Genomic DNA, 72,089 nt, shown 5'->3' with positions numbered 1-72,089 from the left:
CATATGTCATTGTGAGATCCAACACCTTTACTGTCAAAGCAGTATCACCATATCTATTTTTTTCTCCTTTGTCATGTCTATTGAGTTCAGAATTGCCAAGTAGCACCAGAGATGCCATGTTTTAGCATACATGCTATGCCTTGGGATTCATTCAGTCCTGCATTAATCAAGGCATTGTATATTGTGGATCTCAATGTTTTCTTAAATATTTATTGAGTATTGTATTCTATATTTTCCAGTCTGATAGGTGTTGTCAATGACGTTGAAATTATGCTGAAGTGAAGATGACTGCCTTAGCAGGGTTGTTTTGTTTTAGATACTGTCGTGTCTGTTGCATAGCAACATTTGTGGAGAAAATAGTTATTGTTCCTAGGACTAATTGCACATCACCATGCTTACAGGCATCCAATGATGGAGGGGTTATTCAAAGGGGAAGTTCACAGAAGAAGAAAAACCTGTAAGGGAATTTGTTTAATGGGTTGTATCTTTTATAGGACAGTTGAATGTTGAAGTGTTTTGGCGGTCAAATCATTTTATGTGAGGGGAAATATTAACACATTTCTAAGTAAAGTGTTTTCTAACAGAGTTTCTTTGTCTCAGCTGTCCTCTTTCTTGGTGTCTCTGAATTAACATTGTCAGAATTTGAAATGTCACATATTTGATCTGTTTCAATGTTATCACATGGAATAAGATGTTCAGACACCAATAATTGTCTTTTGAGAATGCTTTTAATCATTTTGCTAATGTAGCAAAGACATACATGATTGTGTACAGTAGCAGTGAATATACTTCATTGCCACAGGTGAAATGAATTGATAGCATTAATGATTATAGTTTGTTGAGGCTGGTCAGCTTAGTCTTAAGCTTCCACCTTAGCCTGGAGCTCTTCCTTATCAGACACTTTCTCTGGCTTCTCCAGATCTGAGGAAATAAAGACCTGTTTATGTCTACATTGTATCTGAACCAGAGTGATAACATACATACACTGCTCCAAAAAATAAAGGGAACACTTAAACAACACAATGTAACTCCAAGGCAATCACACTTCTGTGAAATCAAACTGTCCACTTAGGAAGCAACACTGATTGACAATAAATTTCACATGCTGTTGTGCAAATGGAATAGACAACAGGTGGAAATTATAGGCAATTAGCAAGACACCACCAATAAAGAAGTGGTTCTGCAGGTGGTGACCACAGACCACTTCTCAGTTCCTATGCTTCCTGGCTGATGTTTTGGTCACTTTTGAATGCTGGCGGTGCTTTCACTCTAGTGGTAGCATGAGACGGAGTCTACAACCCACACAAGTGGCTCAGGTAGTGCAGCTCATCCAGGATGGCACATCAATGCGAGCTATGGCAAGAAGGTTTGCTGTGTCTGTCAGCGTAGTGTCCAGAGCATGGAGGCGCTACCAGGAGACAGGCCAGTACATCAGCAGACGTGGAGGAGGCCGTAGGAGGGCAACTACCCAGCAGCAGGACCGCTACCTCCGCCTTTGTGCAAGAAGGAGCAGGAGGAGCACTGCCAGAGCCCTGCAAAATGACCTCCAGCAGGCCACAAATGTGCATGTGTCTGCTCAAATGGTCAGAAACAGACTCCATGAGGGTGTATGAGGGCCCGACGTCCACAGGTGGGGGTTGTGCTTACAGCCCAACACCGTGCAGGACGTTTGGCATTTGCCAGAGAACACCAAGATTGGCAAATTCGCCACTGGCGCCCTGTGCTCTTCACAGATGAAAGCAGGTTCACACTGAGCAGACGTGACAGAGTCTGGAGACGCCGTGAAGAACGTTCTGCTGCCTGCAACATCCTCCAGCATGACCGGTTTGGCGGTGGGTCAGTCATGGTGTGGGGTGGCATTTCTTTGGGGGGCCGCACAGCCCTCCATGTGCTCGCCAGAGGTAGCCTGACTGCCATTAGGTACCGAGATGAGATCCTCAGACCCCTTGTGAGACCATATGCTGATGCGGTTGGCCCTGGGTTCCTCCTAATGCAAGACAATGCTAGACCTCATGTGGCTGGAGTGTGTCAGCAGTTCCGGCAAGAGGAAGGCATTGATGCTATGAACTGGCCCGCCCGTTCCACAGACCTGAATCCAATTGAGCACATCTGGGACATCATGTCTCGCTCCATCCACCAACGCCACGTTGCACCACAGACTGTCCAGGAGTTGGCAGATGCTTTAGTCCAGGTCTGGGAGGAGATCCCTCAGGAGACCATCCGCCACCTCATCAGGAGCATGCCCAGGCGTTGTAGGGAGGTCATACAGGCACGTGGAGGCCACACACACTACTGAGCCTCATTTTGACTTGTTTTAAGGACATTACATCAAAGTTGGATCAGCCTGTAGTGTGGTTTTCCACTTTAATTTTGAGGGTGACTCCAAATCCAGACCTCCATGGGTTGATAAATTTGATTTCCATTGATAATTTTTGTGTGATTTTGTTGTCAGTACATTCAACTATGTAAAGAAAAAAGTATTTAATAAGATTATTTCATTCATTCAGATCTATGATGTGTTGTTTAAGTGTTCCCTTTATTTTTTTGAGCAGTGTATAATTCAGAAGAATATGACAGTGCGCCACTGCTCCTAATTGTTTGAGATTTTTCAACAGCCTAAAGCAAACATTAGCAGCAAATATTAGCCCATACAGATCTGTGCCCAGTTTAGTATGTCCCACGTATGTCTAGAGAAATCATGACATCATGGCCCTACTAGGAGTTGACTTCTGACCTTTGAGCTAGATGGGTCCTAGGACCATGGTGTGGCTCTCCTGGGAGGGTCCCTGGCCTTGTGGGTGCGGCTGCCTCGGCGGCAGCGGGAGTTGTAGTCGGTGGCCTAACAGATGGTGACCTTACACTGCAGGTACACAAACTCGCAGGAACTTGAAGGCCTGGAAGGTGAAGCAGGCGTAGCCACTGGTACCAGAGGTATAGGAGTAGTAGGTCAGGTTCCTCCTACATCTGTGGATGCATCAGAAACAAATGTTTATTTTATCAAGATCCTTGAAGAATAAGCATTTGTTGATAAGGTATAGGACCCAGAATGTTTCCTTCTCCGCAATATCTCATGGCCCTACAACAACCTCTGCAGGTCAGCAGTGCCTGTCTCTTACCCGTTGCGCACCAGGTCGTAGGATCTGGTTTGGAAGTCATGAGGGGAGGGAGAGGTCATACAGGTGTCCAGGAACAGATGTAGGCTGCTGTCGGACCTCCTCAGACGGACATGGATGTACAAGTTCTGGTTGAGGGTAATCTCGTATGGAGTCTGGGCTATCTGGGTGTAGAAGTTGCTGCTGGGAAAGAAGGCCATTGTGACATTGAATCTTCCCATGCCTGTGATGGTACTGTTACCCCCATCGTGCTTGGCCTTGTACATAATCTGGACCATGGTGTCCTGCTCCATACGACACTCAACTCGCAGCATGAAATGAGACTGGTGTGTGATCTCACCTGAGTCGGACCGGTAGGCACGGACGGCGTTGGTGTAATCTACTCTCCCATTTTCAAACTGTTTAGAGTTTGAGGCAAAAAAAAGTTATTGGACAAGAAACAGAAAGTGATTGGAAAATGTAGATGCTAGTTGATGTGACTATATCCACTGTTCATAAAATATAAAAATGATTTGCAGCACACTAGATAGAGCTCTATGTGGCTTTTTACATACCAAACATAATGTGGTAATCTCTTTGCTTTTGGTGAATTAATTTACCATTCGTTGGGTCCCACAGATGTTGATCGGGAAACTGAGCACCACCTGCTAGCTGTTGACCTGAGGTGCTGGTCATTCAGGAACAAGTTGTAGGCGTCGTAGCCCATTGAGATCAGGTAGGATCTTTGAATCACGATGTTCATGTTGTCTGAGGAGCAGTACACTCGACCTGAAACACAACAGCATAAATAAAACCAACCTGAGGCTCCTAAGCTTTAATATCTATGTCATAATACCTGAGATAAATGATCAGTGTTTGATTAACTGCACCAGATTATCACTCTCAGGCTACCTTGGTTTGGTGAGGGACCTGCTGAACATGGCCCTGAAGCCTCTGCTGACCCCTGAGTAGTCGGAGCAGAAGACAACTGTCATGTAGTTAGGAGTGGTAGGCATCCAAAGAGGTGCCATTGTTGAAGTCACAGATTGTGCCTATCAGACGAGAGTGCACAGACGATCCATCCTACACAGAGATGTAATCACAGGAGCAGCAGTTCTCCAACCTGAACCAACAATGAGCATACATTTACTGTATAGGGGACTTTGAAGTAGATGTCAATGTGAACTCCATTTCAAGATCTGTCTTAATGCACATTCAGAATTATTGAAATCCATTAGATTGTTATTGAAAGGGAACTGTCAATCTGAAGCTTTCTCAAATATTTTACATTAAGATGAAACAAACCAGGGTAATCACAGGAACCATTTCTGAAGAGGAATCTTAACTCATTCCAGGTCAGTAAACGACAGGAAGGTCCTTTGGCCAGAGGGGGCTGATAGGTGCCATACACTGTAGGTGTTGTCATGGTAATATTCTGGAAAGTAGGGACTGGAGATGGAACCAGAGCCATGCAGGTTTCCTCCACAGGTGGGGCGAGTCCCTGAGACTCGGGACGAGAAATGAAACACAAAATCAATTTTAATGAATTCAAGAGTCAGACATCTCGACACCAAATGTGATTCACTATAGATATTCTACAGTAAATCACATTCAGTGTCAAGAAAGGTTTAGTTAGTTACACATTGACATCTACTTGTGTTATTCTGTCATTATACAGCTTATTGAATCCCCTTTTTTAATGGATGTTATGGGAAGTTGAAATACCTGATGTGGCTGGAATATCTGGTGTGGTGGTGGGCAGTATGCTGTGTGAAGAAAAACATAAGAATGAGGAATATCCAGACCAAACTGGAGTAAATGCAACTGTGCTTAAAGTCAGTTAGGGAGTGTGACTGGTACTACTGTATTCATTGTTCAGGTTTCATTGTTTAAAGCTACACTTCTACAGCATATTAACTGAATGTATGACTCAATATAATTTTCAGATTATCTGGTAGATATTTTACACAGGCCTACTTAGAGTGGATGGGCAACCCAAGTCTTGGCAGCAGGAATTACTATTTGTGCCCAGAATTTCTCCACATTTTTCCTATCTTTACAGTGTGCTCTTTCACAGAGAGTAGCAGGACCCATCTGATCTACTGTTTGTCTCGGACGCTTACTGCTGTAGTCATTGCAACAATTTCCATAGTATTTACAGGAGCTGGCACAGGAACAGCTTCCAAAATTGTAACCACAGTTGTACCTACAGGAAGTCCCTGCAGGACAAAATAAATGTCCTTACTAAGTTAGTTAAAATAACAACACTTGTGCAAACAAAGCTTTAAAGGTCCAATGCAGCCATTTTTATTTCAATATCAAATCATTACTGAGTAACAATTAAGTACCTACTGTGATTGTTTTCAATTAAAATGGTCAAAAAGAAAACAAAAATAGCTTCTTAGCAAAGAACAATTTCTGAAGCAACATTTTTGCTAGCTCTGACTGGGAGTGATCTGAGTGGGGAGGGGAAAACTGAAAACTAGCTGTTACTGGCCAAGAGGTTTGGAACTCTTTCTTATTGGTCTATTAACTAATTAACCACCTAGTGATGTCACCAAGCAGGCCAAAACTCCATCCAACCAAAACAGCCTCAGAAATTGCAGCCCAAATAAATGCTTCACAGAGTTCAAGTCACAGACACATCTCTACATCAACTGTTCAGAGGGGACTGTGTGAATCAGGCCTTCATGGTCGAATTGCTGCAAAGAAACCACTACTAAAGGACACCAATAAGAAGAAGAGACCTGCTTGGGCCAAGAAACACGAGCAATGGACATTAGACCGGTGGAAATGTGTCCTTTGGTCTGGAGTCCAAATTTGAGATTTTTGGTTCCAACCGCCGTGTCTTTGTGAAACGCGGTGTGGGTGAACGGATGATCTCTGCATGTGTAGTTCCCACCGTAAAGCATGGAGGAGGAGGTGTTATGGTGTGGGGGTGCTTTGCTGGTGACACTGGCTGTGATTTATTTATTTAGAATTCAAGGCAAACTTAACCAGCATGGCTACCACAGCATTCTGCGGTGATATGCCATCCCATCTGGTTTGGGCGTAGTGGGACTATAATTTGTTTTTCAACAGGACAATGACCCAACACACCTCCAGGCTGTGTAAGGGCTATTTGACCAAGAAGGAGAGTGATGGAGTGCTGCATCAGATGACCTGGCCTCCACAATCCCCCGACCTCAACCCAATTGAGATGGTTTGGGATGAGTCGGACGGCAGAGTGAAGGAAAAGCAGCCAACAAGTGCTCAGCATATGTGGGAACTCCTTCAAGACTGTTGGAAAAGCATTCCAGGTGAAGCTGGTTGAGAGAATACAAAGCGTGTGCAAAGCTGTCATCAAGGCAAACGGTGGCTATTTGAAGAATCTCAAATATAAAATATATTTTGATTTGTTTAACACTTTTTAGCATAGACAAAGAAAACCTTCCCAAGTACTAAAAATCAAAGACAACTCTTTAACATCATTGTAGTCATGACAACAGTTGCCATAGTATCAACAGGATGAGGTGCAGGATCAATCACCAACATTAGAGCCACAGTTGTATCTACAGGAACCCTAACCTTCTGTATAGGACAGACAGCATGACCCATTACTCACAGTTACTGTAGGCTAAATCCAGTAGATTTTTCATTTGTGACCAAAGTTTAAAGCATTTGTTGTTATTTTATTTATTTTTTATTTATATTGTCATCATGTTTTACGTAGGTGACAGGTCAGTAATCTCGATGTACATCGACATTACGGAAGATAAATACCTGTGGCTGTGGCCAAAGATTAGTCTATTGTGCCCTGGCAATAACCTGTGAGAAGAAGAGGCAATAACACTGGGATGAACATTACCGTAGGCAAAGAGCACCGCCACACTGTTAATAATCAGAAACTAAAGTCTTTAACATCTCTTTCTCTACCATACCATAGTAGTCATAGCAACAGTTGCCCTGGTTTTGACAGGATGAGGTGCAGGAGCAGATCATGCCATTGGAGCCATGGTTGTCCCTACAGGAATTCTAATCTGTTGTATAGGACAGAAAGCCCTACTCAAAGTTCCTGTAAATCCAGTTAACTTTTTATTTGTGTGACCAAAGCTTTGATACATGAACAACTCATTTGATTATTTATGATTTTTTTTAAATGTTACATTATGTTACATTTTCCAAAAAGCTTTGAAATAGGAAAAATTATTTATGTGAATTTTGTTGAACTACACTAGTTGTACAGCAAAATTCTGACACAGCTGAATAAATACCTCAGTTTGCTACAGGACTTGGAGCTGCTGTTGTGTCTGCAGGTGTGCCATAGCAGTACTCTATACAAAGTAGATAAAATGGCACAAAAGTTCACATTTTAATGGAGGAAGAGCACCCACTGTTACAATGTTATTTTCTGATTACCTGGGACTTTGCAGACTTATTTTAGAATTGAAGAGCAACCCAAGTCTTGGTGGCAGATACAGTATTTGTATTCTTACCCAGAATGTATCCACATTCTTTCCATCTTTGTAGTGTGCTTTTTCACAGAGAATATCTGAACCTTCTGATCTACTGTATTAGACTCATACTGTTGTAGTCATAGCAACAGCTGCCATAGTATTGACAGGAGCTGGAGCCGGAACAGCTTCCAAAATAGTAACCACAGTTGTACCTACAGAAAGTCTGAGCTGAAGGACAGAAAGCAATTTAGAAACTATAATATCACTTGTGAGGCCAAATGTTTAAAACATGCACATTTTACTATTGATATGGTCAGCATTTTCTACACAGGTCACCAAACTATATGCTGGCAAAGCTGAAGGTTTTACAGGTTTGAGTTTTGGGGGTGAAATGCCTGTGGTTGCAGGTATTTCGGTTGGAGCATCTGTGTTGGGTTCTGCGCTTGTGCCAGGACAGTACTCTATACAAAGTAGATAAAATGGCACCGAAGGGAACATTTTAACGGAGGAAGAGCACTCACTGTTACAATATTCTAAAGTTGATCCTAATTCCCTGCTCTTACGTTGATAGTCCTGGCAACAGTCTCCCCTGTATTCACAGGAAGATGAGCAGGAGCAGTTGCCGACCTGATAACCACAGATGTATCTACAAGAACCTCCATCTACAAGAGAAACTAACAGATTAAGCATGCTTCACTGATCATAACACAGCAATTATAACAAGCTGCTAAAATGAACAGACCATTAGTACACATGTAGTGTATATCAGTATCAGTTCATGAGTAAAATAGAAAGCACTTTATATGGCCTGATGATTTGCGATATTTGCATCTATTTTCAGTTCAGGGAGAAAATACCACCTCTGACAACCTATGCAATGAATGTCTTTATGAATGTTTCCCTCATCTCAGTGCCTTACCCACTACATGATACTCTCCCTGAAATCCCTTGTATGTTGAGGAGTCGTCACTTGTGAATTGCACAGTTATTGAACTTCCAGTGGAGTAAAAAGTTGAGCTCTGTCCTCCACTCAGCTTCCCCAGCAGTCGGTAGTTGGTGGAAGGGCCATCGTAGACAGAGATTACATCATACCTACAATTGAAGTCACCCTCAAGACTGTGGTCGAAGACAGGAAAGATGAATGGAATACGATGATGGTGACTAGTTTAGGCCTTTCCCATAGGCTGTTAATTGTTACATTACCTACTTTATGATACCTACTTCATGATTAACTACTTGTTGCACTAACACCCGCACTTGTCTCCTCTTACAAGCACTGATTATGCTCATTGCTACTTTATTAAAGAAAAATGTACTTACTATGACTGTGAAATGTGATTGTCTCCCCTAGCTATCTTAAACAAACTCCTTAAAACAATTCACTTCTCCTCTGTAGGCCAAAATGACGCGCATTGTGTTTTGCGGACAGTCTATCAGCCTGTTCTAAGTAATCGTACGTCACCTTATCATAAAAATGAATTCTTTCATATGTGCTATATCATAAACTCCTTAAAACCATTTACTGACCTTCTGTAGCCCAAATGTACATGAATTTTGTTTGCGGAAAGTCATTAAATGTGTTCACTATGTGAACTGGCTACTTTATGACCACGAGCCCAGGTGGGACATTTCTCACACACTGAGTATTAAGTGATTTCTCACATTCAGCTTTCAATGACTTTATGGGTGCTATAAGGAGGTTTGAATGCATGCTTTTGGGTATATAAGCCGTCCTGTTTTGGAAATGTGGCATCGTCAAGGGGAAGGTACCACTCTTCTTGTTCTTTGCTCTGTGATAGCCTCACATGGAGCTCAAGGTAATGTATTCACTACACTGTATATGTGTTTATTGGTGTCTATCTGTATTCGTAAGTATTGTTCGTGTGTAACTATGGGTATGGTTATAGCGTTGTAGTAGCGCTTCAAGTGGCTATTTCGCTCAAAGACTTTAAATAGTTTTACTCAAATACTCGTACATTCTCGTTTCAGGTTACTGGACCACATTTGGTAAGTATTATTGATTATCTGATTTCTTCTCCTAAATAACATCCAGCAGTTGGTCCTCTTTTTTTGTTTTTTTGTGCAATTTCAATACAAATTTCAGATTTATTCCGACATTTCAGATTTACAGTGCCTATAGAAAGTCTACACCCCCCTTGGATTTCTTCACATTTTATTGTCTTACAGAGTGGGTTTAAAATGGATTTCATTGTCATTTTTTGTCAACGATCTACACAAAATACCCTGTTATGTCAAAAATTGAAGAAAAATTATATATATTTTTTAAAAGATTAATGAAAATTAAAACACTAAAATACCTTGATTAGATAAGTATTCACCCCCCGAGACAATACATGTTAGAATCACCATTGGCAGCGCTAGAAAGACCTAGTTAATCTATAGCTGGCCCAGAACAGAGATGCACGTCTTGCTCTTCATTGTAATTAGTGGGCTAATATGAATACCATGAATGCCACTCTCTTGTCTGAGAGTTGAGGAAAGACTGACTGCGTCACTTCTTGGTTTTATAAGAAACAATGTGTTGGAAATTCAAAATTGTTTTTATAGTGAACTTACACACATCACTGACACACACACTTACCCCACCAGACATGCCACCAGGGGTCTTTTCAAAGTCCCCAGGTCCAGAACAAATTCAACGAAATGTACAGTATTATGCAGAGCCATAAGTGCATGGAACGCCCTTCCATCTTATACAGCGCAAGTGAACAGCAAACCTGGTTTCAAAAAACAAATAAAGCAACACCTCATGGCACAACGCCTCTCCCCCATGTGACCTACCTGTTGTGTTTATATATTGACATGCATGTGTAACTGATAGCTGAGCACCCAACACACACACACACACACTACATGTTAATGTTTTTAAATGTATGTAAATGGTATTTGTTGTTGTCTGTAATGTATTTTTCTGTCCCTTCTACTCCCTCTCCGGTGCTCGAGGTCACCAGTTCACTCATCATTACATACACCTGCCACCATCGTTAAGCGCACCTGCGCTTAATTATGGGACTCACCTGGACTCCATCACGTCATTGATTACCTCCCCTATATCTGTCACTCCCTCAGGTTCATTCCCCAGTCAGCATTGATGCTGTTATGTTTATCATGTCCAGACACTGTTCTTGTTTTGTTTCATGTTTATTTATTATTAAAACCAAACCCTGTACTTGCTTCTCGTCTCCCAGCGTCTGTCGTTACAGAATGCTGACTCCACAATTGGAAGCAACAGGGATTTTTCTGGTGACCTCGGGTCCGAATGCCACAGCTGAAAATAAAAAAATCCCATCACAGCCATTGAACTGTGTATCTTTTTTTAAATCACCAATGGACTCAAGTTGACATCCCTCAGCAGTTCCCTTCCTGTCCTGCAGCTCAATTCAGAAGGACGACTACATATTTTATGTGTCTGGGTGGTTAAATACATCATTCACAGCACAATGATTAACTTGACCATGGTTAAAGATATATTCAATGTCTGATTTGTTATTGTTACCCATCTACCAATCACTGCCCTTCTTTATGAGGCTTTCAAAAAGCTCCCTGGTCTTTGTAGTTGAATCTGTACTTGAAAATCAAGACTTGATTGAGGGACCTTACAGATGTTGTATGTATGGGGGACAGAGGAAGGGGTAGTTATTCAAAAATCATGTCAACCACTTTTATTTCACACGGAGTGAGTCCATATAACTTATGTGATTTGTTAAGCCAAATTTTACTTCTGAATAATTTTAGACTTGCCTAAACAAAGGGGATGAATACTATACAGCGAGTATATTTTAGTTATAAAAATTGTATTAATTTGTAAACGTTTGTAGAATTTTCTTATCACCTTGACATTATGGAATATTTTGTGTAGACCAATTAAATCTATTTCAATCCCACGTTGTAACACAACAAAATGTGAAAAAAGTTCAAGGGAGTTTATATTGTCTATCGGCACTGGATTTGCACTGACCATAAGTGTGCAGAGGTTTCCTGATCAGCTATTTTGGGTGTAACCTAATGACATATCTATTTCCCACAGAAACTATCTGTCTCTGTCACCTTCCACCGTAGATGCGGAAGTGAGACATAGGCGGATGCGGTGATTGAGACGCATCCAATGCAAAAAAAACGATATCTCTAGCTTAAATTGACAGATTTTTAAGGGGATAAAAAAAATATGCTAATTAGATTTCCGCAGGGGTGGGATATCGACCTTAGGGGCTTAAGATGAATGCACTAACAGTAAGACGCTCCAGATAAGAGTGTCTGCTAAATGACTAAAATGTAAAATGTCATGATCACTGATCTGTCCCGGCAGATTAAATAAACAAATTATTGCTCAGTGGTAAGTAATTATAATTTAAGAATATTTTAAGTGTATTCACACAGATTCAAGTGTATACATAAACATTTAAGGAGCCTACTTACCTGACATAGGGGACTTCCAGCTGAACGATTTGGGTCTCCCCTGTGCGACTGTACCAAGCACAGTTTGTATAGTTAGGGAAGGTAGTTGCTGGGGTGGTTCGGGCTGGTGAACTGGCCCTTTAGTCCAAACAGGTAACAACCACATGGAGCCGCGGTGCCTGAAAAAACAAATAAAGACAACATATTTATTAAGAATGATGAGTATAATTCAGTATCTGACTGGCAGTGCTAACTGGCACAATGAGAAAAATATTACTTAACTGGAACTTTGATAAAGTAATGTGTTTTAATGAACAAGGTGATTAAACACATGGGATAGTTAATCAAAATTGTTGATAAACAGAGCAACATACAATAGACACTGCTCAGAAATGGAAAAACAGTTGGAATATCTGATATGGGGTAATCTGTAGCTGGCCAAGGTTCTGTGGGAAATAGAAATGTTGTTACGCTTCACCCAAAATGGCTGCTTTTCCTTCACTCTACCGTCCGACTCATCCCAAACCATCTCAATTGGGTTGAGGTCGGGGGATTGTGGAGGCCAGGTCATCTGATGCAGCACTCCATCACTCTCCTTCTTGGTCAAATAGACGTTACACAGCCTGGAGGTGTGTTGGGTCATTGTCCTGTTGAAAAACAAATGATAGTCCCACTAAGCCCAAACCAGATGGGATGGAGAATCGCTGCAGAATGCTGTGGTAGCCATGCTGGTTAAGTGTGCCTTGAATTGTAAATAAATCACAGACAGTGTCACCAGCAAAGCACCCCCACACCATAACACCTCCTCCTCCATGCTTTACAGTGGGAACTACACATGTGGAGATCATCCGTTCACCCACACCGCGTCTCACAAAGACACGGCGGTTGGAGCCAAAAATCTCCAATTTGGACTCCAGACCAAAGGACAAATTTCCACCGGTCTAATGTCCATTGCTCATGTTTCTTAGCCCAAGCAAGTCTCTCCTTATTATTGGTCTCCTTTAGTAGTGGTTTCTTTGTAGCAAAATCGACCATGAAGGCCGGATTCACACAGTCCCCTCTGAACAGTTGATGTAGAGATGTGTCTGTGACTTGAACTCTGTGAAGCATTTATTTGGGCTGCAATTTCTGAAGCTGGTAACTCTAATGAACTTATCCTCTGCAGCAGAGGTAATTCTGGGTCTTCCATTCCTGTGGTGGTCCTCATGAGAGCCAGTTTCATCATAGCGCTTGATGGTTTTTGCTACTGAACTTGAAGATTGACTGACCTTCATGTCTTAAAGTAATGATGGACTGTCGTTTCTCTTTGCTTATTTGAGCTGTTCTTGCCATAATATGGACTTCGTCTTTTACCAAATAGGGCTATCTTCTGAATACCCCCCCTACCTTGTCACAATACAACTATTGGCTAAAACGCATTAGGAAGGAAATAAATTCCAAAAACTAACTTTTAAGAAGGCACAACTGTTAATTGAAATTAATTCCAGGTGACTAACTCATGAAGCTGGGTGAGAGAATGCAGAGAGTGTGCAAAACTGTCATCAAGGCAAAGGGTGGCTTTTTGAAGAATCTCAAATATAAAATAAATTTTGATTTGTTTAACACTTTTTTGGTTACTACATGATTCCAAATGTGTTATTCCATAGTTTTGATGTCTTCACTATTATTCTACAATGTAAAAAATTGAAAAAATAAAGAAAAACTTTTGACTGGTGGTGCATCTAAACATCCATGCGTAAAGATCTACCCTGTCCAGTACTGTTTTTATAAATGTGTTGTGCTATTCTTTATAGCCTATTCTGTATCTTAACCTGTTTAGTTTTTTTTGTGTGTGCATGAGGGCTTAAGTGTCATTTTTATTTATAGTGTGCATTCATTGTATTATGTACAGTGGCTTGCGAAAGTATTCACCCCCATTGGCATTTTTCTTATTTTGTTGCCTTACAACCTGGAATTAAAATGGATTTTTATTTGGATTTCATGTAATGGACATACACAAAATAGTCCAAATTGGTGAAGTGAAATTAAATAAATAACTTGTTTCAAAAAATGGGGGGGGTTATCATTTGATTTACACAACAGATGCAAAATATGTTTTATTGTGAAACAAACAAGAAATAAGACAAAAAAACAGAAAACTTGAGCGTGCATAACTATTCACCCCACTGGGATTTTTGCCCATTCAAGGCAAAACTGGTCCAGCTCCTTCAAGTTGGATGGGTTCCGCTGGTGTACAGCAATCTTTAAGTCATACCACAGATTCTCAATTGGATTGAGGTATGGGCTTTGACTAGGCCATTCCAAGACATTTAAATGTTTCCCCTTAAACCACTCGAGTGTTGCTTTAGCAGTATGCTTAGGGTCATTGTCCTGCTGGAAGGTGAACCTCCGTCCCAGTCTCAAATCTCTGGAAGACTGAAACAGGTTTCCCTCAAGAATTTCCCTGTATTTAGCGCCATCCATCATTCCTTAAATTCTGACCAGTTTCCTAGTCCCTGCCGATGAAAAATATCCCCACAGCATGATGCTGCCACCACCATGCTTCACTGTGGGGATGGTGTTCTCGGGGTGATGAGAGGTGTTGGGTTTGCCCCAGACATAGCGTTTTCCTTGATGGCCAAAAAGCTCAATTTTAGTCTCATCTGACCAGAGTACCTTCTTCCATATGTTTGGGGAGTCTCCCACAGGCTTTTGGCGAACACCAAACATGTTTGCTTATTTTTTTCTTAAAACAATGGCTTTTTTCTGCCCACTCTTCCGTAAAGCCCAGCTCTGCAGAGTGTACGGCTTAAAGTGATAGATACTCCAATCTCCGCTGTGGATTTTTGCAGCTCCTTCAGGGTTATCTTTAGTCTCTTTGTTGCCTCTCTGGTTAATGCCCTCCTTGCCAGGTCCGTGAGTTTTGGTGGGCGGCCCTCTCTTGGCAGGTTTGTTGTGGTGCCATATTCTTTCCATTTTTTAATAATTCACTCACGTTTCTGATATTTTTTTATAACCCAACCTTGATCTGTACTTCTCTCTAACTTTGTCCCTGACCTGTTTGGAGAGCTCCTTGGTCTTCATGGTGCCGCTTGCTTGGTGGTGCCCCTTGCTTAGTGGTGTTACAGACTCTGGGGCCTTTCAGAACAGGTGTATATATACTGAGATCATGTGACAGATCATGTGACACTTAGATTGCACACAGGTGGACTTTATTTAACTAATTATGTGACTTCTGAAGGTAATTGGTTGCAACAGATCTTATTTAGGGGCTTCATAGCAAAGGGGGTGAATACATATGCACGCACCACTTTTCCGTTATTTATTTTTTAAATTTTTTTGAAACAAGTTATTTATTTAATTTCACTTCACCAATTTGGACTATTTTGTGTATGTCCATTACATGAAATCCAAATAAAAATCAATTTAAATTATAGGTTGTAATGCAACAAAATAGGAAAAAAGCCAATGGGGATGAATACTTTTGCAAGGCACTGTAGTCTTGTGTTTTTCTCCATACCCTAGTCCTCCCATCAGCGTGATACGGCAGGAACAGGGATTCATCAGACCTGGCAATGTTTTTCCAATTCTCCAATGTCTAGTGTTTTCGTTCCTTAGCACAATACAGCCGCAGTTTCTTGTTTTTTGTTGAAAGAAGTGGAAATCTGTAAGGTCCTCGGCTGCAATACCCCATTCGTGTCAAGGTATGATGAGTTGTGCATTCTTTTATGGGTCTTTGGGCACCAATGTTGTACTGGACTGTCAGTTGACTAACTGTAGCCCGTCTGTTGTTCTGCACAATTCGTGTCAGCCTCATTTGTCTTATTTCATCAATTACCCGTTTTCGACCACTGGCCTGCCGTTGGCTGGAAGTCCTTTGGGTGGTGGACCATTTTTGACACAGACGGGACATTGTTGAATGTGAAAAACCCAGCAGCGTTGCAGTTCTTGACAAACTCTATCCAGTGCGCCTGGCAGCTACTACCATACCCTGTTCAAAGGCACTTACAGTGCATTCGGAAAGTATTCAGACCCCTTGACTTTTTCCACATTTTGTTACGTTACAGCCTTATTCTAAAATTGATTAAAATGTTTTTTTCCCCCCTCATCAATCTACACACAATACCCCATAATGACCATGAAAAAACTGGTTTTAAGACATTTTTGCAAATGTATATATATATATTTAAAAAATGATATATCACATTTACATAAGTATTCAGACCCTTTACTCAGTAATTTGTTGAAGCACCTTTGGCAGCGATTAAGCCTTGAGTCTTCTTGGGTATGACGCTACAAGGTTGGCGTCCTGCATTTGCTTAGTTTCTCCCATTCTTCTCTGCCGATCCTCTCAAGCTCTGTCAGGTTGGATGGGGAGCGTCGCTGCACAGCTATTTTCAGGTCTCTCCAGAGATGTTCGATTGGGTTCAAGTCCGGGCCCTGGCTGGGACACTCAAGGACATTCAGAGACTTGTCCCAAAGCCACTCCTGCATTGTCTTGGCTGTGTGCTTAGGGTCGTTGTCCTGTTGGAAGGTGAACCTTCAACCCAGTCTGAGGTCCTGAGCGATCTGGAGCAGGTTTTCATCAAGGATATCTCTGTACTTCGCTCCGTTCATCTTTCCCTCGATCCTGACTAGTCTCCCAGTCCCTGCCGCTGAAAAACATCCTCACAGCATGATGCTGCCACCACCATGCTTCACCGTAGGGATGGTGCCAGGTTTCCTCCAGACGTGACGCTTGGCATTCAGGCCAAGGAGTTCAATCTTGGTTTCATCAGACCAGAGAATCTTGTTTCTCATGGTCTGAGAGTCATTTAGATGCCTTTTGGCAAACTCCAAGCAGGCTGTCATGTGCTTTTACTGATGAGTGGCTTCCGTCTGGCCACTCTCCCATAAATGCCTGATTGGTGGAGTGCTGTAGAGATGGTTGTCCTTCTGGAAGGTTCTCCCATCCCACAGAAGAACTCTGGAGCTCTGCCAGAGTGACCATTGGGTTCATGGTCACCTCCCTTCTCCCCCGATTGCTCAGTTTGGCCGGGTGGACAGTTTTAGGAAGAGTCTTGGTGGTTCCAAACTTCTTCCATTTAAGAATGATGGAGTCCACTGTGTTCTTGATGGAGGCCGCTGTGTTCTTGCTGCAGACATTTTTTGGTACCCTTCCCCAGATCTGTGCCTAGACACAATCCGGTCTCGGAGCTCTACGGACAATTCCTTAGACCTCATGGCTTGTTTTTTGCTCTGATATGCTCTGTCAACTGTGGGACCTTATTTAGACAGGTGTGTGCCTTTCCAAATCATGTCCAATCAATTGAATTTACCACAGGTGGACTCCATCAAGTTTTAGAAACATCTCAAGGATTATCAATGGAAACAGGATGCACCTGAGCTCAATTTCGAGTCTAATAGCAAAGGTTCTGAATACTTATGTAAATAAGTTATTTCTGTTCTAAAAACCTGTCATTATGGGGTATTGTGTGTAGATTGATTAGGAAAAAAATGAAGTTAATTAATTTCAGTATAAGGATGTAACTTAACAAAATGTGGAAATAGGGAAGGGGTCTGAATACTTTCCGAATGCACTGTATGTTCTTGGTAATAAATATGTACCTGGTGGCACCGCAGAATCATCAACACACCCCTGACCAAGAGGTCAGTGTCCCTGAGCCCTGCTATTTTTATGTTGTTGTTGTCAGATAATTTGACTTTGCCCATCCCCACTGATCCAAGATGGCGTAGCATTGCGGTCGTGTACTCTGTGTGTGTCCGTGTAAATTGCCTGTTTTCTGTATTTATTTATTTTATTTTTCATACATATTTCCCTATCACACTTTTCATCCTTCTACTAAATATACGTTCCTGCAACCCGCCTCACTCAATGTGGAACGGATTCTATTATTGACTTACCTTTTATCTAGAATCTCCAGTTGAAACTAGCTAGCCAGCTAACTAGCTACTTGCTATTAGCCACAGTTAGCGGTTTTCACCCAGAACATCGGATTCTCTGCCGGAATAACTGAATCACTGGACATTAACACCGGATCGCAACTAGCTAGCCGCAACCGAATGGATGTTGCTGTTGGCTAATCACCAATGTCCCCCGAAGCAAGCTCCAGTTAGCCTTGAGCTAGCCTCGAGCCAGGCCCTTATCCCGGCTATCTACCTCTCTGTCTACCGGACGGGAGTAGCCAGCTAACTAGCTACTTGCTATTAGCCACCGTTAGCGGTTTTTCACCATTGTCCGTGACCTGCACTACCTACCAGCCAGCTCTAGCCTGGACTATTATCGGCCAGTCTGCACTGTCTGCACAGCGCGTTATCGACCCAGAACATATAGGTTTTTCTGCCCGAATCACTGAATCACTGGACCTTTAACACCGGATCATCGCAACTAGCTAGCTGCAACCAAATGGATGTTGTTGTTGGCTAATCAGCCTTGAGCTAGCCTCGAGTCAGGCCCATCTCCCGGCTATCTACCTCTCTGTCAACCGGACGGGACCTCCTAGAGTCGACACGGAGCCCCGCCGATCAATCACGACTGGTCTGCCGACGTAATCGTCTGTGGTTTCAACAGGCTTCCCGTTGCGATGACCACGAAGATCCATCTGCTAGCCCCGGCCCGCTAGCACACGCAAACAACAGCCGTGCTTCCTGCTAGCCTGTGCTGTAGCACCAATTCGAACTGCTCTCGGACTCACATAATTTATTGCTGTTCACTGGACCTTATGATCACTCAGCTGCACAGCTGATGCCTGCTGGACTGTTCCTTTACATGGTACCCTTTCCTGTTTATCTGTTTAGCCTCAGCCCGAACTTTCATCGCCATTACCAGTTGTTGTCTTAGCTCTCCTGAATAACACCTGTGATTGCTTTATGCCTCTCTCCCATGTCAATATGCCTTGCCTATTGCTGTTCCAGTTAGTTATTATTATACAATTTCACTGTAGACCCCCAAGTCCCTCTCAAACTGCCTCAAATAGCTCCTTTGTTCCACCCCCCATACACACGGAGACCGGCTCAATCGGTGCCTCCAGTGATGCTATCTCTTTCATTGTTACCCAACGCTTAGGTTTACCTCCACTGTACTCATATCCTTCCGTATCCTTGTCTGTACATAATGCCCTGAATCTATTCTACAACGCCCGGAAATCTGCCCCTTTTTTCTCTGTACCCAATGCACTAGAAGACCAGTTCTTAAAGCCTTTAGCCGTATCCTTATTCTAGTCCTCCTCCGTTCCTCTGGTGATGTAGAGGGTAACCCAGGCCCTGCAGCCCCCAGTATCACTCCTACTCCCCAGGAGCTATCATTTGTTGACTTCTGTAACCGTAAAGCATTGTTTTTTTGCACGTTAACATCAGAAGCCTCCTCCCTAAGTTTGAGTTATTCACTGTGTTAGCACACTCCGCCAACCCTGATGTTCTAGCAGTGTCTGAATCCTGGCTTAGGAAGGCCACCAAAAATGCAGAAATGTCCATCCCCAACTACAACATTTTCCGTCTAGATTGAACTGCCAAAGGGGGTGGAGTTGCAATCTACTGTAGAGATAGCCTGCAGAGCTCTATCATACTGTACTATCCAGGTCTGTGCCCAAACAGTTTGAGCTCCTACTTCTAATAATCCACCTTTCCAGAAATAAGTCTCTCACTGTTGCCGCTTGCTACAGAACCCCCTCAGCCCCCAGCTGTGCCCTGGACACCATATGTGAATTGATTGCCCCCCATCTATCCTCAGAGTTCGTACTGCTTGTTGACCTAAACTGAGATATGCTTAACATCCTGGCCATCCTACAATCCAAACTAGATGCCCTCAATCTCACACAAATGATCAATGAACCTACCAGGTACAACCCTAAATCCGTAAATATGGGCACCCTTATAGATATCATCCTGACTAACTTACCCTCTAAATACACCTCTGCTGTCTTCAACCAGGATCTCAGCGATCACTGCCTTATCACCTGCGTCCGTAACGAGTCCGCGGTCAAACGACCACCCCTCATCACTGTCAAACGCTCCCTAAAACACTTTAGCGAGTAGGCCTTCCTAATTGACTTGGCCCAGGTATCCTGGATGGATATCGATCTCATTCCATCAGTAGAGGATGCCTGGTTGTTCTTTAAAAGTGCTTTCCTCTCAATCTTAAATAAGCATGCCCCATTAAAAAAATTCAGAACTAAGAACAGATATAGCCCTTGGTTCTCCTCAGACTTGTCTGCCCTTGACCAGCACAAAAACATCCTGTGGCGTACTGCATTAGCATCGAATAGCCAGTTTCCGAGCTGGTCATGGGTGCACCTCAGCCACACTCAAGGTCCTAAACAATATCATAACTGCGATCGATAATAGACAGTACTGTGCAGCCTTTTTCATTGACCTGGCCAAGGCTTTTGACTCTGTCAACCACCGCATTCTTATTGGCAGACTAAATAGCCTTGGTTTCTCAAATGACTGCCTCGCCTGGTTCACCAACTACTTCTCAGATAGAGTTCAATGTGTCAAATCGGAGGGCCTGTTGTCTGGACCTATGGCAGTATCTATGGGGGTGCCACAGGGTTCAATTCTTGGGCCAACTCTTTTCTCTGTGTATATCTATGATGTCGCTCTTACTGCTGGTGATTCTCAGATCCACCTCTACGCAGACGACACCATTTTATATACATCTGGCCCTTCATTGGACACTGTGTTAACAAACCTCCAAACGAGCTTGCATGCCATACAACACTCCTTCCGTAGCCTCCAACTGCTCTTAAACACAAGTAAAACTAAATGCATGCGCTTCAATCGAACGCTGCTGGCACCCGCCCACCTGACTAGAATCACTACTCTCGACGGATCTGACCTAGAGTATGTGGACAACTACAAATACCTAGGTGTCTGGTTAGACTGTAAACTCTCCTTCCAGACTCACATTAAGCATCTCCAATCCAAAGTTAAATCTAGAATCGGCTTCCTATTTCGCAACAAAGCCTCCTTCACTCATGCTACCAAACATGCCCTCGTAAAACTGACTATCCTACCGATCCTTGACTTCGGCGATGTCATTTACAAAATAGCCTCCAACACTCTACTCAGCAAATTGGATGTAGTCCATCACTGTGCCATCCGTTTTGTCACCAAAGCCCCATATGACCTGTACGCTCTTGTTGACTAGTCCTCACTACATATTTGTCGCCAAACCCACTGGCACCAGGCCATCTATAAATCACTGCTAGGCAAATCCCCGCCTTATCTTAGCTCATTGGTCACCATAGCAACACCCACCCGTAGTATGCGCTCCAGCAGGTATATCTCACTGGTCATCCCCAAAGCCAACACCTCCTTTGGCCGCCATTCCTTCCAGTTCTCTGCTGCCAATGACTGGAACGAACTGCAAAGATCTCTGAAGCTGGAGACTCCTATCTCCCTCACTAACTTTAAGCATCAGTTGTCAGAGCACCTTACCGATCACTGCACCTGTACACAGCCCATCCGAAATTAGCCCACCCAACTACCTCATCCCCATATTGTTATTTATTTTGCTCATTTGCACCCCAGTATCTCTATTTGCACATCATCTCTTGCACATCCATCATTCCAGTGTTAATACTAATTGTAATTATTTTGCACTATGGCCTGTTTATTGCCTTACCTCCATAACTTGCTACATTTGTATATATATTTTCTGTTGTATTTTTGACTTTATGTTTTGTTTTACCCCATATGTAGCTCTGTGTTGTTGTTTTTATCGCACTGCTTTGCTTTATCTTGGCCAGGTCGCAGTTGTAAATGAGAACTTGTTCTCAACTGGCTTACCTGGTTAAATAAAGGTTAAATAAAATAAATAAATTAAATGTAATGCCCAGAGACCTGGCAGCATAGCACGAAATTCAGGTTGCTGGTATCGTATCTGAAGATTATGCCTTTGTTAAATGTTTTTCATGACGAAATGGAATGTTGGTTGTTCAGGCCAAAGGGGGGATGTTTTATGATGTTATTTGAAATGTGCCGCTTGGAGGGTGACGCCCGAGGGGAGACTGGTGATTGGCCAGAAGAGGGAGTAGCCCCTCCCTTTGCATTGTTTATAAATAGGGGGTAAACGATTAGACGGCAGAACGGCCATAGCAATCTGGGGAGCCGTTCTCCGGACATCGCGAGTCTGTATCTATGCTGTAGATTCGTGATTTTAATAAAAGCCTCTAACACGATGCAGTATGGCGAACTCTTTGTTGACAGCGATAATGGCCACCATTCATCATATACGACATAATGGCGCCCAACGTGGGGCCTGGGTTTGCGTCTCCTCCTTGTTTCAGTCAATCGCCGGCCTAACTCTCTCTGAGGGAAAAAAGGGTGAGTGTTCTTACCGCTTCGGAGTTTGTTAGATTGGATATGACTTGTGTACATTGAGGGGATGTTCCATTATCACCCGGCCTCGGTGGCGTTATTGCTGGTCAACTAGAGTCGGCTAAAATTTATCCCAGGGGAAACGGCAGATAATTGGGAGTTTTTAGAGCATGAAACGGTAGGATTTAAGTATTGAACGTGTATAATTCATTGGTAACGGGTGACAATGGGTTAGTAGAGAATAAATGTTGGGAAGATATGCGCATTCTTTAGGGCACTGTACCACTTAAGACCTCCAGGGGGGGCCATTTTAGATGTCGGGCCGACAAATCCGTTTACACGATAGAATGGGTGGACGGTGGGTTTCTTTTCTTAAAGAGAGCTCGGATTCATGGGGTTTATCTGATTGTAATTATGATTTGACTCTCGTCCGACGGGGCGTTTGATTGGGTCTGATTTCTCGGTGTAATGGTCATTAGTCCCGGTAGCAAAAACGGTAGGATAAATATGTTAAAATTGATAGGGCAGTGCAGGGTTTGTTACATGTTGTAGGCTGCCGTTAGCTAGAGGCTAAAGGCTAATTGTGTTGTGTGCTACATGCTAACGTATCCTTAGAGATTCCATTGCGATGGATTAAAGTCTCTTAAATTTGTCTCTGTCTGTAAGTCAGGTTATATGTTTTGTGAGCGCTGTTAAATGTTGTTTGACTATAAGGGGAAATGGGAAGTTACAGCTGGCTGTTATTCTTTCTGTTTGGGGAGAGAGAAGAGAGAATCTTTCTTCCACGGTGAAAAGTATTTTTGAATGGTTATGCGCATGCGTTTAATTTTGCGACACTACACTATAGAAAGGGGAGTTTATGACACGAGATTAGGACACGTTTTGGTTTACGGCACTAAATCTACGACATGCGGTCGACGAAACAAAATGGTGGCGTTAGTAAATGTATGAAGATGCGTTTAATTTTAAAATGATATTTGCGCATGCGTGGGATTCTGCAAAACAACACATGGGGGCTGTAGGGAGACGGAGAAACACACAGACAGAGAGATTTTAGCACGAGTATTCTAGTTTAAAGATTGGTTAAAGATGAAACTTGTTTTGTAGCCTATTGAATTTATAAATTAGATATATGGTAGCGGATTATAATACATTTAATTAAATAATTAAATAACGGATTAAAATAAAATAAAAAGGTTTTTGGGCGATCTATAATTAGTTCTGAGTTTAGTCTTAGAGTGAATAATGTAGAACGAATGAATATTGAATGGTTGGAAATACTCAGTGATGGCATTAACTACTAAAATGTGATTCTGTGTCTCTGTTTTTCCTGTCATATGAGTGGAGCGATACGATACGACAGGAGAGAGGAGGGGTTAACGTGTGACTGACGTGCGTCACGTGACAAGGTGTGACGAGGCAGAGTCAGACGAGAGGATCAGATCAGGCTAGTGCACAAAATCATCCTAACAAGATATGTGATGTTATGACAATTTTGCATCGGCTTGGCAAATACTATTTCATTAAAAGTTGTATTTTGGTGGCTCTGTGTATCACTGGGGTTTAATTACAGATGTGTTGGGAATCCAGGATGGATTGAGGATTCTTCTGTAAATTTATGATAATTAGGGGTTAGAGCAAGGGGTTAAAAGGCTTTGTTTAGGGGTATTTTAGTCTGAAGATGACTAACTTGCATTTACTGACAGTTGATGGGTTGTGGTGAGATATACTCAACACTAATTGATATTGGTGACATAGGATATAGGAATAAGAATTGGTTTTAATTATTCAGGATTTATTTGGAGTTGTTAGGGGTATATTAATAATTACAGGGGGAAGCCTATATAACTTAAATAGTCTAAAATAGGATAGTTCACAATAAGGGAATATAAAGGGCTTGATATAGGGGAAAATTGATTGAAATAGTCATTTTTTAATCAAAGTAATCAAAGTAGGGTTAGAGAAGTGTTAGGAGAGACTAATGGCAGAAGTTAGTACACCTTTCTCACATATGGATTCAGCAGAAAGACATCATCCAGCAGGGTGATTATGGCATCAGAGATGAAGACGAATACGAGCAGAAACAACGATGAAGATGAATCCAGAAGAAGGAAGGAAAATCGGGATGTCTGGGAACTTAAGGAGAAGAGGATGATGATGATGAGAGGTCATGGGTGGAGGTGACTCTGTGATCAGAAGGAAGTGACTCTGTGATCAGAAGGAAGTGGCAAGAGAGGAAAGAAGAAATGGATACTAGAGATTTGATCTCTGATGAAAGTTGAAGGTACAAGAGAGGAAAGACGAAATGGAGAAATGGAAGTAACACGACTGGATGAAGACATCAAGAATTGAAGGAAAATAATAATACAGTGAGGCTAAAGGAAAGGCCACTGGTAAGAAGATGATATTTCAAGAACAGAACTTAGAAGATAACCTTTTGAAGAATACTGATAGGTCCACGACGAGAAGAACCGGACGAAGAAAACTCTATCAAATACAACTTATAACTGGTGGTGGAGAAGAAGAAAAGAAGTGTTGGTTATGAAGAATCAGAGTGAATCAAATCAACAATCACTGTTACAGCTTTAACTGAACAATATCAAAGGCAATTGTACCCGCCAAGGGGGGACCAGATGTTCCATATCGACTGTCAGTTTCTGGACAGACACAGAATTGGAGAAGAAGAAACAGAGGAAGATCAACGAGCAAGTGAAGATCACCGGTGCTTCAGGTGAACACTAAATATTCTAGAGTGCCGAGAATATCCGGAAGGGGTGCATTGCTGAGAGCCTCGATTAGAGAAGAAGAGAAAATAGCTAACAGTTGAAACCACCGGCCATTAGAAGTGATAGTGAATAGGGGAAAACTTATCTGTGTTCAGCCTAAAGAGGTTAAACATCTCACTAATTGATAACTAATTAGGATAGGGATTTGAGGTAGTACTTACTCTTAAAGTACTATTATTAGAAGATACTGTTATTGTAGTGTTGGGAAGAGAATTGAAGCGTACAATAAAGATGTACACTAGACGACTGACTGTCTGGTAGCATATTTTAAAAAGTAGGGTTTTTGGGGAATCATTTGCTTAAAAGATAAATATCATAGGAAGGATGATAATGTATTAGATTGCCTGTTAGACAATCTGTCTGGGAAAAAACTTAATAGGGGTGACTGTTTATTTTGGGTTACATTCTTACACTAAGAGATTTGAGGTTAGGCTAAAAGGTGTTTAGTCGGTTTTGCCAAGTCTGTGTGTAATGAGTCAGAAGCAGGTGGGGAACTTTCCCAATCACATATTCTAAAATTTGGTGGTAAGAGATTTTGTCAATAAGTCAGGGGAAAAGGTTTTAAATGTTATGAGAGAAAAGATTAGATTAAAATAGGTTAGGAGAACTAGGGGTGAAGGAACTCTGAGACAGTAAGCTAAGTTTTAAAGTTAGTAGTGAGAGAGAACAGTAATGAATGACACTGTCCAGTAGGGAGATCGAGGTCATTATAGGTGTATTTTGTTATAATCAGGAGGTTTAAAGTTTAGAGGTAGAACTGAAAGGGGGAAAAAGTGACACTAGTGGGGATGGATGGAAGTACAAGGAAGGAGTTCAAAGTCTTATGGGAAAACTAGGAGTAAATAAGGACATTAACACTTCAGTCTATTAGAACAACAGGGAGAAGCAATTTAACTCTTTCAACATTGATAGGTATTAAAGTCATAAACATATTGCATTTGATTATAAGGGAACCAATACAGCACCAATTTTAGGGGGAAAAATACTTATTAGGGTTTAAGATGGGGACGTTTCTCTCATATGGAGAGATAATTATGGAGAATAAGGATTGTTATCAGGACCAGGAGTAGAAGGAGGTATAGTTTGGAATAGGGTTAGGAGTGACTGTTCACTTATGTTGCGTAATATTATAGAGAAAGGTTAGGGAGAATATATGTGTACTTATCTAGTGCAAGCATTAGAAGTTGTTCTGGTTAAGAATTATTGGTTAAAGGGCTATGTAATTTGTAAGGTGATGCTTATAACGGAAGTTTTCACAGTCATTGAGGGAGTTCAGGAGGAGTAGAACTGAAGGGACAGTAGTCACTCCAACAGTAGATAATACACAGAGGATAATGGGAAATTTTGCACTAGAAGTAATTAGGGTTGATACAGCAGCTAAATCAACTACTTTAAGGGTAACTTTGGAAGGGATTAATGATACTATGGCAATAGCAAATATAGGAGTATGATACTGACAACAATTGTTCTGAAATTAAAGAGGTAGCAAGAGGGACTCAGGAGGTTATGGTACGAATGGGGTTAAAATAGAGCAGATAGAAACAATATAGATTAATCTGAAATGGAGAATAGAGATTCGTCATGGAAGCTACAGTATGGGGTCCTTTGATTTTGATGACAGAGGGGGGGGGCATCTGATCAGTGCTGCTCGTTCCTCTGTTGTGGAAATTAGAGATAGATTAACTCATTCTGTGGGGTCAGTGGGGAATCTTGAGGGTCCATGTCTGTTGGGAATTCCATCCCGAACCTGTTAGACGGTTGCGCAGCCTCTGTCAGGTGTGGATCAGTTTTGAGCTTTGTCATGACTGTGGAATTGGCAACAGTCATTGACAGATAAAATAATGTAGTTGTCAGACCAGTAGGGTTTAAGTGTTCTTGGGTGAAGGGATTACCCTATGAGCATTGGTTAGAGAGAAAGTAAAATCAGGTAATTGCAAACTCTGAAGTATTCAGGTGAAATATTGAGGGCTAAAAGTTGTGTTTGTTCTAATAAAACATATGAGGTAAGGGGTATGTTTATGGAAAGATCAGATTGGGATGTTAGATGATAACTTTGGATAAGTATGACCTTAAGGGTAGTAATGACAAATAATAGGTTACTTTTTATATATCAGGTAGTAAGAAGAGCAGGACTTTGATGGTTAAAAGATTAGCTTTTGACTGACAATGTGACTATGGGAATTTTAGAGGATAAGGGGAAATTATGATAGAGTATATTCTTACCCTATGGGGGATAGGATGTTGTTACAGGTCAACGTTGAAGCTTCCATATGAGGTTTTACCATTATAAGAGGGATAGCATTGGACACAGCTAAATCTAGGGTTAAAAGGGTGACATTACATTTACATTTTAGTCATTTAGCAGACACATGGCGACATGTCATAGTCTTCAAGCCTATCATTGAAGAATAAGTTTAAGGGAGAAGGGGGGACTTCATTCATGGTATGGTGTAACATTTGGGAAGATAATATTGATAAATATTAGTGTATTACTGTGAGTCCAGATAGTTCAGATAATATCACTGGGGTTATAGATGCATTATAAGGGAAGCATTTGAAAGGATTTGGTTGCAAGATCAATTAGGCCAGTAGGGGCAGTGATGGGTCAGATTCTAGTTTGAGCTTTGATAACACTGTGTGATGTTTGTACTGACTTTTGAGAAAGTTATGAGATTGAGATAGGTTGGAGAAGTGGTGCCTGGAGACAACACTCAGATGCCGGTGTGGACTGTTCCTGATCTGGATAAAGATGGACAAGTGGAACTGAGGGATAAATATCATTTTGGATTATTTGATGATTTTTCAAATTGTTTTTTCAATATTAAAATGATTTTTAGTATGATTTATGAATCAAAGGGGGGAATGGATAATGTGATTCATGCATCATTTATGTATCATTTTTTAAATTCTTAGGTGAAATGGAGGTTTAATTTGAAAGTGGTTGTTTTGCAAAGGATACTGTTTGGTCGTTTATTTTCTTGTCATTCCAGAAGCATGTGGGAGAACATGTGGAGATTGGAATACTCAAACAAAGACAATATGACTGGAGGAGATGAAACAAGGAGGGTGTGGCTGATTCCATCATCAACAAGTCCATTGGAAGAGGACACTACAGGAAGAGGAAGTGTAGTGGACTACATTCCAGTGTCTGCAATGAAATATAGACATATTTGATGTGTAATACATAATTGTGTCATATTCTTAGGTATTGATTTTAGTAGAATGATGTTTGATGTTATTGAATGCAGATGAGGATCGTAGATGCTTTTGTTTATTTCGATGGGGTTAGGGACAGAAGGTTTAAGCAGGGAGAGATTCCCTTTCAGGTCCTATGGGTTGACCAGCCTGAGAGTGGATATTTATGGATAGGATTTTGTTTACATGGGTATTTAATTACATCATAGTTTCAAATGCATTTACATGAGTTATGAGGTTATCTGGAGTACCGACGGTGGTTGCCTGGGGCAGAGGGACCGTGAGATAATTTTACTGTCTTGATTGATATGGATGGATGGCTGCTGGACAGTTTTTCGCTCTCACACTCCATAGAGATTTATTCATAATTCATAGTAATGTGTTCATACTTCATAAACAGTTGTTCATATGTCATAGTAATGTATTTACACTCCATAAAGAGTTATTCATAGTTCATAGTAATGTGTTCACACTTCATCAACAGTTATTCATATTTCATAAGAAAGGTATTTACACTCTAGAGGAGAATATTTTGGTTTAAGGTTAAGAATATTCAATGAGATAAATGGTTAATAGTCATAATCTTATTCTGTTTGTTTTCGAGACGTTTATTTCGTCTCGAAAGGGGGGAATATCGTATCTGAAGATTATGCCTTTGTTAAATGTTTTTCATGACGAAATGGAATGTTGGTTGTTCAGGCCAAAGGGGGGATGTTTTATGATGTTATTTGAAATGTGCCGCTTGGAGGGTGACGCCCGAGGGGAGACTGGTGATTGGCCAGAAGAGGGAGTAGCCCCTCCCTTTGCATTGTTTATAAATAGGGGGTAAACGATTAGACGGCAGAACGGCCATAGCAATCTGGGGAGCCGTTCTCCGGACATCGCGAGTCTGTATCTATGCTGTAGATTCGTGATTTTAATAAAAGCCTCTAACACGATGCAGTATGGCGAACTCTTTGTTGACAGCGATAATGGCCACCATTCATCATATACGACACTGGCAACCAAGAGGTTGCAGTAAAAATACAGTAAATATAATAATTTACAAGACTTCACTGTAATCAGAATACAGCAGCATGCCTTAGTCATTTTACAGCAATTACACCCTACTAAAATATTTTTTACTGCAACACCAGTAGCCAGTAATTTACCGGGAACCTTTAGCAAAGTGCAGAAATGTATCGTCCCAATAAATCTGTGGCCTTCTGGTCGCTGGCAACCAGGAGGTTGTAAGTTCAAATCCCAGGTGATGTTGAATCCCAAGTGTCACTTTACAGCAATAACATATTAATTCAGATGTAAAAATAGTAAGTTATTGTATATTTTCTGTATTTTTACTGCAACCAGCAGCCAATAATTTACGATAAAATTACAGGTAGTTTTTAACAGTGAAGTAACTCATTAGAATTGCCTTTTAAATCAGGTCTCTTGCAGCTTTTATATAATACAAACAAAAAATCTTAGAAACTTTTCTGGTAGTTGTATGGCAGATACATTGTGCTACATAGTATATGTTTGTTTTATTGTTCTTTACAATTAATAGACACAGAAACTAGACACATTCATAAAGCTTGCCAGCTGGAAGATTGGATTCATTCTTTTTTTGGAGGGAATAGTAAAGTATAAAGTATATATATAAAGAATAGTAAAGTATAACCAAGTAGCGCAAGGATAACGGATGAATTTGCAATGAAACGTAATATCTTAGAGTAAATGTCATGAATTAGTTTAGTTTATTGAAACATACCAAACCTGAATATAAATGTAGATATTTCAATAAAATAAACAAACTGCCAACAAAAGCAAAACATCTTTATATTTATGCATTCATGATAAATATTTATTTTCACATTTAGGTTGATTGTTTAAACGTTTTAACAATATACAATTATTATATTTAACAGACAACATTAGTTAAAGAACAGAATATATGGCAACTTATTTTGTTTGTGTACATTACAGCCGTGCAACTGATATGTTAAACATTCATTGGAACTTTACATTAAAGTATACTTTATAAAGGGGTTATAGGTAGTTTATAAATCAGTATTATTTAAACAGTTAATTGCTTGAAAACCATTATATCACATCAAAGTTTCCACAAATTAGTTATAACAATGTTTTACTGATTCATAAAGTGTTATCTTCATTAGTTTCATAGTATGGTTATTCCTGACATTCACACATTTGTCGAATTAGTACAGTTCCTTTCTTTGGTACCACAAATATAAACATCAAATTTCATTACCCTGGTTGTGGTGCAGAAAGTGATATATTTTATAGACACTGCCAACAAGAGAGATTGAGGAACTACCAGCCTGACAGCAAGACCATGGCGAGAATGGGGAGAAAAAAAGAAAATAAGCGCAAAAGAGAGAGGGAGCTGGGGGCTGCATTTCCTGTGTTGTTAGGGGCAGTGGTTGTTTCCAGGGCGGGTAAGTCACAGATCATCTTATTAAAAAAGGACCTGAATCTGGAGGTTTTGGCAAAAATGTGCATCGCGGTCGCTCGCAAATTGGTACCATTTTCATCCTTATTCATTGTTATCACTCCAGCCTGGAACCATGCCGGGCCAGACTTACACACCAGGGGGCCACCTACATCTCCCTGTAGAGAAAACAACACATAAATACATAGAATTGGATATTAATGACAATCACTTAAACAGAGAATGAATATTTCTGACCTACACCCACATTCACAGTCTACTACACCACACAGCAATGCCTAGCACTCTCCGCCGTACATTCTGTTTTGAAGAAACAAATATGAAAACGGATGGGTAACACTTAAAGCATTCAAGTGTAATGCTTTATAATTTGTTATAAGCATTTATGAGCCTTTATACTGTCTTATTACAAGGCATATACAGTATGTAATGCCTCTCTATGCATTAAATTCACAACTCTCAAACTGACTGTTATTTTGTCCTGATCATTAAGAGATGTTTATAAGACATTATAAAGAGATCATACATGACAAGTCGTATTATAACTGCATCATAATGCATTATACCTGGATGCTTTAAGTAAAGTAGCCCTTGCTGTAGCCTTTGTTACCTGCTCTAGATTCATCGCTGAAGTGCAGATGTTCTCAGTGGAGGAGATGTCGCCACAGCTCATCACATTAGCCTGCTGCTCTCGTATACCTGTCCCAGTGGTGCCATTCACTAGGATAGTGATTCATTTAATTGGGTTAAAAACATCAGTTAATACGCATGGTCAACTGGTATGTATAATTTAACAAAAATTACATGCATAGAAATATTCCACCACATGCCTGTGGTAGAATAAACTAACAAGGAATGTCCTAATAATAATGAAATGTCCTAATAATACGGTGAACAAAAACAATAATTTTCTGAACTGATTTCATCATCTCATTTTCCCTGAAGAAATTATGAATGATTGAATCATGTGCATCCATTACTTGAACATTGAATGACCTTCCAGCATCTTGCCAACAAACACAGTTTCTTACCCCTGCCCTTGTCCTGGTTTCCCCAGCCTGTCACAAAGCACTGAGTCCCAGGTGGGAAGCTTCCATCGTTGCTCCAGTCTACAGATATAGGCTGAATGCAGCTGCTGAAGTTTACGAAGTTCTCCAGCTGCAGCAGCGCAATGTTAGTCCCAGTGTGGTTGGTCAGAGTGATGTTCACAATGCCCAATGAAACCTCGCAGACATCAGATCCTTTCTGCTGTTGCTCTCCCAGAAACACAGTCCAGTCGTCGGGATTTAAATGTGAACTACAGGAACAGAAAAGCAGATATGGTCTTTGAATAAAATAGATTTTACTGGCCAATCTTTCTATTCAATGTTGATTACAATGCATGTACACATATACTGCATTATGACTGGATTATGACTAATTATGTTTGTTTAAAATGCATTACAGATATGGGTTCATAGAAAGTGTTATCCAACTGTTCTCTGTAAAGCTCAGTGCAAGATTAATTTACCCGGGGAAGCATTGTGCAGCACTAAGTACGAATTCCTCCGTGATAAGAGTGCCACCGCAAATATGGATCCCATTTCTGTATAGACTGACCATCCAGGGCCAGGTTCCCCTCACAACGTTATAACTGTTGCCCCCTAGACGGGGACTCTTAGGGGCACGGCCACATACTCGCCCTAAAAGGAAAATAAGAAAACAGTAAGTAATTAATACAAAATAGTGTCGTATTCTTTCACAGGTCAGCAAATAAAAAATAAAAGTTAAGACACTACACACATGGAAGAAAAGGTGCTACGGTGGGGAAAAAAAGTATTTAGTCAGCCACCAATTGTGCAAGTTCTCCGACTTAAAAAGATGAGAGAGGCCTGTTATTTTCATCATAGGTACACGTCAACTATGACAGACAAAATGAGAATTTTTTTTCCAGAAAATCACATTGTAGGATTTTTTATGAATTTATTTGCAAATTATGGTGGAAAATAAGTATTTGGTCAATAACAAAAGTTTCTCAATATTTTGTTATATACCCTTTGTTGGCAATGACACAGGTCAAACGTTTTCTGTAAGTCTTCACAAGGTTTTCACACACTGTTGCTGGTGTTTTGGCCCATTCCTCCATGCAGATCTCCTCTAGAGCAGTGATGTTTTGGGGCTGTCGCTGGGCAACACAGACTTTCAACTCCCTCCAAAGATTTTCTATGGGGTTGAGATCTGGAGACTGGCTAGGCCACTCCAGGTCCTTGAAATGCTTCTTACGAAGCCACTCCTTCGTTGCCCGGGCGGTGTGTTTGGGATCATTGTCATGCTGAAAGACCCAGCCACGTTTCATCTTCAATGCCCTTGCTGATGGAAGGAGGTTTTCACTCAAAATCTCACGATACATGACCCCATTCATTCTTTCCTTTACACGGATCAGTCGTCCTGGTCCCTTTGCAGAAAAACTGCCCCAAAGCATGATGTTTCCACCCCCATGCTTCACAGTAGGTATGGTGTTCTGAGTGGAAATGGAAGAAAACTAGACTCCCTGCAGACCTGGCATCTTTTCACTCCCTCCTCTCTACATTTTCTTAATCTGTTTCTGCTGCTAAGGCCACTTTCTACCACTCTAAATTCCAAGCATCCGCCTCTAACCCTAGGAAGCTCTTTGCCACATTCTCCTCCCTGCTGAATCCCCCCCCCCCTCCCTCTCTGTGGATGACTTCGTCAACCATTTTGAAAAGAAGGTTGATGACATCCGATCCTCGTTTGTTAAGTCAAATGACACTGCTGGTCCTGCTCACACTGCCCTACCCTATGCTTTGACTTCTTTCTCCCCTCTCTCTCCAGATAAAATCTTGCGACTTGTGACGGCAGGCCGCCCAACAACCTGCCCGCTTGACCCTATCCCCTCCTCTCTTCTCCAGACCATCTCCGGTGACCTTCTCCCTTACCTCACCTCGCTGATCAACTCATCCTTGACCGCTGGCTATGTCCCTTCCGTCTTCAAGAGAGCGAGAGTTGCACCCCTTCTCAAAAAACCAACACTCGATCCCTCTGATGTCAACAACTAGAGACCAGTATCCCTTCTTTCTTTTCTCTCCAAAACTATTGAGCGTGCCGTCTTTAGCTAACTCTCTTGCTATCTCTCTCAGAATGACCTTCTTGATCCAAACCAGTCAGGTTTCAAGATTGGTCATTCAACTGAGACTGCTCTTCTCTGTGTCACAGAGGCTCTCCGCACTGCTAAAGCTAACTCTCTCTCCTCTGCTCTTGTCCTTCTAGACCTGTCTGCTGCCTTTGATACTGTGAACCATCAGATCCTCCTCTCCACCCTCTCCGAGCTGGGCATCTCCGGCGCGGCTCACTCTCGGATTGCGTCCTACCTGACCGGTCGCTCCTACCAAGTGGCGTGGCAAGAAGCTGTCTCCGCACCACGTGCTCTCACCACTGGTGTCCCCCAGGGCTCAGTTCTAGGCCCTCTCCTATTCTCGCTATACACCAAGTCACTTGGCTCTGTCATATCCTCACATGGCCTCTCCTATCATTGCTACGCTGACGACACACAACTAATCTTCTCCTTTCCCCCTTCTGATAACCAGGTGGCGAATCGCATCTCTGCATGTCTGGCAGACATATCAGTATGGATGACGGATCACCACCTCAAGCTGAACCTCGGCAAGACGGAGCTGCTCTTCCTCCCGGGGAAGGACTGCCCGTTCCATGATCTCGCCATCACGGTTGACAACTCCGTTGTGTCCTCCTCCCAGAGTGAGAAGAGCCTTGGCGTGACCCTGGACAACACCCTGTCGTTCTCCGCTAACATCAAGGCGGTGACCCGATCCTGTAGGTTCATGCTCTACAACATTCGGAGAGTACGACCCTGCCTTACACAGGAAGCGGCACAGGTCCTAATCCAGGCACTTGTCATCTCCCGTCTGGATTACTGCAACTCGCTGTTGGCTGGGCTCCCTGCCTGTGCCATTAAACCCCTACAACTCATCCAGAATGCCGCAGCCTGTCTGGTGCTCAACCTTCCCAAGTTCTCTCACGTCACCCCGCTCCTCCGCACACTCCACTGGCTTCCAGTTGAAGCTCGCATCTGCTACAAGTCCATGGTGCTTGCCTACGGAGCTGTGAGGGGAACGGCACCTCCGTACCTTCAGGCTCTGATCAGTCCCTACACCCAATCGAGGGCACTGCGTTCATCCACCTCTGGCCTGCTGGCTCCCCTACCTCTGCGGAAGCATAGTTCCCGCTCAGCCCAGTCAAAACTGTTCGCTGCTCTGGCACCCCAATGGTGGAACAAGCTCCCTCACGACGCCAGGACAGCGGAGTCACTCACCACCTTCCGGAGACATTTGAAACCCCACCTCTTTAAGGAATACCTGGGATAGGATAAAGTAATCCTTCTACCCCCCCCCCCCTTTACTCCAACCCACCCTCCCCCCCAAAAATATAATAATAATAATAATAATAATAATAATAAATAAATAAAATAAAAAAATACATTTGTAATGTGGTTATCCCACTGGCTATAAGGTGAATGCACCTATTTGTAAGTCGCTCTGGATAAGAGCGTCTGCTAAATGACGTAAATGTAAATGTAAATGTGTTCTTTGGATGCAACTCAGCATTCTTTGTCTTCCAAACACGACGAGTTTAGTTTTTACCAAAAAGTTCTATTTTGGTTTCATCTGACCATATGACATTCTCCCAATCCTCTTCTGGATCATCCAAATGCACTCTAGCAAACTTCAGATGGGCCTGGACATGTACAGGCTTAAGCAGGGAGACACGTCTGGCACTGCAGGATTTGAGTCCCTGGCGGCGTAGTGTGTTACTGATGGTAGGCTTTGTTACTTTGGTCCCAGCTCTCTGCAGGTCATTCACTAGGTCCCCCCGTGTGGTTCTGGGATTTTTGCTCACCGTTCTTGTGATCACCACGGGGTGAGATCTTGCGTGGAGCCCCAGATCGAGGGAGATTATCAGTGGTCTTGTATGTCTTCCATTTCCTAATAATTGCTCCCACAGTTGATTTCTTCAAACCAAGCTGCTTACCTATTGCAGATTCAGTCTTCCCAGCCTGGTGCAGGTCTACAATTTTGTTTCTGGTGTCCTTTGACAGCTCTTTGGTCTTGGCCATAGTGGAGTTTGGAGGCCATAGTGGAGTTTGGAGTGTGACTGTTTGAGGTTGTGGACAGGTGTCTTTTATACTGATAACAAGTTCAAACAGGTGCCATTAATACAGGTAACGAGTGGAGGACAGAGGAGCCTCTTAAAGAAGAAGTTACAGGTCTGTGAGAACCAGAAATCTTGCTTGTTTGTAGGTGACCAAATACTTATTTTCCACCATAATTTGCAAATAAAATCATTTAAAATCCTACAATGTGATTTTCTGGATTTTTTTCTCTCTCAATTTGTCTATCATAGTTGACGTGTACCTATGATGAAAATTACAGGCCTCTCTCATCTTTTTAAGTGGGAGAACTTGCACAATTGGTGGCTGACTAAATACTTTTTTCCCCCACTCTATCTAGAACCTAAAAGGGTTTATCGGCTGTCCCCATAGGAGAACCCTTTGATGGAACTATTTTGGGTTCCATGTAGAACCCTTTCCACAGAGGGTTCTACATGGAACATAAAAGGGTTCTACCTGGAACCCAAAAGGATTCTCCTATGGGGACAGCCGAAGAACCCTTTTGGAACCTTTTTCTAAGAGTGTAGCAACATAGGTAGGAAACTCATGTGCAGCAGTGGTGAATGTACTTCCGGTTGTGATCATGGTTGGTGGCAAGCCAGGACAGGTATATCTGCTGTCCACATCTAACCCACTGGAGGTAAACTGGACAAAGCCTGGCTTGTCGATGATGAACTTAAAATGTAATAAAAAACTCACCTTCTGCACTTGAAATGACAGTGATATCTGGTGCTTTAGTTGTTTTGACTGGTACATTTGTAGCAGGACCAGTAGATGGTGGGACAGTTGTAGCAGGAGGGGGTAGGCCAGGACAGGTATAACTGCTGTCAGTATCTACCCCACTGGAGGTAAATTGGACAAAGCCTGGCTTGTCAGTAGTGATCTCGGAGTTGATCCAGGGCTGGTAGCGAGACACTCTGGTGTATACCCCAGGGAGATTGGGCCGAGCGCAGCCAAAACCCCAACTAACAACCCCAGCCTGGATCCAGACAGAGTTCTGTTTAGTCACCATTGGACCTCCAGAGTCACCCTGAAATGATGGAGCAAGGTAAGTCTTCCAATCCATTAAAAAACAAAGAATAGTTTAGGAACAGGGCAATAATGAAATGGGTTATCATGGACTCTACCTGACATGAGTCCTTGCCCCCTGTCAGCACACCAGCACAGAGCATGTTGTCTGTGACTGAGCCGACCCCATTGAGGCAGTTACACTGTCTATTACCCAGAACTGGAACCTCCACTTCCTGCAGAGCCTGAGGGGAGGGGAGGAATTCTGAGGGAGAGGATGAGAGACAGACTCATGATGAACATTCCATTTTCAGTGGAAAAATTATGTTTTTTAGGCTGCAATGTACTGCTATTTCTCACAACACAATATGTCATTGACATCTCCATGAAGGTCTCCTCACTTCCTTCGTTGATGTTGCCCCAGCCAGTGACCCAGCTATCAGTGCCATTGTGGTAAAAACTGTCACTTGCTGCCAGACAGACGGGTCTGATATAGTTTGTGAAGCTGACTGGTGAGGTGAGTCTGAGCAGAGCGATGTCGTTGTCATTGTTGTCATTGTTGTAAACTGGATGTAACACGATCTGAGCCACAGTTCTGGACACTTCGTTGGGGTTACTGCCCTCCTGGTTCTGTCGACCCAAGATGATGTTCCAACCATTTGGGCTTGAGCTTTGTTGGAATGGGAAGATAATATATTTTTTGCATCATATGAGAATTGGACAAAATATAAGATTCCCATGAAACGAAAGTACATTTTGGAGAAACTTCTTTCAAGTAAGAGGTGCACTCAGCTGCATTACAGAGAGTTTGACATATTCCTTGAGCTACAACCTTTACGTCCCCTGTATCTCACGCTAACTCACCTAGAGAAGCAGTGGGCTGCAGACATCACCCACTCCTTGTTGATGAGGGACCCGCCACAAACATGGTCGCCAAATAGGTGTAGGCTAGCTTGCCAGGGCCAACTTCCTGCAGGGGCATCCTCACCCCCCACTATTTTGTTGTTGAATGAAGTGGTCCCACACACTGAAACAGAGATAAACAATGATGAGTGGAGTGGTGCCACATACTGGAACATAAGAGTCTGAATTGAGTCACTAAGCCATAGAATACAATATGAAACGACTTTACTTGACACCCAGCATCATAACACGTTATGACACAGTCATAACCATGTCATAACCTGTTATAATATGGTCATAACACTGTCATGACACATATATTTAGACCTGTTGTGACATATATTGCTGTCACGGATTCAGCCGAGGCTGCTCCTCCTCCTTGCTCGGGCAGACTTTGGCGTTCGTCGTCCCCGGAGTACTAGCTGCTGCCGATCGATGTTTCGGTGTTTGTCTAGTTTAGTCTTTATTGTTTACACCTGTTCCCCATTATGTTTGATTGTATTCCCTATATTTACCCCTGTCTCTCATTTGGTATTTTGTGTGTTATTGTTTGTGGTTACGTGTGTCGTTGGTGAGCGGGTTAGTTCCTCCCTGTGTGGAGGTATTCTGTGTTGTGTTCTTTACTTATTTCAGTAAAGTACGTTTCTTGGAGTTCTGTGTCCTGCGCCTGACTTCTATCCACCACATTACACTGACACTCGTGACAGAATAACACACCACGACATGGAGTCAGCAGGAGCGGCGGTGCCAACGGGATCACTGGAGGAGCGCGTTATACAACAGGCGGCTATGATCCAGGATCTTGGCACCGCCATGGAAGGGGTGATGAACACCTTGAGGCGATGGGAAAGAGGAGGTTTGCCCACACCTCCTCCAACGATACCACCACCATCAGCCATACCCATCGTTTCACCTCTGGAGTCCAGTGGGATTCGGCTCTCGCTCCCGAGGGCTTATGATGGTACCGCGGCCGGGTGTCAGGGTTTCCTGCTCCAAGTGGAACTCTACCTGGCAACCATCCACCCGGCGCCCTCGGGATACGAGAGCGTGTCCGCTCTCATCTCCTGTCTGTCCGGCAAGGCACTGGAGTGGGCCAACGCCGAGTGGGGGGGAATAGACGCCGCTACAGTCAACTATGCGGAGTTCACCCACCGCTTCAGGGCGGTGTTCGATCATCCCCCAGAGGGGAAGGCGGCGGGTGAGCGTCTGTTCCACCTCAGACAGGGGAAGAGGAGCGCGCAGGAGTTCGCACTGGACTTCCGGACTCTGGCTGCCAATGCGGGATGGAATGAGAGGGCCCTCATCGACCACTACAGGTGCAGCCTAAGGGAGGACGTTCGTCGAGAGTTGGCCTGCAGGGACACCAAACTAAGTTTCGATCAGCTGGTGGACATGTCGATTCGCCTAGATACTCTGTTGGCTACCCGCGGGCGTCCGGAGTTGGGGCCGTCCATTCTGTCCCCCAGCACTTCCGAGCCGAGCCCTATGGAGCTCGGGGGTGCTGGTGCTAGGGAGACTAGGAGAGAGACCAGGAGAGAGGCCGTCCCCTGCACCAACTGTGGCCGCAGAGGACACACTGCGGTTCGGTGCTGGGGAGGGTCTCCTAGGAATCGAGGCAGTAAGCAACGCACTGATGAGTCATTCCAGGTGAGTAAGCACCCAACTCACCCAGAGCTCCCTGTTGTACATATGTGTATTGAAGTTGTGTTTCCCGAGGTTTCTTCTCACTCCCAGCATAAGGCGCTAGTAGATTCCGTAGGGGCAACGACGGTGGAAAGTCCGAACCAAATTCCCACAATGCACATTCCTCCTGAGTATGCCGATTTGGCACTCGCCTTCTGTAAAAAGAAGGCGACTCAATTACCACCTCATCGACAGGGGGATTGTGCGATAGACCTCCAGGTAGGCGCTGCGCTTCCTCGTAGTCATGTGTATCCTCTGTCTCAGGAGGAGACGGCAGCTATGGAGACATACATCACCGAATCTCTGAGACAGGGATACATACGGCCGTCCACTTCCCCTGCGTCCTCAAGTTTCTTTTTTGTGAAGAAGAAGGATGGGGGTTTACGCCCGTGTATTGATTACCATGGTCTCAATCAGATTACAATTAAATACAGCTATCCTCTCCCTCTGATTGCTAGTATGACGGCGTCATAACACGGGGCGCGATTCTTCACAAAATTGGATCTCAGGAGCGCTTACAACCTGGTGCGCATTAGGGAAGGAGATGAGTGGAAGACAGCATTCAGTACCACCTCGGGTCACTATAAGTACCTCGTCATGCCATACGGTTTAATGAATGCTCCTTCAGTCTTCCAATCATTTGTGGACGAGATTTTCCGGGATTTGCATGGACAGGGTGTAGTGGTGTATATTGATGACATTCTAATATACTCCGCTACACGAACCGAGCATGTGTCCCTGGTACATCGGGTGCTGGGTAGACTGTTGGAGCATGACTGTCACGCCCTGGCTCTGGGGACACTGTTATGTTGAGCCAGGGTGTGTAGATCTATGTTCTCTATTTCTATGTTGGCCTGAGTGACTCCCAATCAGAGGCAACGAGTGTCAGCTGTTTGCTGGTTGTCTCTGATTGGGAGCCATATTTAAACTGTCGGTTTTTCCTTTGTTTTTTGTGGGTTCTTGTTTCAAGTTGGTTGTGTTTGACCGTGTACTGTCACGTTACCGTCTTTGTTGTTTTGATCGCGTTTCGCTCAATAAAGAGTATGTTTGCCTGCAACGCTGCGCCTTGGTCCTCATCTGTTCCCGACGATCGTGACAGAAGAACCCACCAAGACAGGACCAAGCAGCGTGAAGAGGAGAGAGGAAGGACTTGGGATCAGTGGAGTAGGAGTCTCGACTGGGCCAAGCCAAGTGAAGAGCAGAGAGGTTGGACTATGGAGCAGTGGATTAAGAGTCTCGACTGGCAAGCCAAGTGAAGAGCAGAGAGGTTGGACTTTGGAGCAGTGGGGTGAGAGTCTGGCAAGAACTAGGGAGGCCTGGTCCACGGGGAGGAGAGACCCCCAGAAATTTTTTAGGTGGGGGCTCACGTCGTGGACGACGGGGCAGCAGGAGGCCGCGATGGAGCGGTCCAGCGGGTGCGCAGAGGAGGCCGCCAGGTTAAGGGGGCCACTGGTCACAGAGGAGAGGGAAAGTGTGGAGGCACGGCGAGAGGTACTGGGGTGTGTTACCAGTCCGGTCGGGCCCGTTCCTGATCTCTGCGTAGGGCCAGTGGTGTGTGTCCCCAGTGCGGTCCGGTCTGTTCCTGTTCCTCGCATCGTGCCTGTGGTGCGCGTCGCCAGCCCGGTCCGGCCTGTTCCTGCTCTCCGCATCGAGCCTGTGGTACGCTTCGTCAGCCCAGTCCGGCCCATTCCTGCTCCCCGCACCAAGTCTGTGGTGCGTCTCGTCAGCCCGGCTCGGCCCGTTCCTGCTCCCCGCACCAAGTCAGTGGTGCGCTTCGTCAGCCCGGCTCGGCCCATTCCTGCTCCCCGCACCAAGTCTGTGGTGCGCTTCGTCAGCCCGGCTCGGCCCATTCCTGCTCCCCGCACCAAGTCTGTGGTGCGTTTCGTCAGCCCTGTCCGGCCCGTTCCTGCTCTCCGCACCAAGTCTGTGGTGCGCGTCGCCAGCCCAGTCCGGCCCATTCCTGCTCCCCGCACCAAGTCTGTGGTGCGTTTCGTCAGCCCTGTCCGGCCCGCTCCTGCTCTCCACACCAAGCCAGTGGTGTGCGTCGTCAGTCCAGCACGGCCCGTGCCTGTTCCCCGCACCAAGCCAGGGGTGCGTATCGTCAGCCCGGCTCGGCCCGTTCCTCCTCCACGCACTAAGCCAGGGGTGCGCATCGTCAGCCCGGTCCGGTCCATTCCTGCTCCACGCACCAAGCCAGGGGTGCGTATCGTCAGCCCGGTCCGGCTAGTTGCTACTCCACGCACCAAGCCAGGGGTGCGCATCGTCAGCCCGGTCCGGTCCATTCCTGCTCCACGCACCAAGCCAGGGGTGTGTATCGTCAGCCCGGTCCGGCCAGTTGCTACTCCACGCACCAAGCCAGGGGTGCGTGTCGTCAGTCCGGCTCCGGCCAGCGGGGCCAGACCGGACCAGGGGTACTTTGGGGGGTTGGAGAAGGAGTGGGGATCGGGCCCAGAGCCGGATCCGCCGCCAAGGCGGAGTGCCCACCCGGTCCCTCCCCTGTGGTATTTAGTTGGCGCGGTCGGAGTCCGCGCCTTTAGGGGGGGGTACTGTCACGCCCTGGCTCTGGGGACACTGTTATGTTGAGCCAGGGTGTGTAGATCTATGTTCTCTATTTCTATGTTGGCCTGAGTGACTCCCAATCAGAGGCAACGAGTGTCAGCTGTTTGCTGGTTGTCTCTGATTGGGAGCCATATTTAAACTGTCGGTTTTTCCTTTGTTTTTTGTGGGTTCTTGTTTCAAGTTGGTTGTGTTTGACCGTGTACTGTCACGTTACCGTCTTTGTTGTTTTGATCGCGTTTCGCTCAATAAAGAGTATGTTTGCCTGCAACGCTGCGCCTTGGTCCTCATCTGTTCCCGACGATCGTGGGACATTGGTTGTCTCCTTCCTGGGACATTGGTTGTCCGCATCAGGGGTGGAAATGGAGATTGACCGCGTTTCAGCCGTGCGTAATTGGCAGACTCCCACTACGGTGAAGGAGGTGCAGCGGTTTTTGGGTTTTGACAATTACTACCGGAGGTTTATCCTGGGCTTTGGACAGGTAGCAGCTCCCATCACCTCCCTGCTAAAGGGGGGCCCGGTGCGTTTGCAGTGGTCGGCTGAGGCATACAGGGCGTTTAGACATCTGAAGGACCTGTTCACCTCGGTTCCGGTGCTGGCACATCTGGATCCCTCTTTGGCGTTCCAAGTTGAGGTGGATGCGTCCGAGGCGGAGTACATCCGGGCGGAGTACAACCTGGAGTACATCCGGGCAGCGAGGAGACTGAACCCTCGTCAGGCTAGGTGGGCCATGTTTCTTGCCCGGTTTGTATTTAAGCTCACTTATCTACCAGGGTCACAGAACGCTAAGGCAGACGCCCTGTCCCGACAATATGACACAGAGGAGAGGTCCATTGAGCCCACTCCCATACTTCCGGAGTCTTGTCTAGTGGCACCGGTGGTGTGGGAGGTCGATGCGGAAATCGAGCGGGCATTACGTGCCGACCCTACTCCCCCAGAGTGTCCAGAGGGGTGGAGGTACGTGCCGATCGAGGTCCGTGATCGACTGATATATTGGGCTCACACGTCACCCTCCTCTGGTCATCCTGGTATTGGTCGGACTGTGCACTGCCTTAGCGGGAAGTACTGGTGGCCCACCTTAGCTAGGGACGTGAGGGTTTACGTTTCTTCCTGCTCGGTGTGCGCCCAGTGTAAGGCACCTAGACACCTGCCCAGAGGGAAGTTACAACCTCTACCCGTTCCACAACGGCTGTGGTCTCACCTATCGGTGGATTTTGTCACGGACCTTCCCCCCTCCCAGGGGAATACCACGATCTTTGTCGTTGTGGATCGGTTTTCGAAGGCCTGCCGTCTCATTCCTATGCCAGGTCTTCCTACAGCCCTACAAATTGCCGACGCCCTGTTTACTCACGTCTTCCAGCACTACGGGGTGCCTGAGGATATAGTGTCTCATCGGGGTCCCCAGTTCACCTCTAGAGTCTGGAGGGTGTTTATGGAACGTTTGGGGGTCTCGATTAGCCTTACCTCGGGTTTTCACCCTGAGAGTAATGGGCAGGTGGAGAGAGTAAACCAGGATGTGGGTAGGTTTCTGAGGTCCTATTGCCAGGACCAGCAGGAGGAGTGGTCGGGGTATATCCCCTGGGCAGAGATAGCCCAAAACTCATCTTACGCCTTTTCAGTGTGTGTTGGGTTATCAGCCGGCTCTGGCACCCTGGCATCAGAGCCAGATCGAAGCTCCTGCGGTGGATGAGTGGTTTCGGCGCTCGGAGGAAACATGGAACGCTGCGCATGTCCATCTGCAGCGGGCTATCAGACGGCAAAAAGCGAGCGCCGATCGCCACCGCAGTGAGGGTCCGGTTTATGCACCAGGAGATCGGGTCTGGCTCTCGACCCGAAACCTGCCCCTTCGCCTGCCCTGCCGGAAGCTGGGTCGGCGGTTTGTGGGGCCATTTAAAGTCCTGAGGAGATTGAATGAGGTATGTTATAGGTTACAACTGCCCATTAATTACCGCATTAACCCCTCGTTCCATGTGTCTCTCCTCAGGCCGGTGGTAGCTGGTCCACTCCAGGAGAATGAGATACGAGAGGCTCCTCCACCCCACTAGACATCGAGGCGTACTCTGTCCGTTCCATCGTTGATTCGAGGCGTCGGATGGGGGGTCTGCAGTATCTCGTGGAGTGGGAGGGGAACAGTCCGGAGGAACGGTGCTGGGTCCCTAGGAGGGACATCCTAGATCCCTCCCTGTTGAGGGATTTCCACCGGAGTCATCCGACTCGCCCTGCTCCGCGTCCTCCTGGCCGTCCCCGAGGCCGGGGTCGGCGCACGGCTGGAGCCGCGCGTCAAGGGGGGGGTGGGGTACTGTCACGGATTCAGCTGAGGCTGCTCCTCCTCCTTGCTCGGGCAGGCTTCGGCGTTCGTCATCCCCGGAGTACTAGCTGCTGCCGATCGATGTTTCGGTGTTTGTCTAGTTTAGTCTTTATTGTTTACACCTGTTCCCCATTATGTTTGATTGTATTCCCTATATTTACCCCTGTCTCTCATTTGGTATTTTGTGTGTTATTGTTTGTGGTTACGTGTGTCGTTGGTGAGCGGGTTAGTTCCTCCCTGTGTGGAGGTATTCTGTGTTGTGTTCTTTACTTATTTCAGTAAAGTACGTTTCTTAGAGTTCTGTGTCCTGCCCCTGACTTCTATCCACCGCATTACACTGACACTCGTGACAATTGCATTCTTTTATGGCAGGTTATGACTCCTAAATAAGAGTGTCAAAACCCCCAAAACCTACCACTCAAGGCAAAACATTCCATACACCATAAACATACTGTTGACACATACTGTAGGCTATGTTATATACATACATTATCAGTCAAAAGTTTGGACACACCTACTCATTCAAGGGTTTTTCATTATTTTTTACTATTTTCTACATTGTAGAATAATAGTGAAGACATCAAAACTATGAAATAACACATATGGAATCATGTAGTAACCAAACAAGTGTTAAACAAATCAAAATATATTTTAAATGTGAGATTCTTCAAATAGCCACCCTTTGTCTTTATGACAGCTTTGCACACTCTTGGCATTCTCTCAACCAGCTTCACATGGAATGCTTTTCCAACAGTCTTGAAGGAGTTCCCACATATGGTGAGCACTTGTTGGCTGCTTTTCCTTCACTCTGCCGTCTGACTCATCCCAAACCATCTCAATTGGGTTGAGGTCGGGGGATTGTGGAGGCCAGGTCATCTGATGCAGCACTCCATCACTCTCCTTCTTGGTAAAATAGCCCTTACACAGCCTGGAGGTGTGTTGGGTCATTGTCCTGTTGAAAAACAAATGATAGTTCCACTAAGCCAAAACCAGATGGGATGGCGTATAGCTGCAGAATGCTGTGGTAGCCATGCTGGTTAAGTGTGCCTTGAATTCTAAATAAATCACAGAGAGTGTCACCAGCAAAGGACCCCCACACCATAACACCTCCTCCTCCATGCTTTACGGTGGGAACTACACATGCAGAGATCATCCGTTCACTCACACCGCGTCTCACAAAGACTCCAATTTGGACTCCAGACCAAAGGACACATTTCCACCGGTCTAATGTCCATTGCTCGTGTTTCTTGGCCAAGCAGGTCTCTTCTTATTATTGGTGTCCTTTAGTAGTGGTTTCTTTGCAGCAATTCGACCATGAAGGCCTGATTCACACAGTCCCCTCTGAACAGTTGATATTGAGATGTTTCTGTGACTTGAACTCTGTGGCTGCAATTTCTAAGGCTGGTAACTCTGATGAAATTATTCTCTGCAGCAGAGGTAACTCTGGGTATTCCATTCTTGTGGCGGTCCTCATGAGAGCCAGGTTCTTCATAGCGCTTGATGGTTTTTGTGACTGCACTTGAAGAAACTTTCAAAGTTCTTGAAATTTTCCGGATTGACTGACCTTCATGTCTTAAAGTAATGATGGACTGTCGTTTCTCTTTGCTTATTTGAGCTGTTCTTGCCATAATATGGACTTGGTCTTTTACCAAATAGGGCTATCTTCTGTCACCACACAACTGATTGGCTCAAACACATTACAAAGGAAAGAAAACCACAAATTAACTTTTAAGAAGGCACACCTGTTAATTGAAATGCATTTCAGGTGACTACCTGAATGCCAAGAGTGTGCAAAGCTGTCATCAAGTTAAAGGGTGGCTATTTGAAGAATCTAAAATCTCAAATATATTTTGATTTTTTAGCACTCTTTTGGTTACTACATGATTCCATATGTATTATTTCATAGTTTTGATGTCTTCACTATTATTCTACAATGTAAAAAAATAGTAAAAATAAAGCAAAACCCTTGAATGAGTGGGTGTGTCCAAACTTTTGACTGGTAGTGTACGTGATAGTTCTATCTGGCTTATATGATTATGATGGTCATAGTGCTTCTTGACAGTGTCATAAAGTGTATTTTCTTAGTCCAAGTAAAGTGACACTGGAGGGACATAATGCTTCTTGAGAGTGTCATAAAGTGTATTTTCTTAGTCCAAGTAAAGTGACACAGGATGGTCATTATGGTTCTTGACAGTTATAAAGTGTATTTTCTTAGTCCAAGTAAAGTGACACAGGATGGTCATTATGCTTCTTGACAGTCATAATGTGTATTTTCTTAGTCCAAGTAAAGTGACACAGGATGGTCATAATGCTTCATGACAGTGTCATGTATTTTCTACAAGTTTTTTAAAATATGAAGAAAAAAAACATGACTGTAAAGAATTCCTTGTAACAACAACAAAGGATGTAAGAAACAAACTTCTTGGCAGGGAAAAAACGAAATATACTCTATATATACAAAAATATGTGGACACCCCTTCAAATGAGTAGATTCGGCTATTTCAGCCACTCCCGTTGCTGACAGGTTTATAAAATCGAGCACACAGCAATGCAATCTTCAGAGACAAACATTGGCAGTAGAATAGCCCGTAATGAAGACCTCAGTGACTTCCAACATGGCACCGTCATAGGATGCCACCTTTCCACCAAGTCAGTTCGTCAAATTTCTGCCCTGCTAGAGCTGCCCCGGTCAACTGTAAGTGCTGTTATTGTGAAGTGGAAACGTCTAGGAGAAACAATGGCTCAGATGCGAAGTGAACACAAGCTCACAGAACGGGACCTCGGAGTGCTGAAGCGCAGCGCGTAAAGATCGTCTGTCCTCGGTTGCAACACTCACTACTGAGTTCCAAACTGCCTCTTGAAGCAACTTCAGCACAATAACTGTTCGTTTGGAGCTTCATTTAATGGGTTTCCATGGCCGAGCAGCCGCAAACAAGCCTAAGATCACCATGCGCAAAGCCAAGACTCGGCTGGAGTAGTGTAAAGCTCGCCGCCATTGGACTCTGGAGCAGTGGAAACGCGTTCTCTGGAGTGATGAACCACGCTTCATCATCTGGCAGTCCGACTGAAGAATCTGGGTTTGGTGGATGCCAGGAGAACGCTACCTGCCCCAGTGCATAGTGCCAACTGTAAAGTTTGGTGGAGGAGGAATAATGGTCTTGGGCTGTTTTTTATAGTTCGGGCTAGGCCACTTAGTTCCAGTGAAGGGAAATCTTAACGCTACAGCATGCAATGACATTCTAGACGATTCTGTGCTTCCAACTTTGGGAAAGGCCCTTTCCTATTTCAGCATGACAATGCCCCCGTGCACAAAGCAAGGTAATTACAGAAATGGTTTGTCGAGATCGGTGTGGAAGAACTTGACTGCACAGAGTGCTGACCTCAACCCCATCAAACACCTTTGAGATTAATTGGAACGCCGACTGAAAGCCAGGCCTAATCGCCCAACATCAGTGCCCGACCTTCCTAATGATCTTGTGGCTGAATGGCAGCAAGTCCCAGCAGCAATGTTCCAACATCTAGTTTAAAGCCTTCCCAGAAGAGTGGAGGCTGTTATAGCAGCAAAGGGGGGACCAACTCCATATTAATGCCCATGATTTTGGAATGAGATGTTCGACTATCAGGTGTCCACATACTTTTAGGCATGTAGTGTACGTCACAACAGGTGTAAATATATGGGTGATGACAGTGTTATGACCATATTATGACAGGTTATGACAAGTTATGTCAGCTGTTATGACATATTATGAGATGGTTATGACCGTGTCATGGCCTCCTGTAGCTCAGTTGGTAGAGCATGGCGCTTGCAACGCTAGGGTTGTGGGTTCGATTCCCACGGGGGGCCAGTATGAAAAATGTATGCACTCACTAACTGTAAGTCGCTCTGGATAAGAGCGTCTGCTAAATGACTAAAATGTAAAATTTAAATAACGTGTTATGACACTGGGTGTCAAGTAAAGTGTTACCAAAATATGACCACACAGTGTGGAAATCTACCTTTGGCTTCACAGTAAGATGATACACAGTATACATGATAAATAAAATATTCGGACATTAAAACATCAGGAGCACTTCATTAAGATCATTACAGCTGTCCAAATGTGCATGCAGGTATGTGGACTGATTACATTTTTCGTCAATAATGACAACATTAATAATATCTCAAAGGTTGACATTTATAGTATGTTCTAATCGATCATGCTCTTTAAATTAAAGAAAACAAATAGCAAAAAGAAATGGCAGCAATGGGAGTGATGATCATGAATTTCCGTACAATTCTGGAAAATAAAATGTAGATCATGTTCTTACCATCAAGTTGACAATATGATTCTGCGAAAGAGAGGAAGTAATTGAGTTAGTGCATTGTCTGATAGTCTCTATGAAACATTTTTGCTTTTGTGTAAATGCACCTTGTGAATTGTTGAACATGTCACACCTCATTGCATGTTAGCTTGCATCAGTTGCACCTGTTCTTCAGTAGTGGATCAAACAAATAAAGCTAAAACATGAAATTCATGTTTTCATTAAACTGAAAAGTCTCTGAAATGGAATGCTGTTGTAATATGAGTTGGATTAGAGTGTTTTCTTTTTTTCTTTTTTTAGGGGGTAGTTTAGCGTTAATATTTCAGATAGACTGTGGCTTCCATTAATGTAATTGTCTGCATCATTTCCATTCCCCCATATATATATTTTTAAAATATATTTTCCTTTATTATTTTCCCCTAACCCTACCACCCTTCCCCTAATTGGAGTAAACTAATGGACAACAACACTTAGGCTTCTACTTCCAGCTTATACATACTATATACAGTGGGGAGAACAAGTATTTGATACACTGCCGATTTTGCAGGTTTTCATACTTACAAAGCATGTAGAGGTCTGTCATTTTTATCATAGGTACACTTCAACTGTGAGAGACGGATTCTAAAACAAAAATCTAGAAAATCACATTGTATGATTTTTAAGTAATTAATTTGCATTTTATTGCATGACATAAGTATTTGATCACCTACCAACCAGTAAGAATTCCGTCTCTCACAGACCTGTTAGTTTTTCTTTAAGAAGCCCTCCTGTTCTCCACTCATTACCTGTATTAACTGCACCTGTTTGAACTCGTTACCTGTATAAAAGACAACTGTCCACACACTCAATCAAACAGGCTCCAACCTCTCCACAATGGCCAAGACCAGAGAGCTGTGTAAGGACATCAGGGATACAATTATAGACCTGCACAAGGCTGGGATGAGCTACAGGACAATAGGCAAGCAGCTTGGTGAGAAGGCAACAACTGTTGGCGCAATTATTAGAAAATGGAAGAAGTTCAAGATGACGGTCAATCACCCGTGGTCTGGGGCTCCATGCAAGATCTCACCTCGTGGGGCATCAATGATCATGAGGAAGGTGAGGGATCAGCCCAGAACTACACGGCAGGACCTGGTCAATGACCTGAAGAGAGCTGGGACCACAGTCTCAAAGAAAACCATTAGTAACACACTACGCCGTCATGGATTAAAACCTGCAGCGCACGCAAGGTCCCCCTGCTCAAGCCAGCACATGTCCAGGCCCGTCTGAAGTTTGCCATTGACCATCTGGATGATCCAGAGGAGGAATGGGAGAAGGTCATGTGGTCTGATGAGACAAAAATAGAGCTTTTTGGTCTAAACTCCACTCGCCGTGTTTGGAGGAAGAAGAAGGATGAGTACAACCCCAAGAACACCATCATTCTTTGGGGATGCTTTTCTGCAAAGGGGACAGGACGACTGCACCGTATTGAGGGGAGGATGGATGGGGCCGTGTATCGCGAGATCTTGGCCAAAAACCTCCTTCCCTCAGTAAGAGCATTGAAGATGGGTCGTGGCTGGGTCTTCCAGCAAACACACAGCCAGGGCAACTAAGGAGTGGCTCCATAAGAAGCATCTCAAGGTCCTGGAGTGGCCTAGCCAGTCTCCGGACCTGAACCCAATAGAAAATCTTTGGAGGGAGCTGAAAGTCCGTATTGCCCAGCGACAGCCCCGAAACCTGAAGGATCTGGAGAAGGTCTGTATGGAGGAGTGGGCCAAAATCCCTGTTGCAGTGTGTGCAAACCTGGTCAAGACCTACAGGAAACGTATGATCTCTGTAATTGCAAACAAAGGTTTCTGTACCAAATATTAAGTTCTGCTTTTCTGATGTATCAAATACTTATGTCATGCAATAAAATGCAAATTAATTACTTAAAAATCATACAATGTGATTTTCTTTATATTTTACAATAGTTATCTTTTGTTTGCTTTTAGTCCCATCCTTCAGTTACCCTCAACCCCTCCCATCTATCTCTGAAGACCATCCAGTGTTGATTTCTTTTTGCCATCTATTTTCCATCTCTGCTGTTTCACAAAAGTTCTGAACCTATGTACATTTTACGGACACAGTATATTTGAAATTAGTTATCTTGTTATTTTTTGTCCCACCCTTCAGCTCCACTCAACCCCTCCCATCTATCTCTGAACACCATCCAGTTTTGATTTCTATTTGCCATATATTTCTTAACTGTTCTTCAACTCATAAAACTGAAAAGACTGAAATGGAATGCTGTTGTAATATGTGTTGGATTGTAGTGTTTGTAAGGTGTTTTAGACATATTTTATAAGTATCTAAGTATATTTTTTAAGTATGTCAGTAGTTAACTGTAAAAACGTTTTTGTTTTTTTTATGCATTAAAGCTGCAATATGTAACTTTTTGTGTGACCTGACCAAATTTGCATAGAAATGTTATGTTAATGTTATGAGCTGTCATGCTCATTAAAGTTGCCTTGGAAAGAACAGGTGCAAATGCTCGGTAAATCTGGCCCTTGTGTAAATACTGTTTATTTCTGATTTTATGTGTGTGTTTATATGTGTATTAAGTCAGGATTATAAAACATGTTCTTATTGGTCTTGAATACATTGTGTCAGTAAAGGATTTCCATCAACAATTGCCTTGTTTTGTTCTCACTATAGTAGCTAGCCATTCTATAGAAAAATCTAGTTTTACGTTAACTATTTACTTTTGAGATGTTTCGTTGGGAAGGATACTGCAACACTCAAAAAGTGCAATGAAAGATACATGAAAAGTGTAATGATGCCTATGTATACACTGAGTGTATACATTGACACTGACCAGGTGAATCCAGGTGAAAGTTATGATCACTTATTGATGACACTTGATAAATCCACTTCAATCAGTGTAGATGAAGGAGAGGCGACAGGTTAAAGAAGGATTTTTAAGCCTTGAGACAATTGAGACATGGATTATGTATGTGTCCCATTCAGAGGGTGAATGGGCAAGACAAAATATTTAAGTGCCATTGAACAGGGTATGGTACTAGGTGCCAGGCGCGCCAGTTTGAGTGTATCAAGAACTGCAACGCTGCTGGGTTTTTCATGCTCAAAAGTTTCCTGTGTTTATCAAGAATGGTCCACCACAAAAAGGACATCCAGCCAACTTGACACAACTGTGGGAAGCATTGGCCTCAGCATGGGCCAGCATCTCTGTGGAAGGCTTTCAACACATTGTAGAGTCCATGCCCCAATGAATTTAAGCTGTTCTGAGGGCAAAAAGGGGTGCAACTCAATATTAGCAAGATGTTCCTAATGGTTTGTACACTCAGTGTATACAGTGCCTTCGGAAAGTATTCAGACGCCTTTACTTTTTCCACATTTTGTTACGTTACAGCCTTATTCCAAAATGGATGAAATAAAAAAAAGTCCTCAGCAATCTACACACAATACCCCATAATGACAAAGCAAAAACAGGTTTAGAATTTTTTACAAATGTATTACAAATAAAAAACAAAAATTCCTTATTTACATAAGTATTCAGACCCTTGGCTATGAGACTCGATATTGAGCTCAGGTGCATCCTGTTTCCATTGATCATCCTTGAGATGTTTCTACAACTTGATTGGAGTCCACCTGTGGTAAATTAAATTGATTGGACATGATTTGGAAAGGCACACACCTGTCGATATAAGGTCCCACAATTAACAGTGCATGTCAGAGCAAAAACATAGCCATGAGGTCGAAGGAATTGTCTGTAGAGCTCCGAGACAGGATTGTGTCGAGGCACAGATCTGGGGAAGGCTACCAAAACATTTCTGCAGCATTGAAGGTCCCCAAGAACACAATGGCCTCCATCATTCTTAAATGGAAGAAGTTTGGAACCACCAAGACTGAGCAATCGGGGGAGAAGGGCCTTGGTCAGGGAGGTGACCAAAAACCCGATGGTCACTCTGACAGAGCTCCAGAGTTCCTCTGTGGAGATGGGAGAACTTTCCAGAGGGACAACCATCTCTGCAGCAGTCCACCAATCAGGCCTTTATGGTAGAGTGGCCAGACAGAAGCCACTGCTCAGTAAAAGGCACATTACAGCCCACTTGGAGTTTGCCAAAAGGCACCTAAAGACTCAAGAAACAAGATTCTCTGGTCTGATGAAACCAAGATTAAACTCTTTGGCCTGAATGCCAAGCGTCACATCTGGAGGAAACCTAGCACCATCCCTACGGTGAAGCATGGTGGTGGCAGCATCATGCTGTGGGGATGTTTTTTAGCGCCAGGGACTGGGAGACAGGATCGAGGCAAAGATGAACGGAGCAAAGTACAGAGAGATCCTTGATGAAAACCTGCTCCAGAGCGCTCAGGACCTCACTGGGGCGAAGGTTCACCTTCAAACAGGACAACGACCCTAAGCACACAGCCAAGACAACACAGGAGTGGCTTCGGGACAAGTCTCTGAATGTCCTTGAGTGGCCCAGCCAGAGCCCGGACTTGAACCCGATCTAACATCACTGGAGAGACCTGAAAATAGCTATGCAGCTCCCCATCCAACCTGACAGAGCTTGAGAGGATCTCCAGAGAAGAATGGGAGAAACTCCCCAAATAGAGGTGTGCCAAGCTTGTAGCGTCATACCCAAGAAGAGTCAAGGCTGTAATCGCTGCCAAAAGCGCTTCAACAAAGTACTGAGTAAAGGGTCTGAATACTTATGTAAATGTAATATTTCAGTTTTTATATTTATATAAATTAGCAAAAATGTCTAAAATCCTGTTTTTTCTTTGTCGTTATGGGGTATTTTGTGTAGATTGATGAGGGAAAAAAACAATTTAATCAATTTTAGAATAAGGTTGTAACCAAACAAAATCTTGAACAAGTCAAGTCTGAATACTTTCCGAAGGCACTGTATACTCTTTTCAAGTGTTACTGATTTTTCAATGCAGATCAACTGTTAAAATTCCTGGTAGCTTCCTAAATAAGCCCTGACAACAATCACAAACAAGAAAGGCTGCCATCTCCAAAAACAGCCTCTCTTCAACAGACATTGTATGTCTGACAAAGTGTATGCCAAATGGCAAAATAAATGCTATACATGAACATGTATTAAAACATTATTTTCTAAATTCAACTGATATTTGCGCCATCAGGTAACTCTTTCCTGCTGATAATTTTGACACAGGCAAGTAAAGTGCAGTGATTGAGGACACAGTCTCTAACCCGTGGTGACACACTTTTTTTGCTGCAACTATATGTTGACACAGTCACATACCGGCAAGGCACAGAAGAGGTGACGCCAAGTGTAACCATTTATTTGTCAAAATATGCCTTGTCCCACACGCCATTTAATGTAATAAATATACTGCTATAATCAAATATTTGGAGGTTTATATGCGCTACCAGTCAAAAGTTTGCACACACCTACTCATTCAAGAGTTTTGCTTTATTTTTTAAAAAATTTTACATTGTAGAATAATAGTGAAGACATCAAAACTATGAAATAATACATATGGAATCATTTAGTAACCAAAAAAGTGTTAAACAAATCAAAATCTATTTTATATTTGAGATTGTTCTATGTTTGAGCTGCTTTTGAAAACAAAAGTCGAATTGAAAACATTATTGGCATTGTTGAATTCGATTTTCATAATAGTAAGCTAGGACTGATGGTTTGGTTAAACTAGCAAGTCTGTTTGTTTGGTTACCAAGGCAACTACTATAGTGTTCTAGTAAACTTGCTAGGTACTTCAGTGGATGTTGAACACATTTGTAGCTAAATGAATACATTTCATGTGTTAAATTATAGCCATGGTATAAAAGGGATAATCAACTCGTGGCTCTATGAGTTCTCTGGAAAATAATGCAACTCAGTGGAAGGTTAGTTCCACTCCGCTAGTGCTTCATAGAACACACCTTCCATGTCGTTCATTATTTCCATAGAATGCATAGCATTTTGTTGATTATCCCTTACTTCGTTCGTAGATTCACTCTGGCTATCTACTCCGATTTCAGAGCACTCTCGTCTGAGTGTGCCAGAGGGCAGAATAACTGAAGAATTCACCCGTTGAATATGGCCGGTGTCAGCAAAAAAGCTTAATTAAATTGTTGCCAGCAGCACAGTTACAGTCACCAACGCTCTGGATAACATGAAAACAGCCTAACCCGTTCTGCTAGGGTGCACTCTGGCACTCCAGATTGAATTTACGAACACACCACAGATTGAATTTACAAACACACCGAGTCAATCAGAAACAAGTATTCAACAATGGCATGGTATAAAGGTGGTTGACTTCAACAACCCTCATCAACTATTCAAAATATTTGTGGACAATGACTCCCTTGTATCTTGTCAGTATATCCATAATCTTTGATAGCATGCGACTTTTCGAAAATCAAGTATGGTTTAAATGCCAGGATATTATACTCATTTCAGCTCTTCATCTAGTAGAATTCAATGCATACTTTTCCACAATGCATTGGAAGAGGTGGTCTGTGAGTGATAGGCCCTAGTTCTCTTCAAGTATCCAACAACAAAACAAGGTTAATTAATTGGGAAGATGCCGAAAGATTCTGCGGTGGTGCTCAAATGTAGGCTAAGTAGTTTTAGTTGTCCTTAAAATGATCACGAGTATTGCATCTTATTTTTACCCGAAAGTGGATTTCTGTTTTCTCACTGAAAAGTGTTTCTTGTTCTCGTCAGAGCTTTTAAACTAAATACTAAACCATCTTTTGATTTCTGAATGTGTCGGCACCGGGGACTCTGGATGTGGCTGCGTAATTGATGTCATGTTAATCAGGCCTTTTGATTTGAACAGATTGTTTTAGCTTTGTAGGCTAGGCTACCTATTTATGCATTTAATTTATGGATCAAGCCTTAGCAGTCATTCTGATCTCGTTCCCAATGATCAGTAATTTAGTTTGTTATGTTTCTGAATTTGTGACTGAATTTGCACCCGACTGTCCACGTTTTTCTGTGCCATAGCCTTTTGATTTGAACATTTGAAAAGTTTTGGTGTGTGTCCTAGGCTATTTCATTTAGCCTATATATGTTACAGCACTTTGGTTTCACTGATAAATATGTTGAAATGGAACCAAATGATCTGTTTGAGGATAACTACTGCGGCTACTATGGTATAGGTCGAATGTGATAGTCTGCCTATAACCAGCCTGAGTAGGCCTATAACTCCATTCGTATTCTATTCAGAGTTTAGAGAAATTAATCAAATTGGAAATTAGCTATTATCAGTCTGGTTAATGCGATGCATGTCTGTTGAGTTTGGAAAAATCCACCCGCACTCGGCCCCGACCCACCTACTCAGCCAATCAGGAGCCGCTACTGCTTTGTGGCCATGGCATACTTTTTACTAAACAGTAGGCTACGTGCTTAATAGTATGCGACGATGCATAAATAGTATGCAGTTTAAGTATGTGGCACACTAGTATGGGTATTCGGACAAGGCCGTAGACAATCCCACACCTGACACAGAAAATTATAGTGGTCAAGCCAATACGCTCAAAAAGACTCACCTTGAATTAGGAGACTTACCACCGTCAACAAACAGACCCATTTCTTCACAGACATTTCTCAAGTGTTATGTACAAAATCTATGTTTTCGCTCTTTAAATATCCCTCATGCTATCCTTCTTTTTTTTCTATTCATCACTCAACTTGATTTCCTTGTTGGTTTACATTGGCTATCGTGAGGCCACTCATAAGAGAGGTATGGCCAAACACTGATTAACTGTGATATTTGATTATGCTTAGGTCATTCAGTAAGGCTAGAAAGGCTAAGTTCTTTGAATAACCTTTTGTGTATGGTTCTTCATTACACTGTTAAACATTTCCGGCTAATGTTTGCAGTGAAAAAACTGTAAATATACAAAAAGTTACTGTATTTTTAGAACTGGATTAAAATATTATTGCTGTAAGGGACAGTATGCTGCTGTATTCTGATTACTTGGGAGTCAACCTCACTTGGGATTTTAACTCACAACCTCTCAGTTGCAAGCAACCAGACTTGCTCCTGCTACGCCACTGGGTCTGTGGTTATGATAGAGATTATTAAAAGATTACAACCAATAGACATTTTGTAATTTGTCCCTATGGGGTAACCCTTTTGGGTGCCACGTAGAACCCTTCAATTTTTTATAAACCTCTCACAAGGAACCCTAGAGTTTTTTTGTGTGTTTTTTTCCTGTAGGGGAACCCAATTGGGCTCTAATAAAATGAATCATTTTATAAATTTTTTATTTTACCATTATTTTACCAGGTTGACTGAGATGAAGGTTGAGCACCTCATTTGTCTACTCCCAGTTCTACAGTCTTTGTAAGCGCTTGTGACAATCAACAGCTGCACTGTTACTGCATTTTCCAGGAACGTAATGGGAGTTGGTCACCAGGAAGTTAATGTTTATTTTTCAGTCATTGTCAGCTTGCTGCAAGTAGTTAATGCAAAAACTTGTTCTGGCTGATCTCTATCACGCTCACTGACCTGATAGTGTGGTTGAGACCAGGTGAGGCTGAGTCCCAAGTTTGGTCCCAATAAAGAATGCTTAGTAGTTGTCAACTAATGTTAAACCATCTTATAATCATTAAAGTTCAGTGAATTTTACAATAACTTACTGACAGCTAGTTGCCAGTTAGGTAATGCAAAATTCACAGCAACTTCCAGGCAACTAACTGCCATTAAGTTACTGTGAAATGCACAGTAACCTCTTAACAGTGCAACTCTTTATTGTCACATGATCTTACGAAGATTCCAGAACTGACAGTGTTAAAGTTGTGCTCAACCTTTGACAACATAACCATCAACTACTTAAACTTGTACAACACGTTCTTGTTGTTGTTTTCCTTACTTTCACTACAACCAGCAGCCTTTAGCATACCGTAAAATTACAGGAACTTTAACAATGTAGCATTTCATGGCATAAAGGAAAACATGTTGGAGAGGGAAGGAACAGGATGATTCTTCACAACCATCAGATCAGTAAAGAACCCTTCCTGAGCAGTAAAGAACCTTACCTGAAAATAAGGTTACACATTTCACCCTCACCCCTGACAAAGAACCGCTCAAGATTTGTTTTTGAGAGTGTCATATCAACATTGTCACGGATCCCCCCGGTACTGCTGCTCATTCCGTTCACCTTCTCCGGAGGTCTACGTCACCGGTCTTCTAGGCGTCACTGACCTGGATCATTACCACCAACCCCAGACTGTCTTGTCTCATTCCCACACCTGGTTCCCATTTCCCATGATTAGTATATGTATATACAGTATGTGCCCTCTGTTGCCCATGGTCCTTGTCAAATCAAATCAAACCAAATCAAATTATATTTGTCACATATACGTGATTAGCAGATGTTATAGCGTGTGTAATGAAATGCTTGTGCTTCTAGCTCTGACAGTGCAGTAATATCTAACAAGTACTATCTAACAATTTCACAACATATACCCAATACACACAAAACTAGTAAGGAATGGAATTTAAGAATATATACATATATGGACAAGCAATGACAGAGCGGCATGGACTAAGATACAGTAGGATATTATAGAATAGAATGCAGTATATACATATGAGATGAGTAGTGCAAGATATGTAAAGTGACTAGTGTTCCATTTCTTAAAGTGGCCAATGATTTCAATAGGCAGCAGCAGCCTATAATGTGCTAGTGATGGCTATTTAACAGTCTGATGGCCTTGAGATAGAAGCAGTTTTTCATTCTCTCAGTCCCAGCTTTGATGCACCTGTACTGACCTCACCTTCTGGATGATAGCGGGGTGAACAGGCAGTGGCATGGATGGTTGATCTCCTTGATGATCTTTTTGGCCTTCCTGTGACATTGGGTGCTGTATGTGTCTTGGAGGGTGGGTAGTTTGCCCCCAGTAATGCGTTCAGCAGACCACACCACCCCCTGGAGAGCCCTGCGGTTGCGGGCGGTGCAGTTGCCGTACCAGGCAGTGATACAGGCCGACAGGATGCTCTCAATTGTGCATCTGTAACAGTTTGTGAGAGTTTTAGGTGCCAAGCCAAATTTCTTCAGCCTCCTGAGGTTGAAGAGGCTCTGTTGTGCCTTCTTCACCACACTGTCTGCGTGGGTGGACCATTTCAGTTTGTCGGTGATGTGTACGCCAAGGAACTTGAAGCTTTCCACCTTCTCCACTGCGGTCACGTCGACGTGGATAGGGGGGTGCACCCTCTGCTGTTTCCTGAAGTCCACGATCATCTCCTTTGTTTTGTTGACATTGAGTGAGAGGTTATTTTCCTGGCACCACACTCCCAGAGCCCTCACCTCCTCCCTGTAGGCGGTCTCGTCATTGTTGGTAATCAAGCCTACTACTGTTGTGTCGTCTGCAAACTTGATGATTGAGTTGGAGGCGTGCTTGGCCACGCAGTCATGGGTGAACAGGGAGTACAGGAGGGGGCTGAGCACCCACCCTTGTGAATCAGCGAAGTGGAGATGTTGTTTCCTACCTTCACCACCTGGGGGCGGCCCTTCAGGAAGTCCAGGACCTAGCTGCACAGGGCGGGGTTCAGACCCAGGGCCTCGAGCTTAATGATGAGCTTGGAGGGTACGATGGTGTTGAATGCTGAGCTATAGTCAATGAACAGCATTCTTACATAGGTATTCCTCTTGTCCAGATGGGATAGGGCAGTGTGCAGTATGATGGTGATTGCATCGTCTGTGGATCTATTGGGGCGGTAAGCAAATTGAAGTGGGTCTAGGGTGACAGGTAAGGTAGAGGTGATATGATCCTTGACTAGTCTCTCAAAGCACTTCCCAATGACAGAGGTGAGTGCTACAGGGTGATAGTTATTTAGTTCAGTTACCTTTGCTTTCTTGGGTACAGGAACAATGGTGGCCATCTTGAAGCATGTGGGAACAGCAGACTGGGAATGGGAGAGATTGAATATGTCCATAAACACACCAGCCAGCTGGTCTGCGCATGCTCTGAGGACGCGGCTAGGGATGCCGTCTGGGATAATAAATACAGTTATCTTGGGAGATAGTACGGTCGGCATTTGATTGTGAGATATTCTAGGTTGGGTGAGCAAAAGGACTCGAGTTCCTGTATGTTACTACAATTACGTTAATCATGAAACACACACATCTGCCCTTCTGCTTCCCGGAGAGATATTTATTCCTGTCTGCGCGATGAAATGAGAACCCATCTGGCTGGACCGATTTCGACAGAATATCCAAAGAGAGCAATATTTCCGTGAAACAAAGTATGTTACAGGCCTTGATGTCTCTCTGTCGATTATTGTCCCATGTCCGTTGGTCTCGTGAGTACTGTGTATTGTGCTCTTGTTATTACGGGTCTCGTCCAGTGTATTGTTTAGAGGTTTATACCTCGCTCTTTTATTTGGGTCAGATCCCTGTGTTATATACAGTGGGGGAAAAAAGTATTTAGTCAGCCACCAATTGTGCAAGTTCTCCCACTTAAAAAGATGAGAGAGGCCTGTAATTTTCATCATAGGTACACGTCAACTATGACAGACAAAATGAGAAATAAAATTCCATAAAATCACATTGTAGGATTTTTTATGAATTTATTTGCAAATTATGGTGGAAAATAAGTATTTGGTCAATAACAAAAGCTTCTCAATACTTTGTTATATACCCTTTGTTGGCAATGACACAGGTCAAACGTTTTCTGTAAGTCTTCACAAGGTTTTCACACACTGTTGCTGGTATTTTGGCCCATTCCTCCATGCAGATCTCCTCTAGAGCAGTGATGTTTTGGGGCTGTCGCTGGGCAACACAGACTTTCAACTCCCTCCAAAGATTTTCTATGGGGTTGAGATCTGGAGACTGGCTAGGCCACTCCAGGACCTTGAAATGCTTCTTACTTCATTGCCCTGGCGGTGTGTTTGGGATCATTGTCATGCTGAAAGACCCAGCCACGTTTCATCTTCAATGCCCTTGCTGATGGAAGGAGGTTTTCACTCAAAATCTCACGATACATTCACGCCCCATTCATTCTTTCCTTTACACGGATCAGTCGTCCTGGTCCCTTTGCAGAAAAACAGCCCCAAAGCATGATGTTTCCACCCCCATGCTTCACAGTAGGTATGGTGTTCTTTGGATGCAACTCAGCATTCTTTGTCTTCCAAACACGACGAGTTTAGTTTTTACCAAAAAAGTTATATTTTGGTTTCATCTGACCATATGACATTCTGCCAATCCTCTTCTAGATCATCCAAATGCACTCTAGCAAACTTCAGACGGGCCTGGACATGTACTGGCTTAAGCAGGGGGACACGTCTGGCACTGCAGGATTTGAGTCCCTGGCGGCGTAGTGTGTTACTGATGGTAAGCTTTGTTACTTTGGTCCCAGCTCTCTGCAGGTCATTCACTAGGTCCCCCCGTGTGGTTCTGGGATTTTTGCTCACCGTTCTTGTGATCATTTTGACCCCACGGGGTGAGATCTTGCGTGGAGCCCCAGATCGAGGGAGATTATCAGTGGTCTTGTATGTCTTCCATTTCCTAATAATTGCTCCCACAGTTGATTTCTTCAAACCAAGCTGCTTACCTATTGCAGATTCAGTCTTCCCAGCCTGGTGCAGGTCTACAATTTTGTTTCTGGTGTCCTTTGACAGCTCTTTGGTCTTGGCCATAGTGGAGTTTGGAGTGTGACTGTTTGAGGTTGTGGACAGGTGTCTTTTATACTGATAACAAGTTCAAACAGGTGCCATTAATACAGGTAACGAGTGGAGGACAGAGGAGTCTCTTAAAGAAGAAGTTACAGGTCTGTGAGAGCCAGAAATCTTGCTTGTTTGTAGGTGACCAAATACTTATTTTCCACCATAATTTGCAAATAAATTCATTAAAAATCCTACAATGTGATTTTCTGGATTTTTTTCCTCAATTTGTCTGTCATGGTTGACGTGTACCTATGATGAAAATTACAGGCCTCTCTCAAAATTCCCTGTTTTAGGTCAGTTAGGATCACCACTTTATTTTAAGAATGTGAAATGTCAGAATAATAGTAGAGAGAATTATTTATTTCAGCTTTTATTTCTTTCATCACATTCCCAGTGGGTCAGAAGTTTACATGCACTCAATTTTACATTACCACAAATTTTCTATAGGATTGGGTTCAGGGCTTTGTGATGGCCACTCCAATACCTTGACTTTGTTGCCACAACTTTGGAAGTATGCTTGGGGTCATTATCCATTTGGAAGACCCATTTAAGACCAAGCTTTAACTTCCTGACTGATGTCTTGAGATGTTGCTTCAATATATCCACATAATGTTCCTTCCTCATGATGTCATCTATTTTGTGAAGTCCCTCCTGCAGCAAAGCACCCCCACAGCATGCTGCTGCCACCCCTGTGCTTCACGGTTGGGATGGTGTTCTTCTGCTTGCAAGCCACCTTCTTCCTCCAAACATAACAAGGGGCATTATGGCCAAACAGTTCTATTTCTGTTTCATCAGACCAGAGGACATTTCTCCAAAAAGTACGATCTTCGTCCCCATGTGCAGTTGCAAACTGTAATCTGGCTTTTTTATGGCGGTTTTGGAGCAGTGGCTTCTTCCTTGCTGAGCGGCCTTTCAGGTTATGTCGATATAGGACTCGTTTTACTGTGGATATAGATACTTTTGTACCTGTTTCCCCCAGCATCTTCACAAGGTCCTTTGCTGTTGTTCTGGGATTGATTTGCACTTTTCGCACCAAAGTACGCTCATCTCTAGGAGACAGAACGCGTCTCCTTCCTAAGCGGTATGACGGCTGCGTGGTCCCATGGTGTTTCTACTTGCGTACTATTGTTTGTACAGATGAACGTGGTACCTTCAGGTGTTTGGAAATTGCTCCCAATGATGAACCAGACTTGTGGAGGTCTACAATTATTTACCTGAGGTCTTGGCTAATTTCTTTAAATTTTCCCATGATGTCAAGCAAAGCAAAGTATGTTTATTGTCCATTTGCACAGAAATGTTGCTGTCACAGTACTCAATCCAACAGTACGCACGCATGAATGCACACACACACACACACACTTCCTAACCTAGACCCCAATACAATTGCCACCACCAGACCAGGAGGGAATGTACAGTATATTACAAGTAAGACAAAGTATGCCCCTAATAACATATTGTACACATCACTCACAAAAGGTTTCACATGGTAAATATTTCGGTTAGAACTGGGAAGATCCATGTTGCCTTGTGGATTCTCTTGTGAAGAAACACACTCCCGCTGATGGCAAACCTGTTGGATGCACATACATGTATGGGTTGCAAACATCTCCCCATTTTCATTAATCTGGCTGAGTTTATGTTTTTCCATGATTTCTTCAAAGCCACTATTGTCTGCTTCAATTTTAGCATTGAAATCTCCCAAGCATGTTTGTAGTTGTGGTAGAAGACGACTTTCAATTCTTCCTCTTTGTTGTTGGTCTGGGTGTGTAGCGCTGTATGATGTTCAGCCGTTTTTTATTGGTGTTGGTTCTGAACAGGAGCAGGAATCCTTCATAGAGCATAATATTTGCATGGAATTAGAAATCAACGTTATAATTTTTTTGTGTACATGCTCCTCATCATGCATTTGACAACAACTCAAATGTTTAACTGTTTGATAGTGCCTTTAGAAAATATAAACACCTTTTGACTTTTTCCACATGGGCCGCCATGGGTTATCATGTATTACAAGACGAGGGCACTAAACCTCTGAGCCATGCTTGGCAAAACTGAGGGTTGAAAACTATGGAAGAGCATGCATATACATACAGGGAATCAAACCCACTATCCTGGCATTGCAACTGCTGTGCTCTACTAACTGCGCTACAGAGAACCACCAAGTGGGTAGTGGACAAGTGCACACTTCTGGAAAAAGTGGAGAGTATTGAGAGGCATAGCCAGAAGGGGGCTCCCACTCCAAGAGCGTATGCACAGAGCTTTGGTGATGCACTCCTGGCATACTTTTGATCTGATGAATGGTGTTTTGTGAACATGATCTCAACCAATTTGTATTTGAAAGACTTCAAGTGTCAGGCCACGCCCTCACTCAACTTCAGTAGCTCACAGCGTCCATGACGTTTAAGATATCAACTTCATAAGTAACATACAGTATAAAGATCTTGGTCTATAGATGCTGTACACCAATTTGTTCCTTGGGTAGAGAGGAACCTCTGTACTGCACCAAATTCTGAGACTCTAGGTCAAACGAGGAGGCAGGCCTGAGTTTTTGAAGTCACATTTTGTGTATAGCACCACCATTTGGTTCAACCAGATATATTCGACCACCAATTTACACCATCCCACCAAGATTGGTCTCTTATCTGTAGGTCTTACAATTTAAGAGCTATAGCTCTCCAAAAAAAGTTGAATAATAATAACGTTAGAATATTAAGAATCCTAAAAAACAATATGGTCCAATCCCAGAACCATAATTTTTGTAGTTCTGTCCTTGAGCTGTTCTTGTCTATTAATGTTCTGTAGTATGTAATGTTTCATGTGGTGTGTGGACCCCAGGAAGAGTAGCTTCTGCTTTCGCAACAACTAATGGGGATCCTAATAAAATACCAATACCATCATCCCTTTATACTTTTTCAATTGAACCATAGGAGGATTTGTCTCATTTCAAAGATAATTGACAATTCATTAACAAAAATGAATACATCAAAATCTTAAATTGGATCACATTAAATAAAATAAAAAATTGTGTGACTTAGTTATGCACATATGTTCTGTTTGGCTGCATTATATAAAGTAAGATAGATGTGCTATACACAGTAGTACCAAGACACCAACATTTGCGTTAAGGTAGGCTATTATGAAACCTCTGGTTGAATTAGTGTATTAATGTTATGGCCTTTCAGAACGTGCTATTTGGCATTAATTGAAGATTGTTGTTTTCAATTTTATATTTGCTCACACTCTAATATTACATTTTTAAAAAGATGGCTGCAAACCACATGGAAGCAATATAAAGCTAATCTTTTCATGTATTCTGCAGCGATACGCCTTCCCATCTGGTTTGCGCTTAGTGGAACTATCATTTGTTTTTCAACAGGACAATGACCCAACACACCTCCAGGCTGTGTAAGGGCTATTTGACCAAGGAGAGTGATGGAGTGCTGCATCAGATGACCTGGCTTCCACAATCACCTGACCTCAACCCAATTGAGATGTTTGGGATGAGTTGGACCGCAGAGTGAATGAAAAGCGGCCAACAAGTGCTAAGCATATGTGGAAACTCCTTCAAGACTGTTGGAAAAGCATTCCAGGTGAAGCTGGTTGAGAGAATGCCAAGAGTGTACAAAGCTGTCATCAAGGCAAAGGGTGGCTACTTTGAAGAATCTAAAATATTAAATATATTTTGATTTGTTTAACACTTTTTTGGTTATTACATAATTCCATATATGTTATTTCATAGTTTTTATGTCTTCACTATTATTCTACAATGTGGAAAATAGTAAAAAATAAAGAAAAACCCTTGAATGAGTAGGTGTGTCCAAACTTTTGACTGGTACTGTATATTAAAAAAAGTATAATAATTGTGTGTGTCAATTTCGACCAGCCCACCCAGCTAAAAAAACGGTGCAGCTCATCTGGCATTTGTCAGAATTGCCAGATTGTCAATCCGCCCCTGAAGACTTGGCTAAAGATAAAAGCATTAGAGGTATGCACTCAGTGGCCAGTTTATTAGGTACACCCATCTAGTACTGGGTTGGATCCCCCTTTACCTCCAGAACAGCCTGAATTCTTTGGGGAATGGAAACGTTGCTCATTGGTATCAAGGGACCTAACGTGTGCCAGGAAAACATTCCTCACACCATTACACCACCGCCACCAGCCTGTACCATTGACACCAGGCAGGATGGGGTCATGGACTCATGCTGCTTACGCCAAATCCTGACTCTGCCGTCAACATGACGCAACAGGAACAGGGATGCATCGCACCTTAGCACTGTCATACGTGAAAAGCCTGGCACCAACGATCATACCACGCTCAAAGTCACTTAGGTCACTCATTTTGTCCATTTTAACGTTTCATCGAACAGCAACTGAATACCTCAATGCCTGTCTGCCTGCTTTATATAGCAAGCCAAGGTCCACGTGACTCACTGTCTGTTGTCTGCATCACTTCCAATCCCCCATGTTTTTTTTATATATATATACTCCCCTTTATGACTTTTCAACCCCGCCATCCTTTCCCTACTTGGAGTAAATTAGTGAACAACAATGCCCAGGCCTCTACTTCCGGTCTATACTTACTATCTACACCTTATGGACAAAGTTAATTTTACAATAATTCTATTATATATATATATATATATATATATATATATATACAATTATTCTATTTATATATATATATATATATATATATATATATATATATATATACATACATACATATTTTTCTTTTGCTCCTGAACTTCTTCTACTCTTAACCTCTCCGATCATTTTCATGATGTCCATCCGGTTTGCTTCTATATGCCATATCTTTCTAACTGTGCTCTTTCCCAAAAGCTCCCAACATACAACCTATATACTTATTATGGACACAGTATGCTTACATTATTAGCTATCTTTGTTATTATTTGTTGTTATTTGTTATTAGTCCCATCCTTCAACTCTATTCAACACCTCCCATCTATCTCTTAACACCATCCATATAGGATTTCTATTTGCCATATATATTTCAACCGTACTGTGATGTTTTACAAAAGTTCTGAACCTTTCTATGCTCATTGCTTCTACAGATTGTGAATTAAAAATAAACATTTTTGCTAAAAGTATTATTATATTATTGATTGATTGACTATGACTTTTCAGATCACCCAGTAATGCTATCTGCAAGGTTAGCTCCAGGTAAATATTGCAATCCTTTAGCCATTCCTGGACCTGTGTCCAAAAACAAGCTACAAATGGACAGTACCACATCAAATGATCTAATGATTCTGTCTCTTCGCAGCAAAATCTGCAGAGCTGGGAAGATTGTATCCCCCATATAAATAACATTATATTGGTTGCAAGAATTTTCTATGATAATTTAAATTGAAAAATTCTAAGTTTTGAATCCGGCGTCATTTTGCGTATCAGTTCATAAACACTATACCATGGAATCGGTACGTCAAAAATCTCTTCACAACTATTTTGCAATCTATATGGGACGGCTGTCAATCTTTTGGTCCTTAAATGAAACTGGTATACTTTTTTATTTATTACAGTTTTCTTTAACCAATTATGTTCTTTAATGCAAGGCCGACATACAAGTTCCTTACTTTTTCCCCCTTCCACTTTTGCTTTTAATGTCTTACAAAAACAATCGTTGACCACAAATTAGTATTGAATACAGGAAAAACAAAGTACATTTCCCTCCGTATTTATTTGGACAGTAAAGCATTTTAATTTTTTTGGGCTCTATACTCCAGCATTTTGGATTTAAGATCAAACGTTTCATATGAGGTGACAGTACAGAATGTCACCTTTTATTTGAGGTTATTTTCATGCAGTACATACTGTACAGTATCTGTTTTACCGTTTAGAAATGAAAGCATTTTATGTATCTAGTCCCCCCATTTGAAGAAGTCATAAGTATTTGAAATTTGACCCACCACCTAATAGTAAATGTGTACAAATGTTTGGGTTACAGTATATATGGCTTATTAAGTAGCATATATGATAGCGCAGCACTTGTAGACTAGCACAGGAAAGCAGCGCCACAGATGAAAGGAGAAACTAGTGATCATATCTGAGTTAGTAAGTAGCCTATCCTTGGTACAGCGCACATTGCTCGCCTTGCTCCCTCCGACAGTCAAACTAACGGTGAGATTGAGATTTTTTTTCATGAAAGTATTGTAAAGTAACAGATTACCTTTGTTAAATATAACGAGTAATATGTAATGTATTACTTTTCCAAGTAACTAATCCCAACACTGGCTATTAGGAAACCTCTGGTTGAATTAGTGTATTAATGTTATGACCTTTCAGAACATGCTATTTGGAATTAACTGAAGATTATGTTGTTTTCTATTTAATATTCACTCACACTCCGCACCCTAACATTACATAAAAAAGCTGGCTGCAAATCACATGGAAGCAGTACAAAGCTAATATTTTCAAACAACTTCTTGTGTGTTTTTACAACAACCTAAAATGTAGGGGCGGTTGACATATTTAGCAACACTTGCTTCCATTTGAGCTGACAACACAAAGGAAACCTGAGAATGGTGAGGCCGTCAGCATGTTGAGCAAACAATGACACTGCGGATAAGTCATGGAGTCGAGACAATCGGTTTCTTGAGAATTACACTCGCAAACTAAACTGAGAAAGTACAAATATATTATTAAACCATTATTCACTCTCAACATTATACCTGCCTACATTCACACCCCTGAGTCAATACATGTTAGAATCACCTTTGGCAGTGATTACAGCTGTGAGTCTTTCTGGGTAAGTCTTTAAGAGCTTTGCACACCTGGATGGTACAATATTTGCACATCATTCACTAGTCCTTGCCGATGACAAGCATACCCATAAAATGATGCAGCCACCACCATGCTTGAAAATATGAAGAGTGGTACTCAGTGATGTGTTGTGTTAGATTTGCCCCAAATTCAGGACATAAAGTTAATTTCTTTGCCACATTTCTTGCAGGTTTACTTCAGTGCCTTATTGCAAACAGTATGCATGTTTTGGAATATGTTTTATTCTGAACAAGCTTCATTCTTTTCACTCTGTCATTTAGGTTAGTATGCTTGAAAATATGAAGAGTGGTACTCAGTGATGTGTTGTGTTAGATTTGCCCCAAATTCAGGACATAAAGTTAATTTCTTTGCCACATTTCTTGCAGGTTTACTTCAGTGCCTTATTGCAAACAGTATGCATGTTTTGGAATATGTTTTATTCTGAACAAGCTTGATTCTTTTCACTCTGTCATTTAGGTTAGTATGCTTGAAAATATGAAGAGTGGTACTCAGTGATGTGCTGTGTTGGATTTGCCCCAAACATAATGCCTTGTATTCAGGACAAAAAGCCACATTTATTGCAGTATTATTTTTGTGCATTATTGCAAACAGTCAAGATGTTTTGGAATATTTTTATTCTGTACAGACTTTCACTCTGTCATTTACTATAGTGGAGTAACTACGTTGTTGATCCATCCTCAGTTTCCTCCTATCCCAGCCATTCAACTCTGTAACTCTTTTAAAGTCACCATTGGCAACTGAGTTAGGAAGGACACCTGTATCTTTGTAGTGACTTGGTGTATTGATACACCATCCAAAATTATTAATAACTTCACCATGCTCAAAGGGATATTCAATGTCTGTTTTTTTATTTGTACCCATCTAGCAATAGGTGCCCTTCTTTGCAAGGTATTGGAAAACCTCCCTGGTCTTTGTGGTTGAATCTGTGTTTGAAATCCACTGCTCGACTGAAGGACCTTACAGATAATTATATGTGTGGGGTACAGAGATGAGGTAGTAATTAAAAAATAATATTAAACACTATTATTGCACACAGAGTCCATGCAACTTATTATGTGACTTGTTAAGCACATTTTTACTCCTGAAATTATTTAGGCTTGCCATAACAAAGGGGTTGAACACTTATTGACTCAAGACATTTCAGCTTTTCATTTTTTATTAATTTGAAAACATTTCTAAAAACATAATCCCACTTTGACATTATGGGCTATTGTGTGTAGGCCAATGACACAACATCTCAATTTAATCAATTTGAAATTCAGGCTGTAACACAACAAAATGTGGAAAAAGTCAAGGGGTGTGAATACTTCCTGAAGGCAAGAGATAGAGGGGAGGTAAAGAGGTGAGGCCGGTGGGGCCGGGATTCGATATCTCACAGGCAGGGGGATCATACATATAGACTGCTATTGAATGCGGGAAAAACAAAGTACACTTCCCTCTGTATTTATTTGGACAGTGTACAATATTCCCTGCCATTCTGGGTGCTTTGTCACTCACCTATTCTGCGCATGCGGACATTTGCATTTTCTCTGGTCAGACCCTTCCCGAACTTGTTGAATGCAGCAGCGCATTTTCTCCTGGCGCACCTTGCCTTTTGTTGTTTCCTTACCGATAATAACTTTGTACTTGTGTGCGTTCATGCAACAGTAAGTAACTTATCATAATGCAAATGCATATTTCCTTGTTATATATTGTGTTAAGTCATTTCTACTTTAGCACAATGAGTTAGGGTATTTTTGTTAGCCAATTGATTTGCACATGGCAGCCTATTGCCCAGTAATTGGTACATGTTTAGAGAATGTGTCGACAGTGTTCTTATAATCGCGGACACGCGAGGTACTCATTTCATAGCCTTTATCCATCCAAGCCCAAACAATATTCTGGGATTCTGCCCAATTCACTCCCCGGTGAGAAATCTTACAGCTGCTCAAGTCGAACTGGCACAGCTGGTTCCAGCACCTCAGCCCGAGCCCCAGCCATCCTGGCCAGCATCACCGATTGGGCCACCGCCAGGTCTAGGACCAGCTCAGCCTGTCCAGACATCTCCACGTCATGGGCCACAGCCCCTAGACCCAGCGCAGCCTGCCTAGTCACCTCAACCCGGGCCACAACCAGATCCTCAATCCGGGCCACATCCAGCTCCTCAGCCACAGGCTCTAGCACCATACCCTGTGCCACAGTATGCAGCGCCACCCTTTGGTCTGTATCCTGTGCCTCAGCCAGCCTCCATTTGTACCTCAGCCTCAGCCACTGTGTCCCTATCCAGTGCCTCCTCCTACACCCAGCATGATGGAGATGGCCATGACTGGGTCTTCCAGATCTGAACAAAGTTGTGGTTCCCACGCTGACACATTAAACATCATAACTGGAACTGGAGTTGCTGACATCTTTCTTACCGAAGATTGAGGCCAGCTTTTGTATTACTAGCAACATTTAGTGAACATACACTCCTTTACAGACAGGGAAGCTATTTGGGGGGGGGGGGGCTCTACACTGGTCCACCCCCTGTCGAATGTCAACTTGAATGGGAATGTACACTGATTGTACAAAATGTTAGGAACACCTTCCTAATATTGAGTTGCACCCCCTTCTGCCCTCAGAACAGCCTCAATTCGTTGGGGCATGGACTCTACAAGGTGTTGAAAGCGTTCCACAGGGATGCTGGCCCATGTTGACTCCAATGCTTCCCACAGTGTCAAGTTGGCTGGATATCCTTTGGGTGTTGGAACATTCTTGATACACACTGGAAACTGTTGAGCATTAAAAACCCAACAAGGTCGCAGTTCTTGACATATTCAAACCGGTGCGCCTGCGCCTACTACCATATCCCGTTCAAAGGCACTTAAATATTTTATCTTGCCCATTCACCCTATGACCTTGCGGTACACCACTGAATGGAATCCTTTCAATCTGTCACGATCGTTTATGGAAGATACGGACCAAGGCGCAGCGTGATAAGCGTACATTTTATTAAGTACTTAACTCACGACAAAACAACAAACAAACGAAACGTGAAGTCCTAGGTTACACAAAACAAACCTTAACGGAACAAGATCCCACACTGACTAGTGCCAAACAGGCTGCCTAAGTATGGTCCCCAATCAGAGACAACGAGATACAGCTGCCTCTGATTGGGAACCACCCTGGCCAACATAGATCTACACAATCTAGAAACACAACATAGAAAATATGACATAGAAACTCCACACCCTGGCTCAACATTTAAGAGTCCCCAGAGCCAGGGCGTGACAGTACCCCCCCCCCCCCCCCCCCCAAAGGTGCGGACTGTGACCGCGCCACACAAACACAACAGGATAGGGGCCGGGTGGGCATTCCGCCTCGGAGGTGGATCCGGCTCCGGGCGTGACCACCACTTTCTCTCCACCTCCCCGTTGGTCTGGTCTGGCACCACTGACTGGAGCTGGACCCGACGACGGTGGATCGATCTGTACAGGCTCCGGACTGGAGCCGCTGGCCGGAGCTGGACTGGGCACCGGTGGAGCGGATTGCTCTGGCTCCGGAGTGGATCCGCTGACAGGAGTTGGACCGGACCCCGGTGGAGCGGATTGCTCTGGCTCCGGAGTGGAGCAGCTGACCGGTGTCGGACCAGGCACCGGTGGAACAGGCACGGGCCGTGCCGGACTGGACACACGCACCACTGGCTTGGTGCGGGGAGCAGGAGCGGGCCGGACCGGGCTGACGACGCGCACCACTGGCTTGGTGCGGGGAGCAGGAGCGGGCCGGACCGGGCTGACGACGCGCACCACTGGCTTGGTGCGGGGAGCAGGAACGGGCCGCACCGGGCTGACGACGCGCACCACTGGCTTGGTGCGGGGAGCAGGAACGGGCCGGACCGGGCTGACGACGCGCACCACTGGCTTGGTGCGGGCAGCAGGAATGGGCCAGACCGGGCTGACAACGCGCACCACTGGCTTGGTGCGGGGAGCAGGAACGGGCTGGACCGGGCTGGCGACGCGCACCACTGGCTTGGTGCGGGGAGCAGGAACGGGCCGGACCGGGCTGGCGACGCGCACCACTGGCT

General features: G+C 43.2%; 2 protein-coding genes across 2 annotated transcripts in view; one reads left to right on the top strand and one right to left on the bottom strand.

Moving 5' to 3' along the window:
* The window catches only part of LOC311110643 (zinc finger protein Pegasus-like), a 4,297-nt gene extending 3,711 nt beyond the window's left edge, over positions 1–586 (top strand). Inside the window, exon 4 of the mRNA XM_084153184.1 lies at positions 1–586. This exon is cut by the window's left edge and continues 1,796 nt beyond it. The gene's annotated coding sequence lies outside the window, so the exon portion shown is untranslated.
* A 29,948-nt stretch (positions 587–30,534) lies between these two features.
* Positions 30,535–56,181, bottom strand: LOC311110496 (transmembrane protease serine 9-like; the record flags this gene model as incomplete). Its single annotated transcript, XM_084153018.1, has 11 exons — positions 30,535–30,542; positions 30,747–30,831; positions 31,284–31,393; positions 31,705–31,970; positions 32,184–32,355; positions 36,555–36,885; positions 36,983–37,128; positions 37,265–37,533; positions 37,728–37,890; positions 48,623–48,643; positions 56,127–56,181. 11 exons carry the CDS (start codon positions 56,179–56,181, stop codon positions 30,535–30,537), a joined length of 1,626 nt encoding a protein of 541 aa, XP_084009144.1.
* Between the last annotated feature and the right edge of the window lie 15,908 nt (positions 56,182–72,089).

Source organism: Coregonus lavaretus, assembly GCF_964263955.1.
Source record: "Coregonus lavaretus genome assembly, chromosome: 36".
Taxonomy (NCBI): domain Eukaryota; kingdom Metazoa; phylum Chordata; class Actinopteri; order Salmoniformes; family Salmonidae; genus Coregonus; species Coregonus lavaretus.
Note: the sequence above shows the minus strand (reverse complement) of the source record. Positions and strands in the feature narration are given on the sequence as shown.